Below are 67,660 nucleotides of genomic sequence, written 5' to 3' on the forward strand. Positions count from 1 at the left end.
GTGAGGAGAGGTGAGCTTGTGAGGTGAGTTTGTGAGGAGAGGTGAGTGTGCAAGGTGAGTGTTTGAGGGGAAGTGAGTTTGTGAGGTGAGTGTGTGAGGAGAGGTGAGTGTGTGAGGTGAGTGTGTGAGGAGAGGTGAGTGTGTGAGGTGAGTGTGTGAGGAGAGGTGAGTGTGTGAGGTGAGTGTGTGATGAGAGGTGAGTGTGTGAGGTGCATGTGTGAAGGGAGGTGAGTGTGTGAGGTGAGTGTGTGAGAGGAGGTGAGTGTGTGAGGTGAGTGTGTGAGGTGAGTGTGTGAGGTGAGTGTGTGAGGAGAGGTGAGTGTTTAATGAGAGGTGAGTTTGTGAGGTGAGTGTGTGAGGAGAGGTGAGTGTGTGAGGTGAGTGTGTGAGGTGAGTGTGTGAGGAGAGGTGAGTGTGTGAGGTGAGTGTGTGAGGAGCGGTGAGTGTGTGAGGTGAGGGTGTGAAGTGTGTGTGAGGGGAGGTGAGTGTGTGAGATGAGTGTGTGAGGTGAGTGTGTGAGGAGAGGTGAGTGTGTGATGAGAGGTGAGTTTGTGAGGTGAGTGTGTGAGGAGTGGTGAGTGTGTGAGGTGAGTGTGTGAGGGGAGCTGAGTGTGTGAGGTGAGTGTGTGAGGGGCGGTGAGTGTGTGAGGTGAGTGTGTGAAGACATATGAGTGTGTGAGGTGAGTGCTTGACGAGAGGTGAGTGTGTGAGATGAGTGTGTGAGGTGTGTGTGTGGTGTGAGTGTGTGAGGACAGGTGAGTGTGTGAGCTGAGTGTGTGAGGAGAGGTGAGTGAGTGTGTGAGGTGAGTGTGTGAGGTGAGTGTGTGAGGAGAAGTGAGTGTGTGAGGTGAGTGTGTGGGGACAGGTGAATGTTTGAGGAGAGGTGAGTGAGTCAGGTGAGTGTGTGAGGTGAATGTGTGAAAAGAGGTGAGTGTGTGAGTGCGTGTGAGGAGAGGTGAGTGTGTGAGGTGTGTGTGTGAAGACATATGAGTGTGCGAGGTGAGTGTTTGACTAGAGATGAGTGTGTGAGATGAGTGTGTGAGGTGAGTGTGTGGGGTGAGTGTGTGAGGTGAGTGTTTGAGGAGAGGTGAATGTGTGAGGAGAGGTGAGTGTGTGGGTTGAGTGTGTGAAGAGAGGTGAGTGTGTGTGGTGAGTGTGTGAGGGGAGGTGAGTGTGTGAGGTGAGTGTGTGAGGGGAGGTGAGTGTGTGAGATGAGTGTGTGAGGTGAGTGTGTGAGGGGAGGTGAGTGTGTGAGGTGAGAGTGTGAGGAGAGGTGAGTGTGTGAGGTGAGTGTGTGAGGGGTGGTAAGTGTGTGAGGTGAATGTGCGAGGGGTGTGAGATTGTGAGGTGAGTGTGTGAGTTGAGTGTGTGAGGAGAGGTGAGTGTGTGAGGACAGGTGAGTGTGTAAGGTGAATGTGTGAGGAGAGATGAGTGTGTGAGGTGAGTGTGTGGGGACAGGTGAATGTTTGAGGAGAGGATAGAGAGTCAGGTGAGTGTTTGAGGTGAATGTGTGAGGAGAGGTGAGTATGTGAGGTGAGTGTGTGAGGGGAGGTGAGTGTGTGAGGGGGGTGAGAGTGTGAGGTGAGTGTGTGAGGTGAGTGTGTGAGGAGCGGTGAGTGTGTGAGGTGAGCATGTGAGATGAGGTGAGTGTGTGAGGAGAGATGAGTGTGTGAGGTGAGTGTGTGAGGACAGGTGAGTGTGTGAGTGCGTGTGAAGAGAGGTGAGTGTGTGAGGTGAGTTTGTGAAGACATATGAGTGTGTGAGGTGAGTGCTTGACGAGAGGTGAGTGTGTGAGATGAATGTGTGAGGTGAGTGTGTGGGGTGAGTGTGTGAGGAGAGGTGAGTCTGTGAGGAGAGGTGAGTGTGTGGGGTGAGTGTGTGAGGTGAGTATGTTAGGTGAGTGTGTGTGGAGAGGTGAGTGTGTGAGGTGAGTGTGTGAGGTGAGGTGAGTGTGTGAGGTGAGTGAGTGAGGGGAGGTGAGTGTGTGAGATGAGTGCATGAGGTGAGTATGTGAGGACAGGTGAGTGTGTGAGTGCGTGTGAAGAGAGGTGAGTGTGTGAGGTGAGTGTGTGAAGACATATGAGTGTGCAAGGTGAGTGCTTGACTGGAGGTGAGTGTGTGAGATGAGTGTGTGAGGTGAGTGTGTGAGGACAGCTGAGTGTGTGAGGTGAGTGTGTGAGGAGAGGTGAATTTGTGAGGAGAGATGAGTGTGTGGGATGAGTGTGTGAGGTGAGTGTGTGAGGGGAGGTGAGTGTGTGAGGGGAGGTGAGTGTGTCGGGTGAGTGTGTGAGCAGAGGTGTATGTGTGAGGTGAGTGTGTGAGAAGTGGTGAATGTGTGACGAGAGGTGAGTGTGTGAGGTGAGTGTGTGAGGTGAGTTTGCGAGTGGAGGTGAGTGAGTGAGGTGAGTGTGTGAGGAGAAGTGAGTGTGAAGTGAGTGTGTGAGGGGAGGTGAGTTTGTGAGGTGAGTGAGTGAGGAGAGGTGAGTGTATGAGGTGAGTGTGTGAGGAGAGGTGACTGTGTGAGGTGAGTGTGTGAGGTGAGTGTGTGAGGTGAGTGTGTGAGGAGAGTGTGTGAGGTGAGTCTGTTAGGTGAGTGTGTGTGTAGAGGTAAGTGTGTGAGGTGAGTGTGTGAAGTGAGGTGAGTGTGTGAAGTGAGTGTGTGATGGGAGGTGAGTGTGTGAGGTGAGTGTGTGAGGAGAGGAGGGTGTGTGAGGTGAGTGTGTGGGGTGAGTGTGTGGGGTGAGTGTGTGAGGAGTGGATAATGTGTGACGAGAGGTGAGTGTGTGAGGTGAGTGTGTTAGGAGAAGTGAGTGTGAGGTGAGTGTGTGAGGAGATGTGAGTTTGTGAGGCGAGTGTGTGAGGAAAGGTGAGTGTGTGTGTTGAGTGTATGAGGGGAGGTGAGTGTGTGATGAGAGGTCAGTGTGTAAGGTGAGTGTGTGAGGAGAGGTGAGTGTGTGATGAGAGGTGAGTTTGTGAGGTGAGTGTGTGAGGGGAATGTGTGAGCAGAGGTGTGTGTGAGGTGAGTGTGTGAGGAGTGGAGAGTGTGTGAAGAGAGGTGAGTGTGTGAGGTGAGTGTGTGAGGTGAGTATGTTAGTTGAGAGTGTGTGGAAGAGGTGAGTGTGTGAGGTGAGTGTGTGAGGTGAGTGTGTGAGGTGAGTGAGTGAGGGGAGGTGATTGTGTGGGTTGAGAGTGTGAAGAGAGGTGAGTGTGTGAGGTGAGTGTGTGAAGACATATGAGTGTGCGAGGTGAGTGCTTGACTGGAGGTGAGTGTGTGAGATGAGTGTGTGAGGTGAGTGTGTGAGGACAGCTGAGTGTGTGAGGTGAGTGTGTGAGGAGAGGTGAATTTGTGAGGAGAGATGAGTGTGTGGGATGAGTGTGTGAGGTGAGTGTGTGAGGGGAGGTGAGTGTGTGAGGGGAGGTGAGTGTGTCGGGTGAGTGTGTGAGCAGAGGTGTATGTGTGAGGTGAGTGTGTGAGAAGTGGTGAATGTGTGACGAGAGGTGAGTGTGTGAGGTGAGTGTGTGAGGTGAGTTTGCGAGTGGAGGTGAGTGAGTGAGGTGAGTGTGTGAGGAGAGGTGAATGTGTGAGGTGAGTGTGTGAGGAGAGGTGAGCTTGTGAGGTGAGTTTGTGAGGAGAGGTGAGTGTGCAAGGTGAGTGTTTGAGGGGAAGTGAGTTTGTGAGGTGAGTGTGTGAGGAGAGGTGAGTGCAAGGTGAGTGTTTGAGGGGAAGTGAGTTTGTGAGGTGAGTGTGTGAGGAGAGGTGAGTGTGTGAGGTGAGTGTGTGAGAGGAGGTGAGTGTGTGAGGTGAGTGTGTGAGGAGAGGTGAGCTTGTGAGGTGAGTTTGTGAGGAGAGGTGAGTGTGCAAGGTGAGTGTTTGAGGGGAAGTGAGTTTGTGAGGTGAGTGTGTGAGGAGAGGTGAGTGTGTGAGGTGAGTGTGTGAGGAGAGGTGAGTGTGTGAGGTGAGTGTGTGAGGAGAGGTGAGTGTGTGAGGTGCATGTGTGAAGGGAGGTGAGTGTGTGAGGTGAGTTTGTGAGGTGAGTGTGTGAGGAGAGGTGAATGTGTGAGGTGAGTGTGTGAGGAGAGGTGAGCTTGTGAGGTGAGTTTGTGAGGAGAGGTGAGTGTGCAAGGTGAGTGTTTGAGGGGAAGTGAGTTTGTGAGGTGAGTGTGTGTGGAGAGGTGAGTGTGTGAGGTGAGTGTGTGAGGAGAGGTGAGTGTGTGAGGTGAGTGTGTGAGGAGAGGTGAGTGTGTGAGGTGAGTGTGTGATGAGAGGTGAGTGTGTGAGGTGCATGTGTGAAGGGAGGTGAGTGTGTGAGGTGAGTGTGTGAGAGGAGGTGAGTGTGTGAGGTGAGTGTGTGAGGTGAGTGTGTGAGGTGAGTGTGTGAGGAGAGGTGAGTGTTTAATGAGAGGTGAGTTTGTGAGGTGAGTGTGTGAGGATAGGTGAGTGTGTGAGGTGAGTGTGTGAGGTGAGTGTGTGAGGAGAGGTGAGTGTTTAATGAGAGGTGAGTGTGTGAGGTGAGTGTGTGAGGAGAGGTGAGTGTGTGAGGTGAGTGTGTGAGGAGCGGTGAGTGTGTGAGGTGAGGGTGTGAAGTGTGTGTGAGGGGAGGTGAGTGTGTGAGATGAGTGTGTGAGGTGAGTGTGTGAGGAGAGGTGAGTGTGTGATGAGAGGTGAGTTTGTGAGGTGAGTGTGTGAGGAGTGGTGAGTGTGTGAGGTGAGTGTGTGAGGGGAGCTGAGTGTGTGAGGTGAGTGTGTGAGGGGCGGTGAGTGTGTGAGGTGAGTGTGTGAAGACATATGAGTGTGTGAGGTGAGTGCTTGACGAGAGGTGAGTGTGTGAGATGAGTGTGTGAGGTGTGTGTGTGGTGTGAGTGTGTGAGGACAGGTGAGTGTGTGAGCTGAGTGTGTGAGGAGAGGTGAGTGAGTGTGTGAGGTGAGTGTGTGAGGTGAGTGTGTGAGGAGAAGTGAGTGTGTGAGGTGAGTGTGTGGGGACAGGTGAATGTTTGAGGAGAGGTGAGTGAGTCAGGTGAGTGTGTGAGGTGAATGTGTGAAAAGAGGTGAGTGTGTGAGTGCGTGTGAGGAGAGGTGAGTGTGTGAGGTGTGTGTGTGAAGACATATGAGTGTGCGAGGTGAGTGTTTGACTAGAGATGAGTGTGTGAGATGAGTGTGTGAGGTGAGTGTGTGGGGTGAGTGTGTGAGGTGAGTGTTTGAGGAGAGGTGAATGTGTGAGGAGAGGTGAGTGTGTGGGTTGAGTGTGTGAAGAGAGGTGAGTGTGTGTGGTGAGTGTGTGAGGGGAGGTGAGTGTGTGAGGTGAGTGTGTGAGGGGAGGTGAGTGTGTGAGATGAGTGTGTGAGGTGAGTGTGTGAGGGGAGGTGAGTGTGTGAGGTGAGAGTGTGAGGAGAGGTGAGTGTGTGAGGTGAGTGTGTGAGGGGAAGTGATTGTGTGGGTTGAGTATGTGAAGAGAGGTGAGTGTGTGAGGTGAGTGTGTGAGGGGTGGTAAGTGTGTGAGGTGAATGTGCGAGGGGTGTGAGATTGTGAGGTGAGTGTGTGAGTTGAGTGTGTGAGGAGAGGTGAGTGTGTGAGGACAGGTGAGTGTGTAAGGTGAATGTGTGAGGAGAGATGAGTGTGTGAGGTGAGTGTGTGGGGACAGGTGAATGTTTGAGGAGAGGATAGAGAGTCAGGTGAGTGTTTGAGGTGAATGTGTGAGGAGAGGTGAGTATGTGAGGTGAGTGTGTGAGGGGAGGTGATTGTGTGGGTTGGGTGTGTGGAGAGGTGAGTGTGTGAGGTGAGTGTGTGAGGTGAGTGTGTGAGGGGAGGTGAGTGTGTGAGGTGAGTGTGTGAGGTGAGGTGAGTATGTGAGGTGAGTGTGTGAGGTGAGGTGAGTATGTGAGGTGAGTGTGTGAGGTGAGGTGAGTGTGTGAGGGGAGGTGAGTGTGTGAGGTGAGTGTGTGAGGTCAGTGTGGGAGGAGAGGTGAGCGTGTGAGGTGAGTGTGTGAGGTGAGTGTGTGAGGAGAGGTGAGTGTGTGAGGAGAGGTGAGTGTGTGAGGTGAGTGTGTGAGGGGAGGTGAGTATGTGAGGTGAGTGTGTGAGTAGAGGTGAGTGTGTGAGCTGAGTGTGTGAGGTGAATGTGTGAGGTGAGTGTGCAAGTGGAGGAGAGTGTGTGAGGTGAGTGTGTGAGGAGAATTGAGTGTGAGGTGAGTGTGTGAGGTGAGTGTGTGAGGAGAGGTGAGTGTATGAGGTGAGTGTGTGAGGAGAAGTGAGTGTGTGAGGTGAGTGTATGAGGGGAGGTGAGTGTGTGAGGTGAGTGTGTGAGGTGAGTGTGTCAGGGGTTGAGAGTGTGTGAGGTGAGTGTGTGGGGAGGGTGAGTGTGTGATGTGAGTATGTGAGGTGAGTGTGTGAGGTGAGTATGTGAGTTGAGGTCAGTGTGTGAGGGGAGGTGAGTGTGTGAGGTGAGTGAGTGAGGAGATGTGAGTGTGTGAGGAGCGGTGAGTTTGTGAGCTGAGTGTGTGAGGAGAGATGTGTGTGTGAGGTGAGTGTGTAATGTGAGTATGTTAGGTGAGTGTGTGTGGAGAGGTGAGTGTGAGAGGTGAGGTGAGTGTGTGAGGTGAGTGTGTGAGTTGAGTGTGTGAGGTGAGGTGAGTGTGTGAGGTGAGTTTGTGAGGAGAGGTGAGTGTGTGAGGTGAGAGTGTGAAGTGAGGTGATTGTGTGAGGTGAGTGTGTGAGGGGAGTTGAGTGTGTGAGATGAGTGTGTGAGGTGAGTGTGTGAGGAGAGGTGAGTGTGTGATGAGAGGTGAGTTTGTGAGGTGAGTGTGTGAGTTGATTATGTCAGGTGAGTGTGTGTGGTGAGGTGAGTGTGTGAGGTGAGTGTGTGAGGTGATGTGAGTGTGTCAGGTGAGTGTGTGAGGTGAGTGTGTGTGGAGAGGTGAGTGTGTGAGGGGAGGTGAGTGTGTGAGGTGAGTGTGTGAGGGGCGGTGAGTGTGTGAGGTAAGTGTGTGAGTTGAGTGTGTGAGGAGAGGTGAGTGTTCGAGATGAGGAGAGTGTGTGAGGAGAGGTGAGTGTGTGAGGAATGGTGAGTGTGTGTGGTGAATGTGTGTGAGGCGAGGTGAGTGTGTGAGGTGAGTGTGTGAGGGGCGGTGAGTGTGTGAGGTAAGTGTGTGAGATGAGGTGAGTGTGTGAGGAGAGATGAGTGTGTGAGGGGAGGTAAGTGTGTGAGGTGAGTGTGTGAGGTGAGTGTGTGAGGTGATTATGTCAGGTGAGTGTGTGTGGAGAGGTGAGTGTGTGAGGAGAATTGAGTGTGAGGTGAGTGTGTGAGGTGAGTGTGTGAGGAGAGGTGAGTGTATGAGGTGAGTGTGTGAGGAGAAGTGAGTGTGTGAGGTGAGTGTATGAGGGGAGGTGAGTGTGTGAGGTGAGTGTGTGAGGTGAGTGTGTCAGGGGTTGAGAGTGTGTGAGGTGAGTGTGTGGGGAGGGTGAGTGTGTGATGTGAGTATGTGAGGTGAGTGTGTGAGGTGAGTATGTGAGTTGAGGTCAGTGTGTGAGGGGAGGTGAGTGTGTGAGGTGAGTGAGTGAGGAGATGTGAGTGTGTGAGGAGCGGTGAGTTTGTGAGCTGAGTGTGTGAGGAGAGATGTGTGTGTGAGGTGAGTGTGTAATGTGAGTATGTTAGGTGAGTGTGTGTGGAGAGGTGAGTGTGAGAGGTGAGGTGAGTGTGTGAGGTGAGTGTGTGAGTTGAGTGTGTGAGGTGAGGTGAGTGTGTGAGGTGAGTTTGTGAGGAGAGGTGAGTGTGTGAGGTGAGAGTGTGAAGTGAGGTGATTGTGTGAGGTGAGTGTGTGAGGGGAGTTGAGTGTGTGAGATGAGTGTGTGAGGTGAGTGTGTGAGGAGAGGTGAGTGTGTGATGAGAGGTGAGTTTGTGAGGTGAGTGTGTGAGTTGATTATGTCAGGTGAGTGTGTGTGGTGAGGTGAGTGTGTGAGGTGAGTGTGTGAGGTGATGTGAGTGTGTCAGGTGAGTGTGTGAGGTGAGTGTGTGTGGAGAGGTGAGTGTGTGAGGGGAGGTGAGTGTGTGAGGTGAGTGTGTGAGGGGCGGTGAGTGTGTGAGGTAAGTGTGTGAGTTGAGTGTGTGAGGAGAGGTGAGTGTTCGAGATGAGGAGAGTGTGTGAGGAGAGGTGAGTGTGTGAGGAATGGTGAGTGTGTGTGGTGAATGTGTGTGAGGCGAGGTGAGTGTGTGAGGTGAGTGTGTGAGGGGCGGTGAGTGTGTGAGGTAAGTGTGTGAGATGAGGTGAGTGTGTGAGGAGAGATGAGTGTGTGAGGGGAGGTAAGTGTGTGAGGTGAGTGTGTGAGGTGAGTGTGTGAGGTGATTATGTCAGGTGAGTGTGTGTGGAGAGGTGAGTGTGTGAGGTGAGTGTGTGAGGTGAGTGTGTGAGGTGAGGTGAGTGTGTCAGGTGATTGTGTCAGGTGAGTGTGTGTGGAGAGGTGAGTGTGTGAGGTAAGTGTGTGAGGTGAATGCGTGACAACAGGTGAATGTGTGAGAGCGTGGGAAGAGAGGTGAGTGTGTGAGGTGAGTGTGTGAAGACAGATGAGTGTGCGAGGTGAGTGCTTGACGAGAGGTGAGTGTGTGAGGTGAGTGTGTGAGGAGAGGTGAATGTGTGAGGTGAGTGTGTGAGGAGAGGTGAATGTGTGAGGAGAGGTGAGTGTGTGGGCTGAGTGTGTGAAGAGATGTGAGTGTGTGAGGTGAGCGTGTGAGGGGAGGTGAGTGTGTGAGTTGAGTGTGTGAGGGGAGGTTAGTGTGTGAGGTGAGTGTGTGAGGGGAGGTGAGTGTGTGAGGTGAGTGTGTGAGGGGGGTGAGAGTGTGAGGTGAGTGTGTGAGGTGAGTGTGTGAGGAGCGGTGAGTGTGTGAGGTGAGCATGTGAGATGAGGTGAGTGTGTGAGGAGAGATGAGTGTGTGAGGTGAGTGTGTGAGGACAGGTGAGTGTGTGAGTGCGTGTGAAGAGAGGTGAGTGTGTGAGGTGAGTTTGTGAAGACATATGAGTGTGTGAGGTGAGTGCTTGACGAGAGGTGAGTGTGTGAGATGAATGTGTGAGGTGAGTGTGTGGGGTGAGTGTGTGAGGAGAGGTGAGTCTGTGAGGAGAGGTGAGTGTGTGGGGTGAGTGTGTGAGGTGAGTATGTTAGGTGAGTGTGTGTGGAGAGGTGAGTGTGTGAGGTGAGTGTGTGAGGTGAGGTGAGTGTGTGAGGTGAGTGAGTGAGGGGAGGTGAGTGTGTGAGATGAGTGCATGAGGTGAGTATGTGAGGACAGGTGAGTGTGTGAGTGCGTGTGAAGAGAGGTGAGTGTGTGAGGTGAGTGTGTGAAGACATATGAGTGTGCGAGGTGAGTGCTTGACGAGAGGTGAGTGTGTGAGGAGAGTGTGTGAGGTGAGTATGTTAGGTGAGTGTGTGTGGAGAGGTGAGTGTGTGAGGTGAGTGTGTGAGGTGAGGTGAGTGTGTGAGGTGAGTGAGTGAGGGGAGGTGAGTGTGTGAGATGAGTGCATGAGGTGAGTATGTGAGGACAGGTGAGTGTGTGAGTGCGTGTGAAGAGAGGTGAGTGTGTGAGGTGAGTGTGTGAAGACATATGAGTGTGCAAGGTGAGTGCTTGACTGGAGGTGAGTGTGTGAGATGAGTGTGTGAGGTGAGTGTGTGAGGACAGCTGAGTGTGTGAGGTGAGTGTGTGAGGAGAGGTGAATTTGTGAGGAGAGATGAGTGTGTGGGATGAGTGTGTGAGGTGAGTGTGTGAGGAGAGGTGAGTGTGTGAGGGGAGGTGAGTGTGTCGGGTGAGTGTGTGAGCAGAGGTGTATGTGTGAGGTGAGTGTGTGAGAAGTGGTGAATGTGTGACGAGAGGTGAGTGTGTGAGGTGAGTGTGTGAGGTGAGTTTGCGAGTGGAGGTGAGTGAGTGAGGTGAGTGTGTGAGGAGAAGTGAGTGTGAAGTGAGTGTGTGAGGGGAGGTGAGTTTGTGAGGTGAGTGAGTGAGGAGAGGTGAGTGTATGAGGTGAGTGTGTGAGGAGAGGTGACTGTGTGAGGTGAGTGTGTGAGGTGAGTGTGTGAGGTGAGTGTGTGAGGAGAGTGTGTGAGGTGAGTCTGTTAGGTGAGTGTGTGTGTAGAGGTAAGTGTGTGAGGTGAGTGTGTGAAGTGAGGTGAGTGTGTGAAGTGAGTGTGTGATGGGAGGTGAGTGTGTGAGGTGAGTGTGTGAGGAGAGGAGGGTGTGTGAGGTGAGTGTGTGGGGTGAGTGTGTGGGGTGAGTGTGTGAGGAGTGGATAATGTGTGACGAGAGGTGAGTGTGTGAGGTGAGTGTGTTAGGAGAAGTGAGTGTGAGGTGAGTGTGTGAGGAGATGTGAGTTTGTGAGGCGAGTGTGTGAGGAAAGGTGAGTGTGTGTGTTGAGTGTATGAGGGGAGGTGAGTGTGTGATGAGAGGTCAGTGTGTAAGGTGAGTGTGTGAGGAGAGGTGAGTGTGTGATGAGAGGTGAGTTTGTGAGGTGAGTGTGTGAGGGGAATGTGTGAGCAGAGGTGTGTGTGAGGTGAGTGTGTGAGGAGTGGAGAGTGTGTGAAGAGAGGTGAGTGTGTGAGGTGAGTGTGTGAGGTGAGTATGTTAGTTGAGAGTGTGTGGAAGAGGTGAGTGTGTGAGGTGAGTGTGTGAGGTGAGGTGAGTGTGTGAGGTGAGTGAGTGAGGGGAGGTGATTGTGTGGGTTGAGAGTGTGAAGAGAGGTGAGTGTGTGAGGTGAGTGTGTGAAGACATATGAGTGTGCGAGGTGAGTGCTTGACTGGAGGTGAGTGTGTGAGATGAGTGTGTGAGGTGAGTGTGTGAGGACAGCTGAGTGTGTGAGGTGAGTGTGTGAGGAGAGGTGAATTTGTGAGGAGAGATGAGTGTGTGGGATGAGTGTGTGAGGTGAGTGTGTGAGGGGAGGTGAGTGTGTGAGGGGAGGTGAGTGTGTCGGGTGAGTGTGTGAGCAGAGGTGTATGTGTGAGGTGAGTGTGTGAGAAGTGGTGAATGTGTGACGAGAGGTGAGTGTGTGAGGTGAGTGTGTGAGGTGAGTTTGCGAGTGGAGGTGAGTGAGTGAGGTGAGTGTGTGAGGAGAAGTGAGTGTGAAGTGAGTGTGTGAGGGGAGGTGAGTTTGTGAGGTGAGTGAGTGAGGAGAGGTGAGTGTATGAGGTGAGTGTGTGAGGAGAGGTGACTGTGTGAGGTGAGTGTGTGAGGAGAGTTGAGTGTGTGAGGAGAGGTGACTGTGTGAGGTGAGTGTGTGAGGTGAGTGTGTGAGGTGAGTGTGTGAGGAGAGTGTGTGAGGTGAGTCTGTTAGGTGAGTGTGTGTGTAGAGGTAAGTGTGTGAGGTGAGTGTGTGAAGTGAGGTGAGTGTGTGAAGTGAGTGTGTGATGGGAGGTGAGTGTGTGAGGTGAGTGTGTGAGGAGAGGAGGGTGTGTGAGGTGAGTGTGTGGGGTGAGTGTGTGGGGTGAGTGTGTGAGGAGTGGATAATGTGTGACGAGAGGTGAGTGTGTGAGGTGAGTGTGTTAGGAGAAGTGAGTGTGAGGTGAGTGTGTGAGGAGAGGTGAGTTTGTGAGGCGAGTGTGTGAGGAAAGGTGAGTGTGTGTGTTGAGTGTATGAGGGGAGGTGAGTGTATGAGGTGAGTGTGTGAGGAGAGGTGACTGTGTGAGGTGAGTGTGTGAGGAGAGTTGAGTGTGTGAGGAGAGGTGACTGTGTGAGGTGAGTGTGTGAGGTGAGTGTGTGAGGTGAGTGTGTGAGGAGAGTGTGTGAGGTGAGTCTGTTAGGTGAGTGTGTGTGTAGAGGTAAGTGTGTGAGGTGAGTGTGTGAAGTGAGGTGAGTGTGTGAAGTGAGTGTGTGATGGGAGGTGAGTGTGTGAGGTGAGTGTGTGAGGAGAGGAGGGTGTGTGAGGTGAGTGTGTGGGGTGAGTGTGTGGGGTGAGTGTGTTAGGAGAAGTGAGTGTGAGGTGAGTGTGTGAGGAGAGGTGAGTTTGTGAGGCGAGTGTGTGAGGAAAGGTGAGTGTGTGTGTTGAGTGTATGAGGGGAGGTGAGTGTGTGATGAGAGGTCAGTGTGTAAGGTGAGTGTGTGAGGAGAGGTGAGTTTGTGATGAGAAGTGAGTTTGTGAGGTGAGTGTGTGAGGGGAGTGTGTGAGCAGAGGTGTGTGTGAGGTGAGTGTGTGAGGTGAGTGTGTGAGGAGAGGTGAGTTTGTGAGGTGAATGTGTGAGGAGAGGTGAGTGTGTGAGGGGAGTGTGAAAGGAGAGGTGAGTGCGTGAGGAGAGGTGAGTGTGTGAGGTGAGTGTGTGGGGACAGGTGAATGTTTGAGGAGAGGTGAGTGAGTCAGGTGAGTGTGTGAGGTGAGTGTGTGAGGAGAGGTGAGTTTGTGAGGTGAGTGTGGGAGGAGAGGTGAGTGTGTGGGGTGAGTGTGTGAGGTGAGTGTGTGAGGAGAGGTGAGTGTGTGAGTTGAGTGTGTGAGGGGAGGTGAGTGTGTGAGTTGAGCGTGTGAGGAGAGGTGAGTGTGTGAGGTGAGTGTGTGGGGTGAGTGTGTGGCGTGAGTGTATGAGGGGAGGTGAGTGTGTGGGTTGAGTGTGTGAAGAGAGGTGAGTTTGTGAGGAGAGGTGACTGTGTGAGGAGAAGTGAGTGTGAAGTGAGTGTGTGAGGGGAGGTGAGTTTGTGAGGTGAGTGAGTGAGGAGAGGTGAGTGTATGAGGTGAGTGTGTGAGGAGAGGTGAGTGTGTGAGGTGAGTGTGTGAGGAGAGTTGAGTGTGTGAGGAGAGGTGACTGTGTGAGGTGAGTGTGTGAGGCAGGGTGAGTGTGTGAGGTGAGTGTGTGAGGAGAGGTGAGTGTGTGAGGTGAGTGTGTGAGGAGAGTGTGTGAGGTGAGTATGTTAGGTGAGTGTGTGTGGAGAGGTGAGTGTGTGAGGTGAGTGTGTGAAGTGAGGTGAGTGTGTGAAGTGAGTGTGTTAGGGGAGGTGAGTGTGTGAGGTGAGTGTGTGAGGAGAGGTGAGTGTGTGAGGTGAGTGTGTGGGGTGAGTGTGTGGGGTGAGTGTGTGAGGAGTGGATAATGTGTGACGAGAGGTGAGTGTGTGAGGTGAGTGTGTTAGGAGAAGTGAGTGTGAGGTGAGTGTGTGAGGAGAGGTGAGTTTGTGAGGTGAGTTTGTGAGGAAAGGTGAGTGTGTGAGGTGAGTGTATCAGGGGAGGTGAGTGTGTGATGAGAGGTCAGTGTGTAAGGTGAGTGTGTGAGGAGAGGTGAGTGTGTGATGAGAAGTGAGTTTGTGAGGTGAGTGTGTGAGGGGAGTGTGTGAGCAGAGGTGTGTGTGAGGTGAGTGTGTGAGGAGTGGAGAGTGTGTGAAGAGAGGTGAGTGTGTGAGGTGAGTATGTTAGTTGAGAGTGTGTGGAAGAGGTGAGTGTGTGAGGTGAGTGTGTGAGGTGAGGTGAGTGTGTGAGGTGAGGTGAGTGTGTGAGGTGAGTGAGTGAGGGGAGGTGAGTGTGTGAGATGAGTGCATCAGGTGAGTGTGTGAGGACAGGTGAGTGTGTGAGTGCGTGTGAAGAGAGGTGAGTGTGTGAGGTGAGTGTGTGAAGACATATGATTGTGTGAGGTGAGTGCTTGACTAGAGGTGAGTGTGTGAGATGAGTGTGTGAGGTGAGTGTGTGGGGTGAGTGTGTGAGGACAGGTGAGTGTGTGAGGTGAGTGTGTGAGGAGATGGGAATGTGTGAGGAGAGGTGAGAGTGTGAGGTGAGTGTGTGAGGAGAGGTGATTGTGTGGGTTGAGAGTGTGAAGAGAGGTGAGTGTGTGAGGTGAGTGTGTGAGGGGAGGTGAGTGTGTGAGGGGAGGTGAGTGTGTGAGGTGAGTGTGTGAGGGGGTGAGAGTGTGAGGTGAGTGTGTGAGGTGAGTGTGTGAGGAGAGGGGAGTGTGTGAGGAGAGGTGAGTTTGTGAGGTGAATGTGTGAGGAGAGGTGAGTGTGTGAGGGGAGTGTGAAAGGAGAGTGTGTGGGGTGAGTGTGTGGGGACAGGTGAATGTTTGAGGAGAGGTGAGTGAGTCAGGTGAGTGTGTGAGGTGAGTATGTTAGGTGAGTGTGTGAGGAGAGGTGAATGTGTGAGGAGAGGTGAGTGTGTGAGGTGAGGTGATTGTGTGAGGTGAGTGAGTGAGTGGAGGTGAATGTGTGAGATGAGTGCATGAGGTGAGTGTGTGAGGACAGGTGAGTGTGTGAGTGCGTGTGAAGAGAGGTGAGTGTGTGAGGTGAGTGTGTGAAGACATATGAGTGTGCGAGGTGAGTGCTTGACTGGAGGTGAGTGTGTGAGATGAGTGTGTGAGGTGAGTGTGTGAGGACAGCTGAGTGTGTGAGGTGAGTGTGTGAGGAGAGGTGAATTTGTGAGGAGAGATGAGTGTGTGGGATGAGTGTGTGAGGTGAGTGTGTGAGGGGAGGTGAGTGTGTAAGGGGAGGTGTGTGTGTGAGGTGAGTGTGTGAGAAGTGGTGAATGTGTGACGAGAGGTGAGTGTGTGAGGTGAGTGTGTGAGGTGAGTTTGCGAGTGGAGGTGAGTGTGTGAGGTGAGTGTGTGAGGAGAAGTGAGTGTGAGGTGAGTGTGTGAGGTGAGTTTGCGAGTGGAGGTGAGTGTGTGAGGTGAGTGTGTGAGGAGAAGTGAGTGTGAAGTGAGTGTGTGAGGGGAGGTGAGTTTTTTCGGTGAGTGAGTGAGGAGAGGTGAGTGTGTGAGGTGAGTGTGTGAGGAGAGGTGAGTGTGTGAGGTGAGTGTGTGAGGAGAGTGTGTGAGGTGAGTATGTTAGGTGAGTGTGTGTGGAGAGGTAAGTGTGTGAGGTGAGTGTGTGAAGTGAGGTGAGTGTGTGAAGTGAGTGTGTGAGGGGAGGTGAGTGTGTGAGGTGAGTGTGTGAGGAGAGGTGAGTGTGTGAGGTGAGTGTGTGGGTTGAGTGTGTGGGGTGAGTGTGTGAGGAGTGGATAATGTGTGACGAGAGGTGAGTGTGTGAGGTGAGTGTGTTAGGAGAAGTGAGTGTGAGGTGAGTGTGTGATGAGAGGTTAGTTTGTGAGGTGAGTGTGTGAGGAAAGGTGAGTGTATGAGGTGAGTGTGTGAGGAGAAGTGAGTGTGTGAGGTGAGTGTATGAGGGGAGGTGAGTGTGTGATGAGAGGTGTGTGTGTGAGGTGAGTGTGTGTGGAGAGGTGAGTGTGTGATGAGAGGTGAGTTTGTGAGGTGAGTGTGTGAGGAGAGGTGATTGTGTGAGGTGTGTGTGTGAGGAGAGTTGAGTGTGTCAGGTGAGTGTGTGAGGAGTGGTGAATGTGTGACGATAGGTGAGTGTGTGAGTTGATTATGTGAGGTGAGTGTGTGAGTGGAGGCGAGTGTGTGAGGTGAGTGTGTGAGGAGAAGTGAGTGTGAGGTGATTGTGTGAGGAGAGGTGAGATTGTGAGGTGAGTGTGTGAGGAGAGGTCAGTGTGTGAGGCGAATGGGTGAGGGGGGTGAGTGTGTGAAGTGAGTGTGAGAGCTGAGTGTGTGAGGAGAGGTGAGTGTGTGAGGTGAGAGTGTGGGGTGAGTGTGTGGGGTGAGAGTGTGAGCAGAGGTGTGCGTGTGAGGTGAGTGTGTGAGGAGTGGTGAATGTGTGACGAGAGGTGAGTGTGTGAGGTGAATTTGTGAGGGGAGGTGAGTGTGTGAGGTGAGTGTGAGAGCTGAGTGTGTGAGGAGAGGTGAGTGTGCGAGTTGAGTTTGTGAGGTGAGTGTGCAAGTGGAGGTGAGTGTGTGAGGTGAGTGTGTGAGGTGAAGTGAGTGTGAGGTGAGTGTGTGAGGGGAGGTGAGTTTGTGAGGTGAGTTTGTGAGGAGCGGTGAGTGTGTAAGGTGAGTGTGTGAGGAGAGGTGAGTGTGTGAGGTGAGTGTGTGAGGAGAGTTGAGTGTGTGAGGTGAGTGTGTGAGGTGGGGTGAGAGTGTGAGGTGAATGTGTGAGGAGAGATGAGTGTGTGAGGTCAGTGTGTGAGGTGAGTGTGTGAGGTGAGGATGTTAGGTGAGTGTGTGTGGAGAGGTGAGTGTGTGAGGTGAGTGTGTGAAGTGAGTTGCGTGTGTGAGGTGAGTGTGTGAGGGGAGGTGAGTGGGTGAGATGAGTGAGTGAGGTGAGTGTGTGAGGAGAGGTGAGTGTGTGATGAGAGGTGAGTTTGTGAGGTGAGTGTGTGAGGAGTGGTGAGTGTGTGAGGAGTGGTGAGTGTGTGAGGTGAGTGTGTGAGGGGAGGTGAGTGTGTGAGGTGAGTGTCAGGTGAGTGTGTGAGGAGACGTGAGCGTGTGAGGTGAGTGTGTGAGGGGAGGTGAGTGTGTGAGGTGAGTGTGAGAGCTAAGTGTGTGAGGAGAGGTGAGTGTGTGAGTTGAGTTTGTGAGGTGAGTGTGTGAGTGGAGGTGATTGTGTGAGGTGAGTGTGTGAGGAGAAGTGAGTGTGAGGTGAGTGTGTGAGTGGAGGTGATTGTGTGAGGTGAGTGTGTGAGGAGAAGTGAGTGTGAGGTGAGTGTGTGAGGAGTGGTGAGTTTGTGAGGTTAGTGTGTGAGGAGAGGTGAGTGTGTGAGGTGAGTGTGTGAGGAGAGGTGAGTGTGTGAGGTGAGTGTGTGGGGAGAGGTGAGTGTGTGAAGTGAGTGTGTGAGGTGGGGTGAGTGTGTGAGGTGAGTGTGTGAGGAGAGATGAGTGTGTGAGGTGAGTGTTTGAGAATATTGTGTGAGGTGAGTATGTTAGGTGAGTTTGTGTGGAGAGGTGAGTGTGTGAAGTGAGTGTGTGAAGTGAGGTGAGTGTATGAGGTGAGTGTGTGAGGGGAGGTGAATGTGTGAGATGAGTGTGTGAGGTGAGTGTGTGAGGAGATGTGAGTGTGTGATGAGAGGTGAGTTTGTGAGGTGAGTGTGTGAGGAGTTGTGAGTGTGTGAGGAGTGGTGAGTGTGTGAGGTGAGTGTGTGAGGGGAGGTGAGTGTGTGAGGAGATGTGAGTGTGTGATGAGAGGTGAGTTTGTGAGGTGAGTTTGTGAGGTGAGTGTGTGAGGAGTGGTGAGTGTGTGAGGTGAGTGTGTGAGGGGAGGTGAGTGTGTGAGGTGAGTGTGTGAGGGGAGGGGAGTGTGTGAGGTGAGTGTGTGAGGTGAGTGTGTGAGGAGTGGTGAGTGTGTGAGGTGCGTATGTGAGATGAGGTGAGTGTGTGAGGAGAGATGAGTGTGTGAGGAGAGGTGAGTGTGTGAGATGAGTGTGTGAGGTGAGTGTGTGAGGACAGGTGAGTGTGTGAGGTGAGTGTGTGAGGAGAGGTGAATGTGTGAGGAGAGATGAGTGTGTGGGATGAGTGTGTGTGGTGAGAGTGTGAGCAGAGGTGTGTGTGTGAGGTGAGTGTGTGAGGAGTGGTGAATGTGTGACGAGAGGTGAGTGTGTGAGGTGAATGTGTGAGGGGAGATGTGTGTGTGAGGTGAGTGTGAGAGCTGAGTGTGTGAGGAGAGGTGAGTGTGCGAGTTGAGTTTGTGAGGTGAGTGTGCGAGTGGAGGTGAGTGTGTGAGGTGAGTGTGTGAGGTGAAGTGAGTGTGAGGTGAGTGTGTGAGGGGAGGTGAGTTTGTGAGGTGTGTGTGTGAGGAGCGGTGAGTGTGTAAGGTGAGTGTGTGAGGAGAGGTGAGTGTGTGAGGTGAGTGTGTGAGGAGAGGTGAGTGTGTTGGGAGAGGTGAGTGTGTGAAGTGAGTGTGTGAGGTGGGGTGAGTGTGTGAGGTGAATATGTGAGGAGAGATGAGTGTGTGAGGTGAGTGTGTGAGGTGAGTGTGTGAGGTGAGTATGTTAGGTGAGTGTGTGTGGAGAGGTGAGTGTGTGAGGTGAGTGTTTGAAGTGAGTTGCGTGTGTGAGGTGAGTGTGTGAGGGGAGGTGAGTGGGTGAGATGAGTGAGTGAGGTGAGTGTGTGAGGAGAGGTGAGTGTGTGATGAGAGGTGAGTTTGTGAGGTGAGTATGTAAGGAATGGTGAGTGTGTGAGGTGAGTGTGTGAGGGGAAGTGAGTGTGTGAGGTGAGTGTCAGGTGAGTGTGTGAGGAGACGTGAGCGTGTGAGGTGAGTGTGTGAGGGGAGGTGAGTGTGTGAGGTGAGTGTGAGAGCTAAGTGTGTGAGGAGAGGTGAGTGTGTGAGTTGAGTTTGTGAGGTGAGTGTGTGAGTGGAGGTGATTGTGTGAGGTGAGTGTGTGAGGAGAAGTGAGTGTGAGGTGAGTGTGTGAGGGGAGGGGAGTGTGTGAGGAGAGATGAGTGTGTGAGGAGTGGTGAGTGTGTGAGGTTAATGTGTGAGGAGAGGTGAGTGTGTGAGGTGAGTGTGTGAGGAGAGGTGAGTGTGTGAGGTGAGTGTGTGGGGAGAGGTGAGTGTGTGAAGTGAGTGTGTGAGGTGGGGTGAGTGTGTGAGGTGAGTGTGTGAGGAGAGATGAGTGTGTGAGGTGAGTGTTTGAGAAGATTGTGTGAGGTGAGTATGTTAGGTGAGTTTGTGTGGAGAGGTGAGTGTGTGAGGTGAGTGTGTGAAGTGAGGTGAGTGTATGAGGTGAGTGTGTGAAGGGAGGTGAGTGTGTGAGATGAATGTGTGAGGTGAGTATGTGAGGAGATGTGAGTGTGTGATTAGGAGTGAGTTTGTGAGGTGAGTGTGTGAGGAGTGGTGAGTGTGTGAGGAGTGGTGAGTGTGTGAGGTGAGTGTGTGAGGGGAGGTGAGTGTGTGAGGTGAGTGTGTGAGGGGAGGTGAGTGTGTGAGGTGAGTGTGTGAGGTGAGTGTGTGAGGAGAGATGAGTGTGTGAGGAGAGGTGAGTGTGTGAGATGAGTGTGTGAGGTGAGTGTGTGAGGACAGGTGAGTGTGTGAGGTGAGTGTGTGAGGAGAGGTGAATGTGTGAGGAGAGATGAGTGTGTGGGATGAGTGTGTGAAGTCAGTTGAGTGTGTGAGGTGAGTGTGTGAGGAGAGTTGAGTGTGTGAGGTGAGTGTGTGAGCAGAGGTGTGTGCGTGATGTGAGTGTGTTCGTAGTGGTGAATGTGTGACGAGAGGTGAGTGTGTGAGGTGAGTGTGTGAGGTGAGTGTACGAGTGGAGGTGAGTGTGTGAGGTAAGTGTGTGAGGAGAGGTGAGTATGTGAGGTGAGTGTGTGAGGAGAGGTGAGTGTGTGAGTTGAGTGTGTGAGGAGAGGTGAGTATGTGAGGTGAGTGTGTGAGGGCAGGTGAGTGTGTGAGGTGAGTGTGTGAGGTGACTGTGCGAGTGGAGGTGAGTGTGTGAGGTGAGTGTGTGAGGGGAGGTGAGTGTGTGATGAGAGGTGAGTGTGTGAGGTGAGTGTGTGAGGAGTGGTGAATGTGTGACGAGAGGTGGGTGTGTGAGGTGAGTGTGTGAGTGGAGGTGAGTGTGTGAGTTGAGTGTGTGAGGAGAAGTGAGTGTGAGGTGCGTGTGTGAGGGGTGGTGAGTTTGTGAGGTGAGTGTGTGAGGAGAGGTGAGTGTGTGAGGTGAGTGTGTGAGCAGAGGTGAGTGTGTGAGGTGAGTGTGTGAGGAGAGGTGAGTGTGTGATGAGAGGTTAGTTTGTGAGTTGAGTGTGTGAGGGGAGGTGAGTGTGTGATGAGAGGTGAGTGTGTGAGGTGAGTGTGTGAGGAGAGGTGAGTGTGTGATAAGAGATGAGTTTGTGAGCTGAGGGTGTGAGGGTAGGTGAGTGTGTGAGGTGAGTGTGTGAGGAGAGGTGAGTGTGTGAGGTGAGTGTGAGGAGAGTTGAGTGTGTGAGGTGAGTGTGTGAGCAGAGGTGTGTGTGTAACGAGAGGTGAGTGTGTGAGGTGAGTGTATGAGTGAAGGTGAGTGTGTGAGTTGAGTGTGTGAGGAGAAGTGAGTGTGAGGTGAGTGTGTGAGGAGAGGTGAATTTGTGAGGTGAGTGTGTGAGGAGAGGTGAGTGTGTGAGTTGAGTGTGTGAGGAGAGTTGAGTATGTGAGGTGAGTGTGTGAGGGCAGGTTAGTGTGTGAGGTGAGTGTGTGAGCTGAGTGTGTGAGGAGTGGTGAATGTGTGACGAGAGGTGAGTGTGTGAGGTGAGTGTGTGAGGGGTGGTGAGTGTGTGATGAGAGGTGAGTGTGTCAGGTGAGTGTGTGAGGAGAGGTGATTGTGTGATGAGCGATGAGTTTGTGAGCTGAGTGTGTGAGGGGAGGTGAGTGTGTGAGGTGAGTTTCAGGTGAGTGTGTGAGGAGACGTGAGCGTGTGAGGTGAGTGTGTGAGGGGAGGTGAGTGTGTGAGGTGAGTGTGAGAGCTAAGTGTGTGAGGAGAGGTGAGTGTGTGAGTTGAGTTTGTGAGGTGAGTGTGCGAGTGGAGGTGATTGTGTGAGGTGAGTGTGTGAGGAGAAGTGAGTGTGAGGTGAGTGTGTGAGGGGAGGTGAGTGTGTGAGGTTAGTGTGTGAGGAGAGGTGAGTGTGTGAGGTGAGTGTGTGAGGAGAGGTGAGTGTGTGAGGTGAGTGTGTGGGGAGAGGTGAGTGTGTGAAGTGAGTGTGTGAGGTGAAGAGTGTTTGAGGTGAGTGTGTGAGGGGAGGTGAGTGTGTGAGGAGTGGTGAGTCTGTGAGGTTAGTGTGTGAGGAGAGGTGAGTGTGTGAAGTGAGTGTGTGAGCTGAAGTGAGTGAGAGGTGAGTGTGTGAGGGGAGGTGAGTGTGTGAGGAGTGGTGAGTCTGTGAGGTTAGTGTGTGAGGAGAGGTGAGTGTGTGAGGTGAGTGTGTGAGGAGAGGTGAGTGTGTGAGGTGAGTGTGTGGGGAGAGGTGAGTGTGTGAAGTGAGTGTGTGAGGTGGGGTGAGTGTGTGAGGTGAGTGTGTGAGGAGAGATGAGTGTGTGAGGTGAGTGTTTGAGAAGATTGTGTGAGGTGAGTATGTTAGGTGAGTTTGTGTGGAGAGGTGAGTGTGTGAGGTGAGTGTGTGAGGGGAGGTGAGTGTGTGAGATGAGTGTGTGAGGTGAGTGTGTGAGGAGATGTGAGTGTGTGATGAGAGGTGAGTTTGTGAGGTGAGTGTGTGAGGAGTGGTGAGTGTGTGAGGAGTGGTGAGTGTGTGAGGTGAGTGTGTGAGGGGAGGTGAGTGTGTGAGGTGAGTGTGTGAGGGGAGGTGAGTGTGTGAGGTGAGTGTGTGAGGTGAGTGTGTGAGGAGTGGTGAGTGTGTGAGGTGCGTATGTGAGATGAGGTGAGTGTGTGAGGAGAGATGAGTGAGTGAGGAGAGGTGAGTGTGTGAGATGAGTGTGTGAGGTGAGTGTGTGAGGAGAGATGAATGTGTGAGGAGAGATGAGTGTGTGGGATGAGTGTGTGAAGACAGTTGAGTGTGTGAGGTGAGTGTGTGAGGAGAGTTGAGTGTGTGAGGTGAGTGTGTGAGCAGAGGTGTGTGCGTGATGTGAGTGTGTTCGTAGTGGTGAATGTGTGACGAGAGGTGAGTGTGTGAGGTGAGTGTGTGAGGTGAATGTACGAGTGGAGGTGAGTGTGTGAGGTAAGTGTGTGAGGAGAAGTGAGTGTCAGGTGAGTGTGTGAGGAGAGGTGAGTGTGTGAGTTGAGTGTGTGAGGAGAGGTGAGTATGTGAGGTGAGTGTGTGAGGGCAGGTGAGTGTGTGAGGTGAGTGTGTGAGGTGACTGTGCGAGTGGAGGTGAGTGTGTGAGGTGAGTGTGTGAGGAGAAGTGAGTGTGAGGTGCGTGTGTGAGGGGTGGTGAGTTTGTGAGGTGAGTGTGTGAGGAGAGGTGAGTGTGTGAGGTGAGTGTGTGAGGAGAGGTGAGTGTGTGAGGTGAGTGTGTGAGGGGAGGTGAGTGTCTGAGGTGAGTGTTTGAGCTGAGTGTGTGAGGAGAGGTGAGTGTGTGATGAGAGGTTAGTTTGTGAGGTGAGTGTGTGAGGGGAGATGAGTGTGTGATGAGAGGTGAGTGTGTGAGGTGAGTGTGTGAGGAGAGGTGAGTGTGTGATAAGAGATGAGTTTGTGAGCTGAGGGTGTGAGGGTAGGTGAGTGTGTGAGGTGAGTGTGTGAGGAGAGGTGAGTGTGTGAGGTGAGTGTGAGGAGAGTTGAGTGTGTGAGGTGAGTGTGTGAGGAGAGGTGAGTTTGTGAGGTGAGTGTGTGAGGAGAGTTGAGTGTGTGAGGTGAGTGTGTGAGCAGAGATGTGTGTGTGATGTGAGTGTGTTAGTAGTGGTGAATGTGTGACGAGAGGTGAGTGTGTGAGGTGAGTGTATGAGTGGAGGTGAGTGTGTGAGGTGAGTGTTTGAGGCGAAGTGAGTGTGAGGTGAGTGTGTGAGGAGAGGTGAGTTTGTGGGATGAGTGTGTGAGGAGAGGTGAGTGTGTGAGTTGAGTGTGTGTGGGGAGGTGAGTATGTGAGATGAGTGTGTGAGGACAGGTGAGTGTGTGAGGTGAGTGTGTGAGGTGAGTGTGTGAGGAGTGGTGAATGTGTGACGAGAGGTGAGTGTGTGAGGTGAGTGTGTGAGGTGAGTGTGCGAGTGGAGGTGAGTGTGTGAGGTGAGTGTGTGAGGGGAGGTGAGTGTGTGATGAGATGTGAGTGTGTGAGGTGAGAGTGTGAGCTGAGTGTGTGATGAGAGGTTAGTTTGTGAGGTGACTGTGTGAGGAGAGGTGAGTGTGTGATGAGAGATGAGTTTGTGAGCTGAGTGTGTGAGGGTAGGTGAGTGTGTGAGGTGAGTGTGTGAGGAGAGGTGAGTGTGTGAGGTGAGTGTGTGAGTGGAGGTGAGTGTGTGAGGTGAGTGTGTGAGCTGAGTGTGTGAGGAGAGGTGAGTGTGTGATGAGAGGTTAGTTTGTGAGCTGAGTGTGTGAGGGTAGGTGAGTGTGTGAGGTGAGTGTGTGAGGTGAGTGTGTGAGGAGAGGTGAGTTTGTGAGGTGAGTGTGTGAGGAGAGTTGAGTGTGTGAGGTGAGTGTGTGAGCAGAGGTGTGTGTGTGATGTGAGTGTGTTTGTAGTGGTGAATGTGTGACGAGAGGTGAGTGTGTGAGGTGAGTGTATGAGTGGAGGTGAGTGTGTGAGGTGAGTGTTTGAGGAGAAGTGAGTGTGAGGTGAGTGTGTGAGGAGAGGTGAGTTTGTGAGATGAGTGTGTGAGGACAGGTGAGTGTGTGAGGTGAGTGTGTGAGGTGAGTGTGTGAGGAGTGGTGAATGTGTGACGAGAGGTGAGTGTGTGAGGTGAGTGTGCGAGTGGAGGTGAGTGTGTGAGGTGAGTGTGTGAGGGGAGGTGAGTGTGTGAAGAGATGTGAGTGTGTGAGGTGAGAGTGTGAGCTGAGTGTGTGATGAGAGGTTAGTTTGTGAGGTGAGTGTGTGAGGGGAGGTGAGTGTGTGAGGGTAGGTGAGTGTGTGAGGTGAGTGTGTGAGGAGAGGTGAGTGTGTGAGGTGAGTGTGTGAGTGGAGGTGAGTGTGTGAGGTGAGTGTGTGAGCTCAGTGTGTGAGGAGAGGTGAGTGTGTAATGAGAGGTTAGTTTGTGAGCTGAGTGTGTGAGGGTAGGTGAGTGTGTGAGGTGAGTGTGTGAGGTGAGTGTGTGAGGAGATGTGAGTGTGAGGTGAGTGTGTGACGAGAGGTGAGTTTGTGAGGTGAGTATGTGAGGAGAGGTGAGTGTGTGAGGTGAGTGTTTGAGGAGAGGTGAGTGTGTGAGGGGAGGTGAGTGTGTGAGGTCAGTGTGTGAGCTGAGTGTGTGAGGAGAGGTGAGTGTGTGAGGTGAGTGTTTGGGGTGAGTGTGTGAGCAGACGTGTGTGTGGGAGGTGAGTGTGTGAGGAGTGGTGAATGTGTGACGAGAGGTGAGTGTGCGAGTGGAGGTGAGTGTGTGAGGTGAGTGTGTGAGGTGAAGTGAGTGTGAGGTGCGTGTGTGAGGGGAGGTGAGTTTGTGAGGTGAGTGTGTGAGGAGAGTTGAGTGTGTGAGGTGAGTGTGGGAGCAGAGGTGTGTGTGTGTGATGTGAGTGTGTTTGTAGTGGTGAATGTGTGAGGAGAGTTAAGTGTGTGAGGTGAGTGTGTGAGGGGAGGTGAGTGTGTGAGGGTAGGTGAGTGTGTGAGGTGAGTGTGTGAGGAGAGGTGAGTGTGTTAGGTGAGTGTGTGAGTGGAGGTGAGTGTGTGAGGTGAGTGTGTGAGCTGAGTGTGTGAGGAGAGGTGAGTGTGTGATGAGAGGTGAGTATGTGAGATGAGTGTGTGAGGGCAGGTGAATGTGTGAGGTGAGTGTGTGAGGTGAGTTTGCGAGTGGAGGTGAGTGTGTGAGGGGAGGTGAGTGTGTGATGAGATGTGAGTGTGAGGTGAGAGTGTGAGCTGAGTGTGTGATGAGAGGTTCGTTTGTGAGGTGAGTGTGTGAGGGGAGGTGAGTGTGTGATGAGAGGTGAGTGTCTGAGGTGAGTGTGTGAGGAGAGGTGAGTGTGTGATGAGAGATGAGTTTGTGAGCTGAGTGTGTGAGGGTAGGTGAGTGTGTGAGGTGAGTGTGTGAGGAGACGTGAGTGTGTGAGGTGAGTGTGTGAGGAGAGGTGAGTGTGTGAGGTGAGTGTGTGAGTGGAGGTGAGTGTGTGAGGTGAGTGTGTGAGCTGAGTGTGTGAGGAGAGGTGAGTGTGTGAGGTGAGTGTGTGAGGGGAGGTGAGTGTGTGAGGTGAGTGTGTGAGCTGAGTGTGTGAGGAGAGGTGAGTGTGTGATGAGAGGTTAGTTTGTGAGCTGAGTGTGTGAGGGTAGGTGAGTGTGTGAGGTGAGTGTGTGAGGTGAGTGTGCAAGTGGAGGTGAGTGTGTGGGGTGAGTGTGTGAGGAGATTAGAGTGTGAGGTGAGTGTGTGACGAGAGGTGAGTTTGTGAGGTGAGTATGTGAGGAGAGGTGAGTGTGTGAGGTGAGTGTGTGAGGAGAGGTGAGTGTGTGAGGGGAGGTGAGTGTGTGAGGTCTGTGTGTGAGCTGAGTTGTGAGGAGAGGTGAGTGTGTGAGGTGAGTGTGTGGGGTGAGTGTGTGAGCAGACGTGTGTGTGGGAGGTGAGTGTGTGAGGAGTGGTGAATGTGTGACGAGAGGTGAGTGTGTGATGTGAGTGTGCGAGTGGAGGTGAGTGTGTGAGGTGAGTGTGTGAGGAGAAGTGAGTGTGAGTTGCCTGTGTGAGGGGAGGTGAGTTTGTGAGGTGAGTGTGTGAGGAGAGGTGAGTGTGTGAGGTGAGTGTGTGAGGAGAGGTGAGAGTGTGAGGTGAGTGTGTGAGTGGAGGTGAGTGTGTGAGGAGAGGTGAGTGTGTGATGAGCGATGAGTTTGTGAGCTGAGTGTGTGAGGGTAGGAGAGTGTGTGAGGTGAGTGTGTGAGGAGAGGTGAGTGTGTGATAAGAGATGAGTTTGTGAGCTGAGGGTGTGAGGGTGCTTGAGTGTGTGAGGTGAGTGTGTGAGGAGAGGTGAGTGTGTGAGGTGAGTGTGTGAGGAGAGTTGAGTGTGTGAGGTGAGTGTGTGAGCAGAGGTGTGCGTGTGTGATGTGAGTGTGTTCGTAGTGGTGAATGTGTGACGAGAGGTGAGTGTGTGAGGTGAGTGTGTGAGGTGAGTGTACAAGTGGAGGTGAGTGTGTGAGGTAAGTGTGTGAGGAGAAGTGAGTGTCAGGTGAGTGTGTGAGGAGAGGTGAGTTTGTGAGGTGAGTGTGTGAGGAGAGGTGAGTGTGTGAGTTGAGTGTGTGAGGAGAGGTGAGTATGTGAGGTGAGTGTGTGAGGGCAGGTGAGTGTGTGAGTTGAGTGTGTGAGCTGAGTGTGTGAGGAGTGGTGAATGTGTGACGAGAGGTGAGTGTTTGAGGTGAGTGTGTGAGGTGAGTGTGCGAGTGGAGGTGAGTGTGTGAGGTGAGTGTGTGAGGAGAGGTGAGTGTGTGAGGTGAGTGTGTGAGTGGAGGTGAGTGTGTGAGGTGAGTGTGTGAGGAGATGTGAGTGTGAGGTGAGTGTGTGACGAGAGGTGAGTTTGTGAGGTGAGTATGTGAGGAGAGGTGAGTGTGTGAGGTGAGTGTTTGAGGAGAGGTGAGTGTGTGAGGGGAGGTGAGTGTGTGAGGTCAGTGTGTGAGCTGAGTGTGTGAGGAGAGGTGAGTGTGTGAGGTGAGTGTTTGGGGTGAGTTTGTGTGCAGACGTGTGTGTGGGAGGTGAGTGTGAGAGGAGAGGTGAGTGTGTGAGGAGAGGTGAGTGTGTGATGTGAGTGTATGAGTGGAGGTGAGTGTGTGAGGTGAGTGTTTGAGGAGAAGTGAGTGTGAGGTGAGTGTGTGAGGAGAGGTGAGTTTGTGAGATGAGTGTGTGAGGAGAGGTGAGTGTGTGAGTTGAGTGTGTGAGGGGAGGTGAGTATGTGAGATGAGTGTGTGAGGACAGGTGAGTGTGTGAGGTGAGTGTGTGAGGTGAGTGTGTGAGGAGTGGTGAATGTGTGACAAGAGGTGAGTTTGAGAGGTGAGTGTGCGAGTGGAGGTGAGTGTGTGAGGTGAGTGTGTGAGGAGAAGTGAGTGTGAGGTGCGTGTGTGAGGAGAGGTGAGTGTGTGAGGTGAGTGTGTGAGGAGAGGTGAGTTTGTGAGGTGAGTGTGTGAGGGGAGGTGAGTGTGTGAGGTGAGTGTGTGAGCTGAGTGTGTGAGGAGAGGTGAGTGTGTGATAAGAGATGAGTTTGTGAGCTGAGGGTGTGAGGGTAGGTGAGTGTGTGAGGTGAGTGTGTGAGGAGAGGTGAGTGTGTGAGGTGAGTGTGTGAGGAGAGTTGAGTGTGTGAGGTGAGTATGGGAGCAGAGGTGTGTGTGTGAGGTGAGTGTGTGAGGAGAAGTGATTGTGAGGTGCGTGTGTGAGGGGCGGTGAGTTTGTGAGGCGAGTGTGTGAGGAGAGGTGAGTGTGTGAGCTGAGTGTATGAGGAGAGGTGAGTGTGTGAGATGAGTGTGTGAGGGGAATTGAGTGTGTGAGGTGAGTGTGTGAGCTGAGTGTGTCAGGAAAGGTGAGTGCGTGATGAGAGGTTAGTTTGTGAGGTGAGTGTGTGAGGGGAGGTGAGTGTGTGATGAGAGGTGAGTGTGTGAGGTGAGTGTGTCAGGAGAGGTGAGTGCGTGATGAGAGGTTAGTTTGTGAGGTGAGTGTGTGAGGGGAGGTGAGTGTGTGATGAGAGGTGAGTGTGTGAGGTGAGTGTGTGAGGAGAGGTGAGTGTGTGATAAGAGATGAGTTTGTGAGCTGAGGGTGTGAGGGTAGGTGAGTGTGTGAGTTGAGTGTGTGAGCTGAATGTGTGAGGAGTGGTGAATGTGTGACGAGAGGTGAGTGTGTGAGGTGAGTGTGTGAGGTGAGTTTGCGAGTGGAGGTGAGTGTGTGAGGTGAGTGTGTGAGGGGAGGTGAGTGTGTGATGAGATGTGAGTGTGTGAGGTGAGAGTGTGAGCTGAGTGTGTGATGAGAGGTTCGTTTGTGAGGTGAGTGTGTGAGGGGAGGTGAGTGTGTGATGAGAGGTGAGTGTCTGAGGTGAGTGTGTGAGGAGAGGTGAGTGTGTGATGAGAGGTGAGTTTGTGATCTGAGTGTGTGAGGGTAGGTGAGTGTGTGAGGTGAGTGTGTGAGGAGACGTGAGTGTGTGAGGTGAGTGTGTGAGGAGAGGTGAGTGTTTGAGGTGAGTGTGTGAGTGGAGGTGAGTGTGTGAGGTGAGTGTGTGAGCTGAGTGTGTGAGGAGAGGTAAGTGTGTGAGGTGAGTGTGTGAGGGGAGGTCAGTGTGTGAGGTGAGTGTGTGAGCTGAGTGTGTGAGGAGAGGTGAGTGTGTGATGAGAGGTTAGTTTGTGAGCTGAGTGTGTGAGGGTAGGTGAGTGTGTGAGGTGAGTGTGTGAGCTGAGTGTGTGAGGTGAGTGTGCGAGTGGAGGAGAGTGTGTGAGGTGAGTGTGTGAGGAGAAGTGAGTGTGAGGTGCGTGTGTGAGGGGAGGTGAGTTTGTGAGGTAAGTGTGTGAGGAGAGGTGAGTGTGTGAGGTGAGTGTGTGAGGAGAGGTGAGTGTGTGAGGTGAGTGTGTGAGTGGAGGTGAGTGTGTGAGCTGAGTGTGTCAGGAGAGGTGAGTGCGTGATGAGAGGTTAGTTTGTGAGGTGAGTGTGTGAGGGGAGGTGAGTGTGTGATGAGAGGTGAGTGTGTGTGGTGAGTGTGTGAGGAGAGGTGAGTGTGTGATAAGAGATGAGTTTGTGAGCTGAGGGTGTGAGGGTAGGTGAGTGTGTGAGGTGAGTGTGTGAGGAGAGGTGAGTGTGTGAGGTGAGTGTGTGAGGAGAGTTGAGTGTGTGAGGTGAGTGTGTGAGCAGAGGTGTGCGTGTGTGATGTGAGTGTGTTCGTAGTGGTGAATGTGTGACGAGAGGTGAGTGTGTGAGTTGAGTGTGTGAGGTGAGTGTACAAGTGGAGGTGAGTGTGTGAGGTAAGTGTGAGAGGAGAAGTGAGTGTCAGGTGAGTGTGTGAGGAGAGGTGAGTTTGTGAGGTGAGTGTGTGAGAAGAGGTGAGTGTGTGAGTTGAGTGTGTGAGGAGAGGTGAGTATGTGAGATGAGTGTGTGAGGGCAGGTGAATGTGTGAGGTGAGTGTGTGAGCTGAGTGTGTGAGGAGTGGTGAATGTGTGACGAGAGGTGAGTGTGTGAGGTGAGTGTGTGAGGTGAGTGTGTGAGGAGTGGTGAATGTGTGACGAGAGGTGAGTGTGTGAGGTGAGTGTGTGAGGTGAGTGTGCGAGTGGAGGTGAGTGTGTGAGGTGAGTGTGTGAGGGGAGGTGAGTGTGTGATGAGATGTGAGTGTGTGAGGTGAGAGTGTGAGCTGAGTGTGTGATGAGAGGTTAGTTTGTGAGGTGACTGTGTGAGGGGAGGTGAGTGTGTGATGAGAGGTGAGTGTCTGAGGTGAGTGTGTGAGGAGAGGTGAGTGTGTGATGAGAGATGAGTTTGTGAGCTGAGTGTGTGAGGGTAGGTGAGTGTGTGAGGTGAGTGTGTGAGGAGAGGTGAGTGTGTGAGGTGAGTGTGTGAGTGGAGGTGAGTGTGTGAGGTGAGTGTGTGAGGAGAGGTGAGTATGTGAGGTGAGTGTGTGAGGGCAGGTGAGTGTGTGAGGTGAGTGTGTGAGCTGAGTGTGTGAGGTGAGTGTGCGAGTGGAGGTGAGTGTGTGATGAGAGGTGAGTGTGTGAGGTGAGTGTGTGAGGAGAGGTGAGTGTGTGATGAGCAATGAGTTTGTGAGCTGAGTGTGTGAGGGTAGGAGAGTGTGTGAGGTGAGTGTGTGAGGAGAGGTGAGTGTGTGAGTTGAGTGTGTGAGGAGAGGTGAGTATGTGAGGTGAGTGTGTGAGGGCAGGTGAGTGTGTGAGGTGAGTGTGTGAGCTGAGTGTGTGAGGTGAGTGTGCGAGTGGAGGTGAGTGTGTGAGGTGAGTGTGTGAGGGGAGGTGAGTGTGTGATGGGAGGTGAGTGTGTGAGGAGAGGTGAGTGTGTGATGAGCGATGAGTTTGTGAGCTGAGTGTGTGAGGGTAGGAGAGTGTGTGAGGTGAGTGTGTGAGGAGAGGTGAGTGTGTGAGGTGAGTGTGTGAGGTGAGTGTGTTCGGTGAGTGTGCAAGTGGAGGTGAGTGTGTGAGGTGAGTGTGAGGAGAAGTGAGTGTGAGGTGAGTGTGTGAGGAGAGGTGAGTTTGTGAGGTGAGTGTGTGAGGAGAGGTGAGTGTGTGAGTTGAGTGTGTGAGGAGTGGAGAATGAGTGACGAGAGGTGAGTGTGTGAGGCGAGTGTGTGAGGTGAGTGTGCGAGTGGAGGTGAGTGTGTGATGTGAGTGTGTGAGGAGAAGTGAGTGTGAGGTGAGTGTGTGAGGAGAGGTGAGTTTGTGTGGTGAGTGTGTGAGGAGAGGTGAGTGTGTGAGCTGAGTGTGTGAGGAGAGGTGAGTGTGTGAAGGGAGTTGAGTGTGTGAGGTGTGTGTGTGAGCTGAGTGTGTGAGGAGAGGTGAGTTTGTGATGAGAGGTGAGTTTGTGAGGTGTGTGTGTGAGGAGAGGTGAGTGCTTGAGGTGAGTGTGTGAGCAGAGGTTTGTGTGTGATGTGAGTGTGTGAGGAGTGGTAGTTTGTGTGACGAGAGGTGAGTGTGTGAGGTGAGTGTGTTAGGTGAGTGTGTGAGTGGAGGTGAGTGTGTGAGGTGAGGTGAGTGTGTGAGTTGAGTGTGTGAGTAGAGTTGAGTGTGTGAGGTGAGTGTGTGAGCAGAGGTTTGTGTGTGATGTGAGTGTGTGAGGAGTGGTGAATGTGTGATGAGAGGTGAGTGTGTGAGGTGAGTGTGTTAGGTGAGTGTGCGAGTGGAGGTGAGTGTGTGAGGTGAGTTTGTGAGGAGAAGTGAGTGTGAGGTGAGTTTGTGAGGAGAGGTGAGTTTGTGAGGTGAGTGTGTGAGGAGAGGTGGGTGTGGGAGTTGAGTGTGTGAGGAGAGGTGAGTGTGTGAGGTAAGTGTGTGAGGGCAGATGAGTGTGTGAGGTGAGTGTGTGAGCTGAGCGTGTGAGGAGAGGTGAGTGTGTGAGGTGAGAGTCTGGGGTGAGTGTGTGAGCAGACGTGTGTGTGTGAGGTGAGTGTGCGAGGAATGGTGAATGTGTGACGAGAGGTGAGTGTGCGAGTGGAGGTGAGTGTGTGAGGTGAGTGTGTGAGGAGAAGTGAGTGTGAGGTGAGTGTGTGAGGGGAGTTGAGTGTGTGAGGTGAGTGTGTGAGGAGAAGTGAGTGTGAGGTGCGTGTGTGAGGGGAGGTGAGTTTGTGAGGTGAGTGTGTGAGGAGAGGTGAGTGCGTGATGAGAGGTGAGTGTGTGAGGTGAGTGTGTGAGCAGAGGTGTGCGTGTGTGATGTGAGTGTGTTCGTAGTGGTGAATGTGTGACGAGAGGTGAGTGTGTGAGGTGAGTGTTTGAGGTGAGTGTACAAGTGGAGGTGAGTGTGTGAGGAGAAGTGAGTGTCAGGTGAGTGTGTGAGTGGAGGTGAGTGTGTGAGATGAGTGTGTGAGCTGAGTGTGTCAGGAGAGGTGAGTGCGTGATGAGAGGTTAGTTTGTGAGGTGAGTGTGTGAGCTGAGTGTGTGAGGAGAGGTGAGTGTGTGACGAGAGGTGAGTTTGTGAGGTGAGTATGTGAGGAGATGTGAGTGTGTGAGGTGAGTGTGTGAGGAGAGGTGAGTGTGTGAGGGGAGGTGAGTGTGTGAGGTCAGTGTGTGAGCTGAGTGTGTGAGCAGAGGTGAGTGTGTGAGGTGAGTGTGTGGGGTGAGTGTGTGAGCAGACGTGTGTGTGGGAGGTGAGTGTGTGAGGAGTGGTGAATGTGTGACGAGAGGTGAGTGTGTGAAGTGAGTGTGCAAGTGGAGGTGAGTGTGTGAGGTGAGTGTGTGAGGAGAAGTGAGTGTGAGGTGCGTGTGTGAGGGGAGGTGAGTTTGTGAGGTGAGTGTGTGAGGTGAGGTGAGTGTGTGAGGTGAGTGTGTGAGGAGAGGTGAGTGTGTGAGGTGAGTGTGTGAGGGGAGGTGAGTGTGTGAGGTGAGTGTGTGATCTGAGTGTGTGAGGAGAGGTGAGTGCGTGATGAGAGGTTAGTTTGTGAGGTGAGTGTGTGAGGGGAGGGGAGTGTGTGATGAGAGGTGAGTGTGTGAGGTGAGTGTGTGAGGAGAGGTGAGTGTGTGATATGAGATGAGTTTGTGAGCTGAGGGTGTGAGGGTAGGTGAGCGTGTGAGGTGAGTGTGTGAGGAGAGGTGAGTGTGTGAGGTGAGTGTGTGAGGAGAGTTGAGTGTGTGAGGTGAGTGTGTGAGCAGAGGTGTGTGTGTGTAATGTGAGTGTGTTCGTAGTGGTGAATGTGTGACGAGAGGTGAGTGTGTGAGGTGAGTGCGTGAGGTGATTGTGCGAGTGGAGGTGAGTGTGTGAGGTGAGTGTGTGAGGAGAAGTGAGTGTGAGGTGCGTGTGTGAGGGGTGGTGAGTATGTGAGGTGAGTGTGTGAGGAGAGGTGAGTGTGTGAGGTGAGTGTGTGAGGAGAGGTGAGTGTGTGAGGTCAGTGTGTGAGTGGAGGTGAGTGTGTGAGATGAGTGTGTGAGCTGAGTGTGTCAGGAGAGGTGAGTGCGTGATGAGAGGTTAGTTTGTGAGGTGAGTGTGTGAGGGGAGGTGAGTGTGTGATGAGTGTGTGAGGTGAGTGTGTGAGCAGAGGTGTGCGTGTGTGATGTGAGTGTGTTCGTAGTGGTGAATGTGTGACGAGAGGTGAGTGTGTGAGGTGAGTGTTTGAGGTGAGTGTACAAGTGGAGGTGTGTGTGTGAGGGAAGTGTGTGAGGAGAAGTGAGTGTCAGGTGAGTGTGTGAGGAGAGGTGAGTGTGTGAGGTGAGTGTGTGAGTGGAGGTGAGTGTGTGAGGAGAGTGTGTGAGCTGAGTGTGTCAGGAGAGGTGAGTGCGTGATGAGAGGTTAGTTTGTGAGGTGAGTGTGTGAGGGGAGGTGAGTGTGTGATGTGAGGTGAGTGTGTGAGGTGAGTGTGTGATAAGAGATGAGTTTGTGAGCTGAGGGTGTGAGGAGAGTTGATTGTGTGAGGTGAGTGTGTGAGCAGAGGTGTGCGTGTGTGATGTGAGTGTGTTCGTAGTGGTGAATGTGTGACGAGAGGTGAGTGTTTGAGGTGAGTGTCCAAGTGGAGGTGAGTGTGTGAGGTGAGTGTGTGAGGAGAAGTGAGTGTGAGGTGCGTGTGTGAGGGGAGGTGAGTTTGTGAGGTGAGTGTGTGAGGTGAGGTGAGTGTGTGAGGTGAGTGTGTGAGGAGAGGTGAGTGTGTGAGGTGAGTGTGTGAGGGGAGGTGAGTGTGTGATGAAAGGTGAGTGTGTGAGGTGAGTGTGTGAGGAGAGGTGAGTGTGTGATATGAGATGAGTTTGTGAGCTGAGGGTGTGAGGGTAGGTGAGCGTGTGAGGTGAGTGTGTGAGGAGAGGTGAGTGTGTGAGGTGAGTGTGTGAGGAGAGTTGAGTGTGTGAGGTGAGTGTGTGAGCAGAGGTGTGTGTGTGTAATGTGAGTGTGTTCGTAGTGGTGAATGTGTGACGAGAGGTGAGTGTGTGAGGTGAGTGCGTGAGGTGATTGTGCGAGTGGAGGTGAGTGTGTGAGGTGAGTGTGTGAGGAGAAGTGAGTGTGAGGTGCGTGTGTGAGGGGTGGTGAGTATGTGAGGTGAGTGTGTGAGGAGAGGTGAGTGTGTGAGGTGAGTGTGTGAGGAGAGGTGAGTGTGTGAGGTCAGTGTGTGAGTGGAGGTGAGTGTGTGAGATGAGTGTGTGAGCTGAGTGTGTCAGGAGAGGTGAGTGCGTGATGAGAGGTTAGTTTGTGAGGTGAGTGTGTGAGGGGAGGTGAGTGTGTGATGAGAGGTGAGTGTGTGAGGTGAGTGTGTGAGCAGAGGTGTGCGTGTGTGATGTGAGTGTGTTCGTAGTGGTGAATGTGTGACGAGAGGTGAGTGTGTGAGGTGAGTGTTTGAGGTGAGTGTACAAGTGGAGGTGAGTGTGTGAGGGAAGTGTGTGAGGAGAAGTGAGTGTCAGGTGAGTGTGTGAGGAGAGGTGAGTGTGTGAGGTGAGTGTGTGAGTGGAGGTGAGTGTGTGAGGAGAGTGTGTGAGCTGAGTGTGTCAGGAGAGGTGAGTGCGTGATGAGAGGTTAGTTTGTGAGGTGAGTGTGTGAGGGGAGGTGAGTGTGTGATGTGAGGTGAGTGTGTGAGGTGAGTGTGTGAGGAGAGGTGAGTGTGTGATAAGAGATGAGTTTGTGAGCTGAGGGTGTGAGGAGAGTTGATTGTGTGAGGTGAGTGTGTGAGCAGAGGTGTGCGTGTGTGATGTGAGTGTGTTCGTAGTGGTGAATGTGTGACGAGAGGTGAGTGTTTGAGGTGAGTGTCCAAGTGGAGGTGAGTGTGTGAGGAGAAGTGAGTGTCAGGTGAGTGTGTGAGGAGAGGTGAGTTTGTGAGGTGAGTGTGTGAGGAGAGGTGAGTGTGTGAGTTGAGTGTGTGAGGAGAGGTGTGTATGTGAGGTGAGTGTGTGAGTTGAGTGTGTGAGGAGAGGTGAGTTTGTGAGGTGAGTGTGTGAGGAGAGTTGATTGTGTGAGGTGAGTGTGTGAGCAGAGGTGTGCGTTTGTGATGTGAGTGTGTTCATAGTGGTGAATGTGTGACGAGAGGTGAGTGTGTGAGGTGAGTGCGTGAGGTGATTGTGCGAGTGGAGGTGAGTGTGTGAGGTGAATATGTGAGGAGAGGTGAGTGTGTGAGTTGAGTGTGTGAGCAGAGGTTTGTGTGTGATGTGAGTGTGTGAGGAGTGGTGAATGTGTGACGAGAGGTGAGTGTGTGAGGTGAGTGTGTTTGGTGAGTGTGCGAGTGTAGTTGAGTGTGTGAGGTGAGTGTGTGAGGAGAAGTGAGTGTGTGAGGAGAGTTGAGTTTGTGAGGTGAGTGTGTGAGGAGAGGTGAGTGTGTAAGGTGAGTGTGTGAGGAGAGGTGAGGGTGTGAGGTGAGTGTGTGAGAGCAGGTGAGTGTGTGAGGTGAGTGTGTGAGCTGAGCGTGTGAGGAGAGGTGAGTGTGTGAGGTGAGTGTGTGGGGTGAGTGTGTGAGCAGACGTGTGTGTGAGGTGAGTGTGTGAGGAATGGTGAATGTGTGACGAGAGGTGAGTGTGTGAGGTGAGTGTGCGAGTGGAGGTGAGTGTGTGAGGAGAAGTGAGTGTGAGGTGAGTGTGTGAGGGGAGTTGAGTTTGTGAGGTGAGTGTGTGAGCTGAGTGTGTGAGGAGAGGTGAGTGTATGATGAGAGGTTAGTTTGTGAGGTGAGTGTGTGAGTGGAGGTGAGTGTGTGAGGTGAGTGTGTGAGGTGAGGTGAGTGTGTGAGGTGAGTGTGTGAGGTGAGTGTGTGAGCTGAGTGGGTGAGGAGAGGTGAGTGTGTGATGAGAGGTTAGTTTGTGAGGTGAGTATGTGAGGGGAGGTGAGTGTGTGATGATAGGTTAGTGTGTGAGGTGAGTGTGTGAGGAGAGTTGAGTGTGTAAGGTGAGTGTGTGAGCAGAGGTGTGTGTGTGATGTGAGTGTGTTCATCGTGGTGAATGTGTGACGAGAGGTGAGTGTGTGAGGTGAGTGTACGAGTGGAGGTGAGTGTGTGAGGTAAGTGTGTGAGGAGAAGTGAGAATCAGGTGAGTGTGTGAGGAGAGGTGAGTTTGTGAGGTGAGTGTGTGAGGAGAGGTGAGTGTGTGAGTTGAGTGTGTGAGGAGAGGTGATTATGTGAGGTGAGTGTGTGAGGGCAGGTGAGTGTGTGAGTTGAGTGTGTGAGCTGAGTGTGTGAGGTGAGTGTGCGAGTGGAGGTGAGTGTGTGAGGTGAGTGTGTGAGGGGATGTGAGTGTGTGATGAGAGGTGAGTGTGTGAGGTGAGTGTGTGAGGAGAGGTGAGTGTGTGATGAGCGATGAGTTTGTGAGCTGAGTGTGTGAGGGTAGGAGAGTGTGTGAGGTGAGTGTGTGAGGAGAGGTGAGTGTGTGAGTTGAGTGTGTGAGGTGAGTTGAGTGTGTGAGGTGAGTGTGTGAGCAGAGGTTTGTGTGTGCTGTGAGTGTGTGAGGAGTGGTGAATGTGTGACGAGAGGTGAGTGTGTGAGGTGAGTGTGTTCGGTGAGTGTGCGAGTGGAGGTGAGTGTGTGAGGTGAGTGTGAGGAGAAGTGAGTGTGAGGTGAGTGTGTGAGGAGAGGTGAGTTTGTGAGGTGAGTGTGTGAGGAGAGGTGAGTGTGTGAGTTGTGTGTGTGAGGAGTGGAGAATGTGTGACGAGAGGTGAGCGTGTGAGGTGAGTGTGTGAGGTGAGTGTGCGAGTGGAGGTGAGTGTGTGATGTGAGTGTGTGAGGAGAAGTGAGTGTGAGGTGAGTGTGTGAGGAGAGGTGAGTTTGTGTGGTGAGTGTGTGAGGAGAGGTGAGTGTGTGAGGTGAGTGTGTGAGGAGAGGTGAGTGTGTGAAGGGAGTTGAGTGTGTGAGGTGTGTGTGTGAGCTGAGTGTGTGAGGAGAGATGAGTTTGTGATGAGAGGTGAGTTTGTGAGTTGAGTGTGTGAGGAGAGGTGAGTGCTTGAGGTGAGTGTGTGAGCAGAGGTTTGTGTGTGATGTGAGTGTGTGAGGAGTGGTGATTGAGTGATGAGAGGTGAGTGTGTGAGGTGAGTGTGTTAGGTGAGTGTGCGAGTGGAGGTGAGTGTGTGAGGTGAGTGTGTGAGGAGAGGTGAGTGTGTGAGTTGAGTGTGTGAGGAGAGTTGAGTGTGTGAGGTGAGTGTGTGAGGAGAGGTTTGTGTGTGATGTGAGTGTGTGAGGAGTGCTGAATGTGTGACGAGAGGTGAGTGTGTGAGGTGAGTGTGTTAGGTGAGTGTGCGAGTGGAGGTGAGTGTGTGAGGTGAGTTTGTGAGGAGAAGTGAGTGTGAGGTGAGTGTGTGAGGGCAGGTGAGTGTGTGAGGTGAGTGTGTGAGCTGAGCGTGTGAGGAGAGGTGAGTGTGTGATGTGAGAGTGTGGGGTGAGTGTGTGAGCAGACGTGTGTGTGTGAGGTGAGTGTGTGAGGAATGGTGAATGTGTGAGTTGAGTGTGTGAGGAGAGGTGAGTGTGTGAGGTGAGTGTGTGAGGGCAGGTGAGTGTGTGAGGTGAGTGTGTGAGCTGAGCGTGTGAGGAGAGGTGAGTGTGTGATGTGAGAGTGTGGGGTGAGTGTGTGAGCAGACCTGTGTGTGTGAGGTGAGTGTGTGAGGAGAGGTGAGTGTGTGATGAGCGATGAGTTTGTGAGCTGAGTGTGTGAGGGTAGGAGAGTGTGTGAGGTGAGTGTGTGAGGAGAGGTGAGTGTGTGAGGTGAGTGTGTGAGGTGAGTGTGCGAGTGGAGGTGAGTGTGTGATGTGAGTGTGTGAGGAGAAGTGAGTGTGAGGTGAGTGTGTGAGGAGAGGTGAGTTTGTGTGGTGAGTGTGTGAGGTGAGATGAGTGTGTGAGGTGAGTGTGTGAGGAGAGGTGAGTGTGTGAAGGGAGTTGAGTGTGTGAGGTGTGTGTGTGAGCTGAATGTGTGAGGAGAGGTGAGATTGTGATGAGAAATGAGTTTGTGAGGTGAGTGTGTGAGGAGAGGTGAGTGCTTGAGGTGAGTGTGTGAGCAGAGGTTTGTGTGTGATGTGAGTGTGTGAGGAGTGGTGAATGTGTGCCGAGAGGTGAGTGTGTGAGGTGAGTGTGTTAGGTGAGTGTGCGAGTGGAGGTGAGTGTGTGAGGTGAGTGTGTGAGGAGAGGTGAGTGTGTGAGTTGAGTGTGTGAGGAGAGTTGAGTGTGTGAGATGAGTGTGTGAGCAGAGGTTTGTGTTTGATGTGAGTGTGTGAGGAGTGGTGAATGTGTGACGAGAGGTGAGTGTGTGAGGTGAGTGTGTTCGGTGAGTGTGCGAGTGGAGGTGAGTGTGTGAGGTGAGTTTGTGAGGAGAAGTGAGTGTGTGAGTTGAGGGTGTGAGGAGAGGTGAGTGTGTGAGGTGAGTGTGTGAGAGCAGGTGAGTGTGTGAGGTGAGTGTGTGAGCTGAGCGTGTGAGGAGAGGTGAGTGTGTGAGGTGAGATTGTGGGGTGAGTGTGTGAGCAGACGTGTGTGTGTGAGGTGAGTGTGTGAGGAATGGTGAATGTGTGACGAGAGGTGAGTGTGCGAGTGGAGGTGAGTGTGTGAGGTGAGTGTGTGAGGAGAAGTGAGTGTGAGGTGAGTGTGTGAGGGGAGTTGAGTTTGTGAGGTGAGTGTGTGAGGAGAGGTGAGTGTGTGACGTGAGTGTGTGAGGATAGGTGTGTGTGTGAGGTGAGTGTGTGAGGGGAGGTGAGTGTGTGAGGTGAGTGTGTGAGGTGAGTGTGTGAGCTGAGTGTGTGAGGAGAGGTGAGTGTGTGATGAGAGGTTAGTTTGTGAGGTGAGTTTTTGAGGGGAGGTGAGTTTGTGAGGTGAGTGTGTGAGGTGAGGTGAGTATGTGAGGTGAGTGTGTGAGCTGAGTGTGTGAGGAGAGGTGAGTGTGTGATGAGAGGTTAGTTTGTGAGGTGAGTGTGTGAGGGGAGGTGAGTGTGTGATGATAGGTGAGTGTGTGAGGTGAGTGTGTGAGGAGAGGTGAGTGTGTGAGGTGAGTGTGTGAGGAGAGGTGAGTGTGTGAGGTGAGTGTGTGAGGAGTGTGTGAGGTGAGTGTGTGAGGGCAGGTGAGTGTGTGAGGTGAGTGTGTGAGCTGAGCGTGTGAGGAGAGGTGAGTGTGTGATGTGAGAGTGTGGGGTGAGTGTGTGAGCAGACGTGTGTGTGTGAGGTGAGTGTGTGAGGAATGGTGAATGTGTGACGAGAGGTGAGTGTGCGAGTGGAGGTGAGAGTGTGAGGTGAGTGTGTGAGGAGAAGTGAGTGTGAAGTGAGTTGAGTTTGTGAGGTGAGTGTGTGAGGAGAGGTGAGTGTGTGACGTGAGTGTGTGAGGATAGGTGTGTGTGTGAGGTGAGTGTGTGAGGGGAGGTGAGTGTGTGAGGTTAGTGTGTGAGGAGAGTGTGTGAGGAGAGGTGAGTGTGTGAGGTGAGTGAGTGAGGTGAGTTTGTGAGTAGCGTGTGTGAGGAGACTTGAGTTTGTGAGGTGAGTGTGTGAGGTGAGTGTGTGAGGGGAGGTAAGTGTGTGAGGTGAGTGTGTGAGGGCAGGTGAGTGTGTGAGGTGAGTGTGTGAGGTGAGTGTACAAGTGGAGGTGAGTGTGTGAGGTCAGTGTGTGAGGAGAAGTGAGTGTCAGGTGAGTGTTTGAGGAGAGGTGAGTTTGTGAGGTGAGTGTGTGAGGATAGGTGAGTGTGTGAGTTGAGTGTGTGAGGAGAGGTGAGTGTGTGAGGTGAGTGTGTGAGGGCAGGTGAGTGTGTGAGGTGAGTGTGTGAGCTGAGCGTGTGAGGAGAGGTGAGTGTGTGAATTGAGAGTGTGGGGTGAGTGTGTGAGCAGACGTGTGTGTGTGAGGTGAGTGTGTGAGGAATGGTGAATGTGTGACGAGAGGTGAGTGTGCGAGTGGAGGTGAGTGTGTGAGGTGAGTGTGTGAGGAGAAGTGAGTGTGAAGTGAGTTGAGTTTGTGAGGTGAGTGTGTGAGGAGAGGTGAGTGTGTGACGTGAGTGTGTGAGGATAGGTGTGTGTGTGAGGTGAGTGTGTGAGGGGAGGTGAGTGTGTGAGGTTAGTGTGTGAAGAGAGTGTGCGAGGAGAAGAGAGTGTGTGAGGAGAGGTGAGTGTGTGCGGAGAGGTGAGTGTGTGAGGTGAGTGAGTGAGGGGAGGTAAGTGTGTGAGGTGAGTGTGTGAGGGGAGGTAAGTGTGTGAGGTGAGTGTGTGAGGTGAGTGTGTGATGAGAGGTGAGTGTGTGAGGAGAGGTGAGTGTGTGAGGGGAGTGTGTAAGGAGAGTATGTGGTGTGAGTTTGTGAGGAGAGGTGAGTGTGTGAGGTGAGTGTGTGAGGTGAGGTGAGCTTGTGCGGTGAGTGTGTGAGGAGAGGTGAATGTGTGAGGTGAGTGTGTGAGTGTGTGAGGTGAGTGTGTGAGGAGAGCTGAGCTGAGCGTGAGATGATTGTGTGAGGTGAGTTGGTGAGGTGAGTGTGAAGGGGAGGTGAGTGTGTGAGGTGAGTGTGTGAGGAGAGCTGAGCTGAGCGTGAGATGATTGTGTGAGGTGAGTGTGTGAGGTGTGGTGAGTGTGTGAGGTGAGTGTGTGAGGTGAGGTGAGTGTGTGAGGAGAGGTGAGTCTGTGAGGTGAGTGTGTGAGGTGAGTGTGTGAGGAGAGGTGTGTGTGTGAGGAGAGTGTGTGAGGTGAGTGTGTGAGGAGTGGTGAGTGTGTGAGGAGAGTGTGTGAGGTGAGTGTGTGAGGAGAGGTGTGTGTGTGAGGAGAGTGTGTGAGGTGAGTGTTTGAGGAGAGGTGAGTGTGTGAGGTGAGTGTGTGAGGTGAGGTGAGTGTGTGCGGTGAGTGTGTGAGGAGAGGTGAGTGTATGAGGTGAGTGTGTGAGGAGATGTGAGTGTGTGAGGTGAGTGTGTAAGGTGAGTGTGTGAGGTGAGTGTGTGAGGAGAGGTGAGCTGAGCATGACATGAGTGTGTGAGGTGAGTGTGTGAGGTGAGTGTGTGAGGTGAGTGTGTGAGGAGAGGTGAGCTGAGCATGAGATGAGTGTGTGAGGTGAGTTGGTGAGGTGAGTTTATGAGGTGAGTGTGTGCGGTGAGTGTGTGAGGAGAGGTGAGTGTGTGAGGTGACGTGAGTGTGTGAGGTGAGTGTGTGAGGGGAGGTGAGTGTGTGAGATGAGTGCATGAGGTGAGTGTGTGAGGACAGGTGAGTGTGTGAGTGCGTGTGAAGAGAGGTGAGTGTGTGAGGTGAGTGTGTGAAGATATATGGGTGTGTGAGGTGAGTTCTTGACTGGAGGTGAGTGTGTGAGATGAGTGTGTGAGGACAGGTGAGTGTGTGAGGAGAGGTGATTGTGTGGGTTTAGTGTGTGGAGAGGTGAGTGTGTGAGGGGAGGTGAGTGTGTGAGGTGAGTGTGTAAGGAGAGTGTGTGAGGTGAGTGTGTGAGGAGAAGTGAGTGTGTGAGGTGAATGTGTGAGGTGAATGTGTGGGGACAGGCGAATGTTTGAGGAGAGGTGAGTGAGTCAGTGAGTGTGTGAGGTGAATGTGTGAGGAGAGATGAGTGTGTGAGGTGAGCGTGTGAGGAGAGGTAAGTGTGTGAGGTTAGTGTGTGAGGAGAGTGTGTGAGGAGAGGTCAGTGTGTGCGGAGAGGTGAGTGTGTGATGTGAGTGAGTGAGGTGAGTTTGTGAGGAGCGTGTGTGAGGGGAGGTAAGTGTGTGAGGTGAGTGTGTGAGGTGAGTGTGTGATGAGAGGTGAGTGTGTGAGGAGAGGTGAGTGTGTGAGGGGAGTGTGTAAGGAGAGTGTGTGGTGTGAGTTTGTGAGGAGAGGTGAGTGTGGGAGGACAGGTGAGTGTGTGAGGTGAATGTGTGAGGAGAGGTGAGTGTGGGAGGAGAGATGAGTGTGTGAGGTGAGTGTGTGAGGTGAGTGTGTGAGGAGAGGTGAGTGTGCGAGGTGAGTGTGTGAGGAGAGGTGAGTGTGTGAGGAGAGGTGAGTGTGTGAGGTTAGTGTGTGAGGAGAGTTTGTGAGGAGCGTGTGTGAGGAGAGGTGAGTGTGTGAGGTGAGTGTGAGGTGAGTGTGTGAGGTGAGGTGAGTGTGTGAACTGAGTGTGTGAGGTGAGTGTGTGAGGCAAGGTGAGGGTGTAAGGAGAGTATGTGAGGTGAGTTGAGTGTGTGAGGTGAGTGTGTGAGGTGAGGTGAGTGTGTGAGGAGAGGTGAGTGTGTGAGTTGAGTGTGTGAGGAGAGTGTGTGAGGAGAGGTGAGTGTGTGAGGTGAGTTTGTGAGGGGAGGTGAGTGTGTGAGGTGAGTGTGTGAAGACATGAGTGTGTGAGGTGAGTGCTTGACTAGAGGTGAGTGTGTGAGATGAGTGTGTGAGGTGAGTGTGTGGGTTGAGTGTGTGAGGACAGGTGAGTGTGTGAGGTGAGTGTGTGAGGGAAGGTGAGTATGTGAGGTGAGTGTGTGAGGGGACGTGAGTGTGTGAGGGGGGTGAGAGTGTGAGGTGAGTGTGTGAGGTGAGTGTGTGAGGAGAGGAGAGTGTGTGAGGAGAGGTGAGTGTGTGAGGTGAATGTGTGCGGTGAGTGTGTGAGGAGAGGTGAGCTGAGCATGAGATGAGTGTGTGAGGTGAGTGTGTGAGGTGAGTGTGTGAGGTGAGTGTGCGAGTGGAGGTGAGTGAGTGAGGTGAGTGTGTGAGGAGAGGTGAGCTGAGCATGAGGTGAGAGTGTGAGGTGAGTGTGCGAGTGGAGGTGAGTGTGTGAGGTGAGTGTGTGAGGAGAGGTGAGCTGAGCATGAGGTGAGTGTGTGAGGTGAGTGTGTGAGGTGAGTGTGCGTGGTGAGTGTGTGAGGGGAGGTGAGTGTGTGCGGTGAGTGTGTGAGGAGAGGTGAGCTGAGCATGAGATGAGTGTGTGCGGTGAGTGTGTGCGGTGAGTGTGTGAGGTGAGTGTGTGCGGTGAGTGTGTGAGGAGAGGTGAGCTGAGCATGAGATGAGCGTGTGCGGTGAGTGTGTGCGGTGAGTGTGTGAGGAGAGGTGAGCTGAGCATGAGATGAGTGTGTGCGGTGAGTGTGTGCGGTGAGTGTGTGAGGAGAGGTGAGCTGAGCATGAGATGAGCGTGTGCGGTGAGTGTGTGCGGTGAGTGTGTGAGGAGAGGTGAGCTGAGCATGAGATGAGTGTGTGCGGTGAGTGTGTGCGGTGAGTGTGTGAGGAGAGGTGAGCTGAGCATGAGATGAGTGTGTGAGGTGAGTGTGTGAGGAGAGGTGAGTGTGTGCGGTGAGTGTGTGCGGTGAGTGTGTGAGGAGAGGTGAGTGTGTGCGGTGAGTGTGTGCGGTGAGTGTGTGAGGAGAGGTGAGCTGAGCATGAGATGAGTGTGTGCGGTGAGTGTGTGCGGTGAGTGTGTGAGGAGAGGTGAGCTGAGCATGAGATGAGTGTGTGCGGTGAGTGTGTGAGGAGAGGTGAGCTGAGCATGAGATGAGTGTGTGCGGTGAGTGTGTGCGGTGAGTGTGTGAGGAGAGGTGAGCTGAGCATGAGATGAGTGTGTGCGGTGAGTGTGTGCGGTGAGTGTGTGAGGAGAGGTGAGCTGAGCATGAGATGAGTGTGTGCGGTGAGTGTGTGCGGTGAGTGTGTGAGGAGAGGTGAGCTGAGCATGAGATGAGTGTGTGCGGTGAGTGTGTGCGGTGAGTGTGTGAGGAGAGGTGAGCTGAGCATGAGATGAGTGTGTGCGGTGAGTGTGTGCGGTGAGTGTGTGAGGAGAGGTGAGCTGAGCATGAGATGAGTGTGTGCGGTGAGTGTGTGCGGTGAGTGTGTGAGGAGAGGTGAGCTGAGCATGAGATGAGTGTGTGGGGCTGCGGACATGAGTCGAAGGGCAGCTCCCTGCCTTTCTCACCTTGTCCTCTCTGTTGCCGAATGTTGCTGCTTTCCCAATGGCCACGTGTCGACAGTCAATCCCACTCTGCAGACGAGGGAAGCCGGCCACTGCTGCAAAGCTCGGTCCCGGTCACTGCTGAGGTCAGTGGCGGAGCTGATGTCCTGCTCAGCCCCGGCAAAGAGGGGGTCAGTCACCTGCTTAACGCAGCTGTGAACTGCAGACTGGGAGACGTGGCCGATGGCCCCTCTCGCAGCGTGAAAGGAGCCACTGGTGTAAACATTCAGGCCTGTGGTGACTCTCAGACCACCGGCATGTCAGGCCCTCCCTGGTCGAGCAGCCAGCAGGTTGTGTTGCAAGAGGCTGCAGAGGTCTGAGACAGGCTGGCTGGAACACTGCCTCCCCCAGAAGTGCTCCTCAGAGAGACCCTCGAAGGTGACTGAGTCTGGAGATCCTGTGTGCTGGGTATGGCCTCCTGCACACAGTTGAGAGAGAAATGTTGGCCAGAACTCCCTCCTCTTCCGTGAGTACTGCTGTAGGATCTGTTACGTCCAACTGAGCAGGAGGTAAGGCCGCGGTTCGAACATCTTATCTGAAAGACGGCACCTCCGACAGTGCAGCACTCCCTCAGTACTGACCCTCTGACAGTGCAGCGCTCCCTCAGTACTGACCCTCCAACAGTGCAGCGCTCCCTCAGTACTGACCCTCCGACAGTGCAGCGCTCCCTCAGTACTGACCCTCCGACAGTGCAGCACTCCCTCAGTACTGAACCTCCGACAGTGCAGCACTCTTCAGTACTGACCCTCCGACAGTGCAGCGCTCCCTCAGTACTGCCCCTCCGACAGTGCAGCGCTCCATCGGTACTGTCCCTGCGACAGTGCAGCGCTCCCTCGGGACTGACCCTCCGACAGTGCAGCACTCCCTCAGTACTGACCCTCCGACAGTGCAGCGCTCCCTCAGTACTGACCCTCCGACAGTGCAGCGCTCCATCGGTACTGTCCCTGCGACAGTGCAGCGCTCCCTCGGGACTGACCCTCCGACAGTGCAGCACTCCCTCAGTACTGACCCTCCGACAGTGCAGCGCTCCCTCAGTACTGACCCTCCGACAGTGCAGCGCTCCCTCAGTACTGACCCTCCGACAGTGCAGCACTCCCTCAGTACTGACCCTCCGACAGTGCAGCGCTCCCTCAGTACTGACCCTCCGACAGTGCAGCGCTCCCTCAGTACTGCCCCTCCGACAGTGCAGCGCTCCATCGGTACTGTCCCTGCGACAGTGCAGCGCTCCCTCGGGACTGACCCTCCGACAGTGCAGCACTCCCTCAGTACTGACCCTCCGACAGTGCAGCGCTCCCTCAGTACTGACCCTCCGACAGTGCAGCGCTCCATCGGTACTGTCCCTGCGACAGTGCAGCGCTCCCTCGGGACTGACCCTCCGACAGTGCAGCACTCCCTCAGTACTGACCCTCCGACAGTGCAGCGCTCCCTCAGTACTGACCCTCCGACAGTGCAGCGCTCCCTCAGTACTGACCCTCCGACAGTGCAGCACTCCCTCAGTACTGACCCTCCGACAGTGCAGCGCTCCCTCAGTACTGACCCTCCGACAGTGCAGCACTCCCTCAGTACTGACCTTCCGACAGTGCAGCACTCCCTCAGTACTGACCCTCCGACAGTGCAGCGCTCCCTCAGTACTGACCCTCCGACAGTGCAGCACTCCCTCAGTACTGACCCTCCGACAGTGCAGCACTCCCTCAGTACTGACCCTCCGACAGTGCAGCACTCCCTCAGTTCTGACCCTCCGACAGTGCAGCACTCCCTCAGTACTGACCCTCCGACAGTGCAGCGCTCCCTCAGTGCTGACCCTCCGTTCTGCATTTGGAGTGTGAGCCTCGATTGTGTGTTCATGTCTGTGGAGTTGTTCTTGACCCGATGACCTGACTCAGAGGTGAGAGTGCTGCCACTGAGCCAAACCTGACACCCAATATGTTTGGAACAGTGAACAATGCAGAGCTTCCCATTCTGAATAAACCCTGTGGGGATTCCACTTCACCAAAAGCCATTTCCCAGGGGCAGGAACGGGCTCGAAGGTTCTGAAATTTCCTTGTTCATATTTTTCAAAGGGCTTAAAGCACCTGAGAAAGCGAAAGCCTCTTCCCATTCCCGTTCCCGTTCCCATTCCCATTCCCGCTCAGTGGGAGCCCAGCTTCTGTCGTGTCAGTCCCGGGACGCAGGGACTGTGGTTGGGGGTCACTGTGGGCAGGTCGGGGGCTCTCAGCCGGGGGGCCGCTGGCAACAGGCCTTCAAAGTAAAAGGCCCAGTGGGAGTGGGACCCACATTGGAGCGGAAAATGGGGAAGGAGCAAAATGGAGCCGGGGAGACCCACTGGTGGAGTTTGACCTGTGGACCTTTGACCTGTCGACCTTCAAGGGGACTGGGAGTGCCAAGGCTGGAGGTGATCACATGAGTGTGAACTGCTGAGAGTTTGGTACGTGTGGGAGTTTAAGGGTTAATCTCTTTAAAATCTCGTGTATATTGTTTTCAACTGTTTAAGCTCAATTTTAAAGTTTAAAATTGAGCTGGAGCTGCGGGTGGATTCACTGTGGAGCATCCGCGATGCTGAGACTATCGTGGATAGCACGTTCAGTGAGGTGGTCACACCGCAGGTATAGATTACGCAGGCAGAAAGGAAATGGGTGACCGCCAGGCAGGGTAAAAGGACGAGGAAGGTAGAGCAGGAGTCCCCTGGGGCCATCTCCCTCTCAAACAGATATTCTGCTTTATCTTCTGTTGGGGGAGATGGCTTATCAGGGGAAAGCAGCAAGAGCCAGGTTCGGGGCACCACGGGTGGCTCTGCTGCACAGGAGGGGAGGAAGAAGAGTGGCAGGGCTATAGTGATAGGGGACTCAATTGTAAGGGGAACAGATAGGCGTTTCTGCGGCCGCAAACGTGACTCCAGGATGGTTTGTTGCCTCCCTGGTGCTCGGGTCAAGGATGTCACGGAGCGGCTGCAGGGCATTCTGGAGGGGGAGGGTGAACAGCCAGTAGTCGTGCTCCATATTGGTACCAACGACATCGGTAAAAAAAGGGATGGGGTCCTGCAAGGTGAATTTAAGGAGTTAGGAGATAAATTAAAAAGTAGGTCCTCAAAGGTAGTGATCTCGGGATTAAGACCGGTGCCATGTGCTAGTGAGTATAGGAACAGGAGAATAGACAGGGTGAATGCGTGGCTGCAGGGATGGTGTAGGAGGGAGGGATTTAGATTCCTGGGACATTGGGACCGGTTCTGGGGAAGGTGGGACCTGTACAAGCGTGACGGGTTACACCCGAGCAGGACCGGGACCAATGTCCTCGCGGGGGTGTTTGCTCGTGCTGTTGGGGAAGGTTTAAACTGGAGTGGCAGGGGGATGGGAACCTGAGCGGGGAGTCAGAAGGGAATAAAATTGAGAGCAGCAAGAGAGGGGAAGACCCAGGGGAAATCTACAATACAAATAGTACAAACAGTTGTTCAAGAACAAGTGAAAAGGAAAAGCGTAGAGCAGTGGAAAGAAAGTGTACTTTCGGCACGACAGATAAAATAAAAACTAGAAGGCGTAAGGCGATGAACCGAGCATCAAAGCTGTGGCAGGAGATTGGGAACCTGAGCAGGGAGACAGAGGAAAGTGTATCAGGAAGGGACAGAAGGTATGGAGTAAAATGTAAAGTGTTAAAAAAGGAAAAAGCAGGAATTAAGTGTCACAAAACATTTTTGAAAGTTCTTTATCTGAATGCACATAACATTCGTAACAAAATGGACGAGTTAACGGCACAAATAACTACGTATGGGTATGATCTTGTGGCCATTACAGAAACATGGCTGCAGGGTGACAATGACTGGGAATTAAATATGCCAGGGTATTTAACAATCAGGAAGGACAGGCAGGAAGGAAGAGGAGGTGGGGTGGCTATGTTAATAAAGGAATTGTAAACAATTTTACAACACCAAGTTATAGTCCAGCAATTTTATTTTAAATTCACAAGCTTTCGGAGATTTTCTCCTTCCTCAGGCAAATGTTTCAAGTTTCAGTCTTTACGGTAGAGGACACTAAGATCTTGAAACATTTGCCTGAGGAAGGAGAAAATCTCCGAAAGCTTGTGAATTTAAAATAAAATTGCTGGACTATAACTTGGTGTTGTAAAATTGTTTACAATTGTCAACCCCAGTCCATCACCGGCATCTCCACATCATTAATAAAGGAAGGAATCACTGTAATACAGAGAAATGATATTGGGACAAAGGATCAGGATAATGAAACAGTTTGGGGAGAGATAAGGAATAATAAGGGGAAAAAAACACTTGTGGGCGGAGTATATAGGCCTCCTAATAGTTGCAACTCTGCTGGAAGAAGTATTAATCAGGAAATAGTCGGGGCATGTAATCAGTGAACAGCTATAATTACGGGGGATTTTAACTATCATATTAACTGGACAAATCAAATTGGGCAGGGCAGCCTTGAGGAAGAGTTTATTGAGTGTATTAGGGATGGATTTCTTGAGCAGTATGTAACTGATCCTACAAGGGGGCAAGCAACCTTGGACCTGGTCCTGTGTAATGAGCCAGGATTTATTAATCACGTCCGAGTTAAGGATCCCCTTGGAATGAGTGACCATAACCTGGTTACATTCCATATCCAATTAGAGGGTGAGAAGGTTGGTTCTCAAACAAGCGTACTGAGCTTGAATAAAGGAGACTATGATGGTATGAGAGCGGAATTGATTAAAGTGGACTGGGAAAATAGATTAAAGGGTAAGACGGTACATGAGCAGTGGTGTTCATTTAAGGAGTGAGTTTACAACTTTCAAAAAATATATATTCTACTGAGGAAAAAAGGGTGTAAAAGAAATGACAGCCATCCATGGCTAAGTAAAGAAATTAAGGATCGTATCCGACTAAAAACAAGGACATACAAGGTAGCCAAACTTAGTGGGAGGATAGGAGATTGGGAAGTCTTCAAAAGACAGCAAAAAGTAACTAAAGGATTGATTAAGAAAGGGAAGATAGATTATGAAAATCAATTAGCAAAAAATATAAAAACAGATAGCAAGAGTTTCAACAGTTATATAAAAAGAAAAAGGGTGGCTAAGGCAAACGTAGGTCCCTTAGAGGATGAGACCGGGAAATTAATGGTGGGAAACATGGAGATGGCAAAAATGCTGAACAAATATTTTGTTTCCGTCTTTACGGTAGAGGACACTAAGAATATCCCAACACTGGACAAACAGGGGGCTCGAGGGGGGGGGAGGAGCTAAATACGATTAAAATCACTGAGGAATTGGTACTCAGTAAATTAATGGGACTCAAGGTGGATAAATCCCCTGGACCTGATGGCTTACATCCGAGGGTCTTGAGGGAAGTGGCAGTAGGGATTGTGGATGCTTTGGTAATAATTTTCCAAAATTCTCTAGACTCGGCAAAGGTCCCGGCAGATTGGAAAACTGCGAATGTAACAGCCTTATTTAAAAAGGGTAGTAGGCAGAAGGCTGGAAATTATAGACCAGTTAGCCTAACATCTGTGGTGGGTAAAATTTTGAATTTAATAGGACAAAGTCAGCATGGCTTTACGAAGGGGAAGTCATGTCGAACAAATTTGCTTGAGTTCTTTGAGGACATAACGTACAGGGTGGATAAAGGGGAAACAGTGGACGTAGTATATTTAGACTTCCAGAAGGCATTCGACAAGGTGCCACATAAAAGATCATTGCTCAAGATAAAGAATCACTGGATTGAGGGGAATATTCTGGCATGGGGGGAGGATTGGTTATCTAACAGGAAGCAGAGAGTTGGGATAAATGGTTCATTCTCGGACTGGCAACCAGTAGCCAGTGGTGTTCCGCAGGGGTCGGTGCTGGGTCCCCAACTCTTTACAATCTATATTAATGATTTGGAGGAAGGGACCGAGTGTAACATATCAAAGTTTGCAGATGATACAAAGATGGGAGGGAAAGTGGAGAGTGAGGAGGACATAAAAAACCTACAGGGGGATATAGACAGGCTGGGTGAGTGGGCGGAAATTTGGCAGATGCAAAACAATATTGGAAAATGTGAGGTTATGCACTTTGGCAGGAAAAATCAGAGAGCAAGTTATTATCTTAATGGCGTGAAACTGGAAAGTACTGCAGTACAAAGGGATCTGGGGGTCCTAGTGCAAGAAAATCAAAAAGTTAGTATGCAGGTGCAGCAGGTGATGAAGAAGGCCAACAGAATGTTGGCTTTTATTGCTCGGAAGATAGAATATAAAAACAGGGAGGTATTGCTGCAGTTGTATAAGGTATTGGTGAGACCGCACCTGGAATACTGCATACAGTTTTGGTGTCCATACTTAAGAAAAGACATACTTGCTCTCGAGGCAGTACAAAGAAGGTTCACTCGGTCAAACCCGGGGATGAGGGGGCGGACATATGAGGAGAGGTTGAGTAGATTGGGACTCGACTCATTGGAGTTCAGAAGAATGAGAGGCGATCTTATTGAAAGATAAGATTGTGAAGGGGCTTGATCGGGTGGATGTGGTAAGGATGTTCCCAAGGATGGGTGAAACTAGAACTAGGGGGCATAATCTTAGAGTAAGGGGCTGCTCTTTCAAAACTGAGATGAGGAGAAACTTCTTCACTCAGAGGGTAGTAGGTCTGTGGAATTTGCTGCCCCAGGAAGCTGTGGAAGCTACATCATTAAATAAATTTAAAACAGAAATAGACAGTTTCCTAGAAGTCAAGGGAATTCGGGGTTACGGGGAGCGGGCAGGAAATTGGACATGAATTTAGATTTGAGGTTAGGATCAGATCAGCCATGATCTTATTGAATGGCGGAGCAGGCTCGAGGGGCCGATTGGCCCACTCCTGCTCCTGTTTCTGATGTTCTTATGACCCAGTCAGCCAATCAGGGATGAGTATAATGAACACTACAGCGCCACCTAGTTTTCAGCCAGGAAAACTGCATCACGGCTCAGTGTAATAAACAGGAAATTGAAGCGTGACAGGAATTGTGTGACAGGAAGCAAGAGTGACATTTCCAGGCAGTGTGTTTTGGCAGCACCTTGAATCTATTCTCACTGTGGGGAACACTGGTAGAATGTTGTTATTCTTCACATCTTTTGCTGTCCTCATCTCTACCATTTAATCTGTTGGAGGAAATTCCTCTCCTCCCAGAGCCCCTTTTCCCTGCAGTCCTGCACCGTTTGATGATCTTTCTTCCCATTTTATTGTCCCGTTGCCTCATTCCGGGGACTTTCGTTATTTTTGGGAGGATATATTTATCTTCCATACTCTCCATTAGTGCAGCTTTCAATCAGTTCCAATTTCCATCGACAGATTCCTCTCAGTGATATTTCCCCATTAATTCCATCTCATCCCTTTAAAGTTTGTCTTTTGCAAACCAAAAGGTTCATATACTGAAAGTTAATTTTATAAAGTCTGTGTGGCCTTCTCCCTAATGCAGTATTGAGTGAAGAGGTGGGGAGAGGGTCCAGTGGGTCAGGAGGGCTCCTATAAACTAGACTCACAGCATCAAACACAGCCCATGATGCAATTACCTTTATTATTGGTTAACAGACTGAGTCAGTACAATCACCACAGGCAGTGAGTGCGGCTACAAACAAATCGAGGATCTGAATCCACTCCGGGAAAGGATCCTTGGAGCATCGCTGGATTCTTCTACCAGTCGTGCAGTTTGTAGGAGCAAATGAAGGGAGATTTTCCTGTACAGGGCACATCATTCCATTTATCTGAAAAAAGAATTGATTTCGACCTTTACCCATTGGTGAATCAGGCTGCTGTTTGTGTAATTATTTCATACAGTCCGAGATGATAAAGCACAGAAGGAGGCTATTCGGCCCATCATCCTTGTGCTGGCTCTTTGAAGGAACTTTCCAATCAGTCCCATTCCTCAGAGCCCGGCTAATTTTGTCTCTTCAAATATTTATCCAAATCCCTTTTGAAAGTAATTATTGAATCTGCTTCCTCCCCTCAGGCAGCACATTCCAGATCAGAACAACTCGCCGCCCAACATTTTTTTCCTCCTCATCTCCCCTCTGGTTCTTTTCCCGATTATCTTAAATCTGTGTCCTCTGTTTACTGACCCTCCTGCCACTGGAAACAGTTTCTCCATATTTACTCTGTCAAAACTCATGATTTTGAGCCCCACTATTAAATCTCTCCTTAACCTTCTCTGCTGGAAGGAGAACAATCCCAGTTTCTCCAGTCTCTCCACGGAACTGACTTCTTTCAGCCTTTCTATTTCGTCAGAAATATTAGCAATGGATCAATCTGTGAGTCAGTGTCTGTGATCCATTAATTTTACCAGTCTCTTCACCCATCAGTTCACCTTGTGAAGAAAATGAGCCACTTCCTGTTCTGATGCCGTGTACAGTCAGTCAGTGAGCGCCTCACTGAAATCCACAAACCTTACAATATTCAGTGGGGGTTTTGGACAGTTCCTGACTGAAGGTGTGGAGCACACCCTGGGCTGGATTTCCCAGTGTGGGATGGACAGGAAGTCCTCACCCCCAGCCCTAAACACTCACCTCCCCCACTGCACACGATTGGAGCAAAGTCTGGGATTTCTGGAACCAATTACAACATTTTAACTCTGGGACATGAACCCGCTGTGGAACGAGGGGGGAGGGGGGACGTTTCCAGCATCAGTAAAGTGAGGGGCGGATGCGGGAAGCTTGAGTGTGTTTACACAACATTCCCTGAAAATCAGAATGGAGTCCTGCCACTGGGAGCACGGCTCCAGCCTGACACATGTCAGGACCAACTCATTAAATGTGGGCCAGTTATAAGGCCCGCCTCGGTATGGCCTCATCACTGCAGGATCCACACAGATGGACAGTTGAGCAGGAAGAGACAGTGTAGAGTTTACACCCAGTGTACGTCCCTGTGTCGGCAGTGTTCACACCCAGTGTACGTCCCTGTATCGGCAGTGTTCACACCCAGTGTACGTCCCTGTATCGGCAGTGTTCACACCCAGTGTACGTCCCTGTATCGGCAGTGTTCACACCCAGTGTACGTCCCTGTATCGGCAGTGTTCACACCCAGTGTACGTCCCTGTATCGGCAGTGTTCACACCCAGTGTACGTCCCTGTATCGGCAGTGTTCACACCCAGTGTCCGTCCCTCTCTCCCCAGTGTTTACACCCAGTGTACGTCCCTCCATTAAACAGCTTGAGCTGGAAGCTGGCTGCAAATTGCTGCAAAAAGGGTCAGGAAGTCCAGTGCTGTCAAAGTCTAAAAATCACCCACACTGAGTCTCAGTCTCAATCCATTTGTTCGGATTAATTTCCCATTAAATACCATTTCTATCACACGTTTCAATATCAACTTACCTGAAATAATTACCACACAGTTCTCTCCTCCTTTATAATTATTGGGCTCGTTCTGACGCCAGTTTGTGAAATCTGATAAAGATCCATCAGTCCAAAGAAAAGTCCCTTCCTGTGGGAGAGAAATAATATCATTTATAAATGTATATTCCTGCTCCAATGAACAATTTATGATATAGTAACTCAGAACATTACCTTGTGGCGGTCACTCAAACCAATCCAAACAAGATTATTTGATTGGTGTTCTGCCTTTAACAGCTGTCCAATGAAATGATTCTGTTCTTGCCAATGGATGGAGGCAAGATGGCCGCCTGTAGCCAGTCGTTGGCAGGACAGCTTTAAATAAAAACAAAACATAACATTTGTTGTTTATCATCATTTCACATTGACTGTATTCAGTTCTGTTCGAGAACGTTCTGCAGGGTCGCTGGAGTTGATTCTCCTGTTCTCCCCAACTTTTATCCATCCAGCTGCTGTCAATACAGATGTTGACGGCCACTGCAGTCCACGTCACTGTAAAGTGACAATGTCGACACTATCAGATTGATCAGAACGACAGACCACTGCTAATATTTCTAAGTGTGTATCTCCAGTTTAATTTAGTTCAGATAGAATTACTATCTGGAGATTGTGGCTTCATCTCAGGGTCACAGAGGGAATTAACAAGTTGATGCAGTGGGAGGTGAAAAGTTACCCAATGAGCTGCTCTGGTTTGACCTCGAATGTGAAAACAACAAATGAACATTAGGGTTTGACCACAGATTGAAAGGTGTGTGAAAACTGGAAGGTCATTCTAAAGGGGAACTTCAATCAACGAAACCATCCGAAAACACGCGTCAGGTTCCACATGGACGCTGACGACACCCAGCTCTACCTCACCACCACCTCTCTCAACCTCTCCTCTGCCTCTGATTTGTCACACTGCTTGTCCGACATCCAGTATTGGATGAGCAGAAATTCCCTCCAATTTAATATTGGGAAGACCGAAGTCATTGTCTTTGGTCCTCGCCACAAACTCCATTCCCTCGCCACCGACTCCATCCCTCTCCCTGGCCACTGTCTGAGGCTGAACCAGACCGTTCACAACCTTGGCCTTCTATTTGACCCCGAGTCGAGCTCCCAACCCGATATCATCTCCACTACAATGTCCGAGAGGTGAGCACAGTAAAAAAGGAGAGACTGAGAGCGGGAGGAGAGTCTGAGAGTCTAAGGCAAGTCATGGCAGCACAGCTCGCACCCGTGATATGCTCCTCCTGCACTATGTGGGAAGTCATGGACACTACCAGTGTCCCTGGCGACCATGTGTGCAAGAAATGTGTCCAGCTGCAGCTTCTGGCTAACCGTATTTTGGAGCTGGAGCTGTGGGTGGATTCACTGTGGAGCATCCGCGATGCTGAGACTATCGTGGATAGCACGTTCAGTGAGGTGGTCACTCCGCAGGTAAAGATTACGCAGGCAGAAAGGAAATGGGTGACCGTCAGGCAGAGTAAAAGGACTAGGCAGGTCGAGCAGGAGTCCTCTGCGGCCATCTCCCTCTCAAACAGATATCCCGCTTTAGATACTGTTGGGGGAGATGGCTTATCAGGGGAAAGCAGCAAGAGCCAAGTTCGGGGCACCACGGGTGGCTCTGCTGCACAGGAGGGGAGGAAGAAGAGTGGCAGGGCTATAGTGACAGGGGATTCAATTGTAAGGGGAACAGATAGGCGTTTCTGCGGCTGCAAACGTGACTCCAGGATGGTTTGTTGCCTCCCTGGTGCTCGGGTCAAGGATGTCACGGAGCTCCTGCAGGGCATTCTGGAGGGGGAGGGTGAACAGCCAGTAGTCGTGCTCCATATTGGTACCAACGACATACGTAAAAAAAAGGGATGAGGTCCTGCAAGGTGAATTTAAGGAGTTAGGAGATAAATTAAAAAGCAGGTCCTCAAAGGTAGTGATCTCAGGATTACTACCTGTGCCACGTGCTAGTGAGTATAGGAACAGGAGAATAGACAGGGTGAATGCGTGGCTGCAGGGATGGTGTAGGAGGGAGGGATTTAGATTCCTGGGACATTGGGACCGGTTCTGGGGAAGGTGGGACCTGTACAAGCGTGACGGGTTACACCCGAGCAGGACCGGGACCAATGTCCTCGCGGGGGTGTTTGCTCGTGCTGTTGGGGAGGGTTTAAACTAGAGTGACAGGGGGATGGGAACCTGAGCGGGGAGTCAGAAGGGAATAAAGTTGAGCAGCAAGAGAGGGGAAGACCCAGGGGAAATCTACAATACAAATAGTACAAACAGTTGTTCAAGAACAAGTGAAAGGGAAAAGCGTAGAGCAGCGGAAAGAAAGTGTACTTTAGGCACGACAGATAAAATAAAAACTAGTAGGCGTAAGGCGATTAACCCAGCATCAAAGCTGAAGGTCAGGCTAGGGTGTGTGGCCCAACTAAGAGTTCTATATACAAATGCACGGAGTATAAGGAATAAATTAAATGAACTACAGGTTCAAATTCAAATTGGAGGGTATGACATGATAGCTATTACTGAGACATGGCTGCAGGATGGTCAGGATTGGGAACTAAATATACCGGGTTATAAGGTCTACAGGAGAGATAGGGAAAATGGAAGAGTGGGAGGAGTAGCATTAATGATTAGAGATGAAATCACTTCAATGATAAAGGGGGATATAACGAGAGGTAAGCAGCCAACAGAGACCTTATGGGTTGAATTGAGAAATAGGAAAGGATCTAAGACTATAGTGGGAGTTTTGTACAGGAGCCCTGGCAGCTGCTCTGAAGTGCTAGATTGTATAAATGCAGAGATTAGACAAGCGTATAAGAAAGGCATAGTGGTCTTAATGGGGGACTTTAACCTTCACATAGATTGGGAAAAGCAGACTAGCAACTGTCAGAAAGGTAGCGAATTTCTTGAGTGTGTCTGGGATAGTTTTCTACAGCAGTATGTCCGAGAGGCAACAAGGGGGCAAGCCATACTAGATTTAGTAATGAGTAATAAACCAGATTTAGTTAACGGCTTAACTGTGCGTGAACATCTATCCAATAGTGATCAGAACATGATCGAGCTCAATGTAGTGTTTGAAAGGGAAAAAAGTGAATCAGCTGCTAAGATTCTAGACTTGGGCAAGGCCGACTTCAATGGGATGAGACAGAGACTGTCCACAGTAAACTGGGCAAATCTGTTAATGGGTAAAACGACTGATGATCAGTGGGAAATGTTTAAAGAAACATTGAACGTGATACAGAATCTGTTTATACCCCTGAGGGGCAAGAACTCTACTTGCCAAAAAAAACAGCCATGGACAACTAAAGAGGTAAGGGACAGTATAAGACATAAGGAAAGGGCATACAAAAAGGCAAAAAATGGCACAGATCCTGGCGAATGGGAAAGATACAAAGATCAACAAAGGGTCACAAAACAGATAGTAAGAGCTACAAAAAGAGTGTATGAAAAGAAACTCGCAAGGGATATCAAAACCAATACAAAGAACTTTTACAGTTATATTAGGAAAAAGAGGGTGGTCAGGAGCAGTGTTGACCCCTTAAAAACTGAAAGTGAGGATATTGTCATTGACAATGGGGAAATGGCGGACATGTTGAACAATTACTTTGCGTCAGTATTTACAGTCAAAAGAGAGGATAGCATGCCGGAAATCCCAAGAAAACTAATATTGAATCGGGGACAGGGACTCGATAAAATTAATATAAGTAAAGCAACAGTAATGAAGAAAATAATAGCACTAAAGAGTGACAAATCCCCAGGACCAGATGGTTTCCATCCCAGGGTTTTAAGGAAGTAGGTGAGCACATGGCGGATGCCCTAACTATAATCTTTCAAAGTTCTCTCGATTCAGGAACTGACCCTCGAGATTGGAAAATTGCACAGGTCACTCCGCTTTTTAAGAAAGGAGAGAGAGGGAAACCGGGGAATTATAGACCAGTTAGCCTAACATCTGTTGTGGGGAAAATGCTGGAGACTATAATTAAGGATAGGGTGACTGAACACTGAGAATTTTCAGTTGATCAGAGAGAGCCAGCATGGATTTGTGAAAGGTAGGTCATGCCTGACAAACCTGATTGAATTTTTTGAAGAGGTGACTAAAGTAGTGGACAGGGGAATGTCAATGGATGTTATTTATATGGACTTCCAGAAGGCATTTGATAAGGTCCCTCATAAGAGACTGTTAGCTGAGATAGAAGCCCATGGAATCGAGGGAAAAGTACGGACTTGGTTAGGAAGTTGGCTGAGCGAAAGGCGACAGAGAGTAGGGATAATGGGTAGGTACTCACATTGGCAGGATGTGACTAGTGGAGTCCCGCAGGGATCTGTCTTGGGGCCTCAATTATTCACAATATTTATTAACGACTTAGATGAAGGCATAGAAAGTTTCATATCTAAGTTTGCCAATGACACAAAGATTGGTGGCATTGTAAGCAGTGTAGATGAAAACATAAAATTACAAAGCGATATTGATAGATTAGGTGAATGGGCAAAACTGTGGCAAATGGAATTCAATGTAGACAAATGTGAGGTCATCCACTTTGGATCAAAAAAGGATAGAACAGGGTACTTTCTAAATGGTAAAAAGTTAAAAACAGTGGATGTCCAATGGGACTTAGGGGTTCAGGTACATCGATCATTGAAGTGTCACGAACAGGTGCAGAAAATAATCAAGAAGGCAAATGGAATGCTGGCCTTTATATCTAGAGGACTAGAGTACAAGGGGGCAGAAGTTATGCTGCAGCTATACAAAACCCTGGTTAGACCGCACCTGGAGTACTGTGAGCAGTTCTGGGCACCGCACCTTCGGAAGGACATATTGGCCTTGGAGGGAGTGCAGCGTAGGTTTACTAGAATGATACCCTGACTTCAAGGGTTAAGTTACGAGGAGAGATTACACAAATTGGGGTTGTATTCTCTGGAGTTTAGAAGGTTAAGGGGTGATCTGATCGAAGTTTAAAAGATATTAAGGGGAACAGATAGGGTGGATAGAGAGAAACTATTTCCGCTGGTTGGGGATTCTAGGAGTAGGGGGCACAGTCTAAAAATTAGAGCCAGACCTTTCAGGAGCGAGATTAGAAAACATTTCGACACACTAAGGGTGGTAGAAGTTTGGAACTCTCTTCCGCAAACAGCAATTGATACTAGCTCAATTGTTAAATTTAAATCTGAGATAGATAGCTTTTTGGCAACCAAAGGTATTAAGGGATATGGGCCAAAGGCAGGGATATGGAGTCAGATCACAGATCAGCCATGATCTTATCAAATGGCAGAGCAGGCACGAGGGGCTGAATGGCCTACTCCTGTTCCTATGTTCCAAAACAAGAAGGTTCTTTCATTCTCTGCGTCCTGTCACATTTAGAAACACTGAGGAACAAACAATAACTTAAAATGGAGACTCCAGGGACTTACCTCAGCTTCGATCCAAGTCTTTCTGTCACGGAGAAACCGGTAACAGGAGGAGACAGAATTAAAATAAAACCAGCCATTGGGACAAGATCCTCTCTCAGGGACACCACGTTGGTCAAGGTCCTGATCCTGATCAGTCTCCGCCTCCTGTTGCTGATTCTCCGATGTTCCATTCAGAGAAACATCAGCTGCAGTTAAAGAGAATTAGATTAAAACAAACTGAATATTCACAACAGCAATCCCCAAACCTTCACTTTATTTCTGATTCAAGGAGTCAGTCTTTGTATTTGAGATAAATCTGAAGCCAGTGCCAATGCTCCCCATCAACTACCATCGGCCCTTTAAACACTGCCAGCCCCTGGACTGTGATGCACCCCCCGGTTAAAGGATACGTGTCGTAAACAGAATACGGTCGTCTTCTTCCAATTAAAAGAAAGTCTATCCTTTATTAAGTTCAGCGTGGAGAGCAATTGAACAAACAGAGTACAATCAAACAGAGATGAATGTTCTTTAATTGCAGTCTCTCTGGGTACAGTAGAGACATCACCGTCACTACTGTACTCCCAAACAGCCAAAACCGTGGTCTTTTTATGGACATTTTCCTCATACTTTGGATGCACTCACCGAAACCTATTTAACACACACTGACTGAGCGTCTGTGTTACACTCAAACACAACTGGTTTTCAAACAGTCATTTCCCCACAAATATTGCAGTGTCTTTGTTCACTCAAACCATGTGTGACACTCCTCTCATACACTGATCTTATGCACATTACCGTGTCCTTGTTTCGCGTGAAGTGTGACTTCCCTGTACTTGATCGATCTTTCCCTAGACTACCGTATTCTGTTTACTACACGGACTCGTTAACAGGGGGGTGCATCCCTGTCCAGTGTTTAATAACCCCAGGGGGGGGGCAGTGTTTAAAGGTCTTTATTGGTTGTTTATCAAGTAACAAGATCAAAGGCGCCCAAAGTAATTCAACAGTCAACGAGGTTATCTTTGTTTGAGAAGACAGAGCTGGTCAAACTCCTTATTCTCCAGCAACACCATTTACATCTACACAATAGAAAGACAATTGACATGTTTCACATTGTTTGTTCCCAGGAACTCCCTATAATTTATACCAGTATTGATCATCTCTCTCGCTTCCCTTTAATTGGGTGGCTGTTCAACCCTATCAGTCTTCACACTGTTTCTCTTCCCCTCATCGATGTCTCAACACCCCGAGGAGGAACTGGACACCCCCTGGATGGCAGCAGGTGAACGAGTTTCAGGCAGTGTGGGGCCAGAGATGCACCCACAGTGACACCAGTGTCCACTGGCCCCATATTAATGAGGGGCCTCACACTTACCCCCATACTCAGGGGCAGCGTCAGTCCTGGAGGGCACTGGTGGGCACAATCCCAACGTCACTCTCCAGATCGTGGCCCATGGGATTTCAGAGCCTGTTTCCCCACAGCGGATGGTGAGAATGTGGAATTCTCTCACAAACTGGTGATGAAACACAGTCCATCAAATCCAAAAATGGGAAGGGGAGAGCTGCTTATAAATAGACTATTGGAGTGAGGGGGAGAGTGGGATTAGACTGGGTGGGATATTAAAGGGTATGGGGAGTGAGGGGGAGAGTGGGATTAGACTGGGTGGGATATTAAAGGGGATGGGGAGTGAGGGGGAGAGTGGGATTAGACTGGGTGGGATATTAAAGGGTATGGGGAGTGAGGGGGAGAGTGGGATTAGACTGGGTGGGATATTAAAGGGTATGGGGAGTGAGGGGGAGAGTGGGATTAGACTGGGTGGGATATTGAAGGTTATCGAAGTCCGACAGCTGCTCATTTTACGACATTCCTTCAGGTTCCGGCCCTTTCTCTTCTCTCTAATTTACTCAGCGGCTGTTCCACTAACTCGTCACCTCACATCATTAACCTGTCCTCACACACCATCTTTGATTGACCCTACCTGCCACATCACTGACGAGCAATGCACTCAGAAGCAAAACTGTCCCCAGCATCATGTCTGCAGTGAAGTTCCTTTCCTCCAACCTGAAACACAAGAAAAAGATTGAACATTAGTGTCGAGGTTTCAAAGTAAAGGTGGGGATTTCCTGCTCCCATTCCTTCCTACCTCTCCCCCAGTTGTCCAATGTGATGAGGTTTCAGGAGCTGCTGCACATATATATAGCAGATTGTGCCACTGGAACCATTGACATCAGTTCCAATTGGCTGGACCATTAATGATGTCAAAATCACTGCTGGCCAATCAGTAACTGCCGGCTCAGAAGAGGAGGGACTGGAAACCATGAGAATGTTCCGTGTGTTACACATGAGATTTTACAAGGTGTCACTTTACCTGCTGAGTGAGAAATGGAAAGTACAGTCATAGTTCCTGACCTCATTAATCAGCCTGTGAGTGAATGTATAGATAATATTAGGATTTAATGAATATTATCGAGGAGAACATTTCGGATTTGGTGAACAATATATTGAGGTGAAGACCCCAAAAATAAAAAGATAATAATTACAAAGACATGAGAATTTTTACACTGACCAATCCAATCCCTTTTGTAATCGATCTGAACCCCATCTATTCCCCCATTTCTCCCCATGGTGGAAGGTCTCCTCTGTGCACTGGCTGCAGTGAGATTGGAACCCGTTTGTAGAGAACAGGGTCGATTCGGAGTCATTAGCACCTTTCAAAAAGGAGCTGGATCGAAGGGCGATGGAGAGATGAGGAGATAACGGAACAGGTCAATGTTTTCCAGGGACAGAACAGAGCGTTCCCTAAACCAATAGGTCATGTTGGTGAAATGAATCAGTCACTGTAGAAGGGCTGTAGAAACCTTCACGGATACTAAGCCGGGCAGTGCAGGCAGACATGGCTGGGACTGAGCCTCAGCACTCCTACCAGAGGCCAGCAGAATGAGCAGGGAGCTCAACTACAGCTTCCCCATCGATGGTAGGACTTTCAATCTATGGTGTCCCACCACCAGTTATCTGCCGCTCGTGTCTGTTGGGTGCCAGCTTCTCCTGAAGGCAGAATGACTGTATTTTTGGATTATTGTGCATTTTCCTTTGGCCCTGAAGACAGTGTGAAATGTTACTGGAATATTGGGATAATTTTCCCATCAGGATATCTGGAGCAGCCCCTCGACCCTGGCCGATTCTGCAGGGTCCCTTCATTTAAATATTTTGAACAAATTCCTTGCGCATTGTCCTCAGTCCAATCCCTGTGAGTGTCACTTGTTGTTTAAAAATACTGGGAACAATCCCAAGTTTGTTACTTGACTGACAGGTGGGACATTGGTGCAGGGAGTGAGAGTGTCTGTAAATAATATCATGAATAAATCCCATTAGTTAATGTGGGGAAATAAACAAGCTGGATTAATATGTGCAGCAGGTGAGTTACACGGAAACATCTGATGCAAATCAGCTGATGTTAGTACAACAGATAAAGATCAGTCTTGGCCTTTCTACTTGTCAGTGGGAATAAGATCTTTGCAAAAACAAACTCAGCCACTGTATCGGGCCTCAAACCAGCTGAGAACCTGTCTGCTCGACTCTCCACGAGCTTCACTTAACCCTTTCCACATGCTCCCACTCGGTAACCATCACACTTTGTACTGAAATAACTGCTGGTGATATCAGTGGGACAGACACTCGGTCTGTTCCTATCACACTCCACCATTCACTGCTGTAATGGAGGTCTTGACCCAGTTACAATAAACGGGTTATCTCCTGTGTTAAAATTGTGGAGAGGGGAAGGTGTTAACCGTTTCTTGCACTAATATCACCAACAATAACTTCAGGCTTTTATCATTACCCCATGAACCAACTGTTGTGCACTCGTGGGATTGGCTGAAAGCAGCAACTGAAGAAGCATCAGAAAGAGTAGACAAGGGCGATGCAGTGGATGTGGTTTACATGGACTTCCAAAAGTCCTTCGATAATGTGCTGCACAAGACTCATGACAAAGGTCAGGGCGTGTGGAGTCAGGGGCCAGGTAGCAGAATGGATTGAAAGAGGGCTACAAAACAGAGAACATAGGTTAGGAGTTCAGGGAAGTTTATCGGATTGGCCGACAGTGGGAAGTGGCAGAAATTATTTGACTCAAATTTGGTGTTGAAATTTCCAGATGATACCAATTTGGGGAGTATAGTTAATAATGTGGAGACTGGATCAAAACACAGGAAGACATAACCAGGCTGGCAGAGTGGGCGGGTGAAGCTGTGTAAGAATTCCACACTGTAATGGTCCTGAACAGGTGACAGCAGAGGAGGGTGACATCACTGTCTAACTGACCGAGACGGGACAGAAAGTTCTTTCACTCCTCAGTTCTCACTTGTTCTGAAACAGAAGGTGTGGAATTGTTGCAACTTTCAGTCATTGGCTTGAAGCAAACCAGGTCTGTCCAATAGATTGTGTGAGGGGAGTGACGGGAACTGAAATTCCAGATACGATTCCTGATCGTGGAAGGGAACACATTTTTTTATCTGTTCTCAGGATGTGGGTGATGCTGACAAGGCCGCATTTATTGCCCTGAAAAGGTGCAATCATCAGTGAACAGCCCCAGTCCTGACCGTATGGTGGAGAGAAGGTCACTAATGAAGGAGATGAAGATGGTTGGGCCGATGATGCTTCCTTGAGGAACTCCTGCAGTGATGTCCTGGGGCTGCGAGGATTGGTCCCTGACAACCATGACCATCATCCTTTGGGTCAGGTGTGACTCCAGTCACTGGAGGGGTTTCACTTTGAGCCCCATTGACCTCAGTATTGCTCGGGCTCCTTGGTGCCACACTCGGTCGAGTGCTGCCTCTATGTTGAGAGCAGCTCCTCTCACCTCTCCCCTGGCACTCGGCTCTTGTGTCCGTGCCTGGATCAAGGCTCTGACGAGGTCTGGGGCCTCTCAGTGTGAAAGTAGATGGAGGTGCAGGACCTGCTGAACGATGTATCAGTTACCTGGTTAATGTATCTGTGGGCAGCAAACTGGCCGAGAATGCAGATGATCCCTATGCTGGTCTGGAGGCAGAAACGTTGAGAGGAGGTGACCTTGACTGCAGCTGGCAGTGCCATCCCTGTGGTGTCAGTGGGTTAAGAATTCATCGGATTAAGCAACAGTTATTTGTACAGTCGAGTGTGACGGCGACACAGTGAGAGCACGTGGAAAGGGTTGAAGGAAACTGCGGGGAATTTGAGTGGACAGGTTTTGATTTGGTTTGGAGCCGATTCGTTCCCACGCCCACCATTTTAACTCACCTCAAATCAGGCACTGGAAGGCCACCCGTCCCAGAGGCGCGGGGACCTCATTTAAATAGCAAATGATGTCATCGGGACGTGCACGCCATTTTAACCGTGGGCCCGACTAAGGCCCAGACCGTCTCAAACCCAGCAGCAAAAGCGAGGAGCAGCACCGACCCTGGGCACAGGAGGCCCAGGAAATGTTAGCTTTCAATGTTCACATTCCTTTCTGGCCAGGAGGAGCAGGAGTGCTCCCACTGACCCCACTAGGACACCTCGGGCCTCCCCTCCTATCCCAATCCCCAATATTCCCATTTTACCCACATTTCCTTCTTTACCTTTACCTATAAACGCTCCGTGGGGACAAAGAGAGTGAGAAACAGAGAGAGAGAGAGAAAGAGAGAGAGAGAGACCGAGAGCCTGAGAGAAAGACAGAGACAGAGAGGGAGAGCGATTGAGAGAGAGAGACCGGGAGAGAGAAAGAGAGAGAGACCGAGAGAGAGAGAGCGAGAGACGGAGAGGGAGAGAGAGATAGAGAGCAAGGGAGATTGCGAGCAAGAGAGATTCAGAGATTGAGAGAGAGAGAGAGAGAGAGACTGAGAGAAAGGTGAAGAGAGAGAGAGGGAGAGAAAGGGAGAGACTAATGGACAGAGAGTGAGAGAGAGAGAGAGAGAGAGGCACAGAGAGAGAGACAGGGAGAGAGATACATCGAGAGATACTCCCCAAAGCCTTTCCACCACCTACAAGGCACAAGTCAGGAGTGTGATGGAATACTCTCCACTTGCCTGGATGAGTGCAGCTCCAACAACACTCAAGAAGCTCGACACCATCCAGGACAAAGCAGCCCGCTTGATTGGCACCCCATCCACCACCCTAAACATTCACTCCCTTCACCACCGGCGCACTGTGGCTGCAGTGTGTACCATCCACAGGATGCACTGCAGCAACTCGCCAAGGCTTCTTCGACAGCTCCTCCCAAACCCGCGACCTCTACCACCTAGAAGGACAAGAGCGGCAGGTACATGGGAACAACACCACCTGCACGTTCCCCTCCAAGTCACACACCATCCCGACTTGGAAATATATCGCCGTTCCTTCATCGTCGCTGGGTCAAAATCCTGGAACTCCCTTCCTAACAGCACTGTGGGAGAACCTTCACCACACGGACTGCAGCGGTTCAAGAAGGCGGCTCACCACCACCTTCTCAAGGGCAATTAGGGATGGGCAATAAATGCCGGCCTCGCCAGCGACGCCCACATCCCATGAATGAATAAAAAAAATACATAAAGCGAGAGACAGAGAGAGAGCGAGTCAGAGAGAGACACACAAAGGGAGACAGAGAGAGAGACTGCAAGAGAGAGACAGAGAGAGCGAGACTGAGAGAGAGACACACAAAGAGACACAGAGAAACTGCGAGACTGAGCGAGAGATACAAAGAGACACAGAGAGAGAGCGAGACTGAGAGAGAGCGAGACTTAGAGAGAGCGAGACTTAGAGAGAGACACATAGAGAGACAGAGAGAGAAACTGCGAGAGAGACAGAGAGGCAGAGAGAGAGACAGAGAGAGAGAAAGAGGGAGTCAGAGAGAGACACCTGGTGAGTCAGAGAGACTGAGAGGGAGTGCGAGTGAGAGAGAGATAGACAGAGACTGTGAGAGAGAGAGAGAGGCACACTGTGAGAGACAGAGAGAGCGACACGGAGAGAAAGAGAGATAGATGAAGAGAAAGACAAAGAGACAGAGAGAGCGAGACATTTAGAGTGAGACAGAGAGAGCGAGATACATAAAAAGAGAGACTTAAAGACAGAGAGGGAGAGAAGGAGACAGAGAGAGATACATGGAGACAAACATAGAGAAACAGAGAGAGAGACACATAGAGAAACAGAGAGAGAGAGAGAGAGAGAGAGACACAGGGGCCGATTTTCGGATGGCCGAGCGGGTACATTGGGGGCGGGGGGCTCCTAAAATGGCGGAATCGCGGAGCGGGATCGGAGCCCGGCTCCAAACTGCTCACTTCCGGGTTCCCCAGTGACGTGTTCGGGTGCGCGCAGCTCCCAAATGTGGGATTCCCACCGGCAATTAAAGCCGGCGAGATGCTGCTTTAGATAATTAGTCAGATACTTGAGGTACTTGAGAGACCTCATTGAGTGGAGATTTTGGCAGGGGTGCAATTTTGAAGGATCCTCAGCGTGTTTCCCGTGCTGTGGGAAACACTCCCTGTTGGAGCAGACGTGTTTCAGCCAGCAGCCAGTGGGAGATGCACAGGATTATTTGACAGTTGGGGGGAAAACCTCATTGATTGCAGCAGGGCACTCTGTCACTTCAGACAAAGTTTTGACTGCAACACCTTTGTCTTTCCACTCAAAATTATGAATTTATATCCTAAACTCTGCTGTGCAAACACATTTACCTATTTTGCGGACCCCCTCAAACTCACACCGTCAGGATGGGGGGGACGCCATTACTGCATTCATCACTTCATCCGAGGACGAACAACATCACCAGCCTCGCCAGGCACGATGTCCACCTCCGCCACGTGGAGCTCCACAACACAGTGCTGCACCACAGGCACCTGCACAAAATAGTCGGGCAACTACACATACACCCACTGGAGGGTGACCCCATGGGTAGCATCAAGTGTGGGTGCTCATGGTGAACCTCATGAAAGGGACTGATTACACAAGCCAGTCTAGAATGGCCAAGATGTGGCAGTAGTGGTGACAATAATAATATTTAATGTGCCATTAACAAAAATCAAACAATAAAAAACGTGACAAACCATCAAACACCCTTGTGCATCCCCTTTGTGCTCACAAAACCTTCGCCTTACGTTTACGAGTACTCCCACGTGGTGCATCCCCTGAGGCTGCAGCAGAGGTAGTGTCAGGTTGCTCTCGTTCATGCCCTGACCGATTAGATGCTTTGGGCCTTCGCCCTCTGGGTTTCGATGCCCGTGAGGGCCCCTCCAAAGATTGCTCCACCTGCACCTGTGCAGGGGCAGACTCGGCCACCCGGAGAGGAGGCAGCATTGTGGGTACTGGGTGAGAGGGGGGCAACGGGTGAGACGTGGGGGCGCTTTGAGTGGCGTCCCCACTTCCATGTCCCCTTCCGCTATCATCCCTCCCCTGGGCCAGGCCCACATCACTCCTACCACCCTGCTGGATGACAGTTTGGAGGACACGTGTGAAGCCTTGTAAGGCCAGTGCCAGAGTATCTGCCTGCCTGTTTAAGGTGGCAGAATGTTGCTCACCCTGAGTCCGAAGGGCCATTGTCAGGGCCTCAATGGAATCAATGGTGAGCCGTGCTTGAAGCTCCATGGAGGCTAGCCTTCCCTCCATCGCAGACATTCCCGCACTTACCCACAGCACTATCTCAGAGATGCCCTCACGTCCCTGTGACACTATCTCAGAGATGCCCTCATGTACCTGTGACACTATCTCAGAGATTCCCTCATGTCCCTGTGACACTATCTCAGAGATGCCCTCATGTCCCTGTGACACTATCTCAGAGATGCCCTCATGTCCCTGTGACACTATCTCAGAGATTCCCTCACGTCCCTGTGACACTATCTCAGAGATGCCCTCATGTCCCTGTGACACTATCTCAGAGATGCCCTCATGTCCCTGTGACACTATCTCAGAGATGCCCTCACGTCCCTGTGACACTATCTCAGAGATGCCCTCAGAGAGCGCTGAGAACAGCTGAGAGGAGCCGAGCCGAGCGGAGGGAGCGTCCGATAAAAGGCGGGATTTCAGAGCGCTGAGAACAGCTGAGAGGAGCCGAGCCGAGCGGAGGGAGCGTCCGATAAAAGGCGGGATTTCAGAGCGCTGAGAATAGCTGAGAGGAGCCGAGCCGAGCGGAGGGAGCGTCCGATAAAAGGCGGGATTTCAGAGCGCTGAGAGGAGCCGAGCCGAGCGGAGGGAGCGTCCGATAAAAGGCGGGATTTCAGAGCGCTGAGAACAGCTGAGAGGAGCCGAGCCGAGCGGAGGGAGCGTCCGATAAAAGGCGGGATTTCAGAGCGCTGAGAGGAGCCGAGCGGAGCTGCGACCGAGTTCGAAGTGACGTCAGGAATCAGATCGGGACGCGACACAGGGGAGGCACCTGATTGGTGAGTAGGTTCAGGTGAGTATTTCTCCTTATCTACAGTAACTGAAGTAAAAGGAAAGGGAAGGTCTGCAGGTCTTATAGGAAGTAGCGTTTATTTTTTAGTGAATCAAGGTCCCTAGTGTAGTTAACATTCTCTAAATTGAGAACAATTTAAAGGAGTAAACTCCTTAAAGGGAGTGGTAAGTAGTTTTTCTTTCCTTTTTTTTTCTCTTGACATTGTAGTTGTTCTTAAGCTAATTTAAGGGTTAAGTCATGGCAGGAGATCCCAGCGCCGTGTCATGTTCCTCTTGTGGGATGTGGGAATTCAGGGCTCCTTCCTGTATCCCTGATTCCTTCACCTGCGGGAAGTGTGTCCAGCTGCAGCTATTGTTTGACCGCTTGACGGCTCTGGGAAGCTAGGGTTAGAGCATAAGCAGCTTAGCTGAAGGCCTAAGCAAAGCTAGCCCTTAGCAGAGAGCAGAGCTTATATTACAGTACCTAGCTAAGATAGCTCAGATGCTAGTAGATGAGCGAAGCTGGCGTAGCTAGCGGATGGACTCACTTTGGAGCATCCGCGATGCTGAGAAAGTCGTGGATAGCACGTTCAGTGAGTTGGTCACACCGCAGATAAAAATTACTGAGGGAGATAGTGAATGGGTGACCAACAGACAGAGGAAGAGTAGGAAGGCAGTGCAGGGGTCCCCTGCGGTCATCTCCCTCCAAAACAGGTATACCGTTTTGGATACTGTTGGCGGAGATGGCTCACCAGGGGAAGGTGGCAGTGGCCAGGTTCATGGCACCGTGGCTAGCTCTGCTGCACAGGAGGGCAGGAAAAAGAGTGGCAGAGCTATAGTGATAGGGGACTCGATTGTAAGGGGAATAGACAGGCGTTTCTGCGGACGCAACCGAGACTCCAGGATGGTATGTTGCCTCCCTGGTGCAAGGGTCAAGGATGTCTCGG

The 67,660-nt window shown here is 51.2% G+C and overlaps 1 protein-coding gene across 1 annotated transcript; it reads right to left on the minus strand.

The window, feature by feature from the left end:
• Positions 1-50,175: 50,175 nt before the first annotated feature.
• LOC137341898 (C-type Lectin CRL-like) lies at positions 50,176-59,572 on the minus strand. The gene is made up of 5 exons (XM_068005405.1): positions 59,341-59,572; positions 57,386-57,570; positions 52,175-52,315; positions 51,983-52,091; positions 50,176-50,381 (listed from the first exon to the last, which is right to left on the minus strand). The coding sequence occupies exons 1-5, from the start codon at positions 59,393-59,395 to the stop codon at positions 50,311-50,313; spliced, it is 561 nt and encodes a 186-aa protein (XP_067861506.1). The 5' UTR covers positions 59,396-59,572; the 3' UTR covers positions 50,176-50,310.
• Between the last annotated feature and the right edge of the window lie 8,088 nt (positions 59,573-67,660).

Source organism: Heptranchias perlo, chromosome 24, assembly GCF_035084215.1.
Source record: "Heptranchias perlo isolate sHepPer1 chromosome 24, sHepPer1.hap1, whole genome shotgun sequence".
NCBI classification, from domain to species: domain Eukaryota; kingdom Metazoa; phylum Chordata; class Chondrichthyes; order Hexanchiformes; family Hexanchidae; genus Heptranchias; species Heptranchias perlo.

Coding starts and splice junctions, on each gene's coding strand:
- LOC137341898 (XM_068005405.1), bottom strand. CDS start 59,395: ATGATGCTGGGGACAGTTTTGCTTCTGAGTGCATTGCTCGTCAGTGAT. Junction 52,316..57,385: donor AGACTTGGATCGAAGCTGAG/GTAAGTCCCTGG, acceptor TTTTATTTAAAG/CTGTCCTGCCAACGACTGGC. Junction 52,092..52,174: donor GTTTGAGTGACCGCCACAAG/GTAATGTTCTGA, acceptor TCTCTCCCACAG/GAAGGGACTTTTCTTTGGAC.